Raw genomic sequence first — 72,089 nt, forward strand, 5'->3', positions numbered from 1 at the left:
CCAATAGTCTGCAGCACTCATTCCCAGATTGACCCGAAATTACCATGGTTGATTGGCTGCAGCAGGGCTGCCCATTTTGAAAGCCTTTTTCACTTTAATCTGCGCATGTAGTCTATTAGTTCAGGTAACATTTAATTCATATGCATACTCTTTTTTATTCATTTGTGATAAATAATGTTTGAGATATGACAGGACATCTGAAAACTCTAGTTTCCGACAACACCAAAAACACAGATTTTGTACCATAAAACACCAATAAAATGTGTTGTTAAAAAATGTGTATGAGCAACCATAAAAAAAAAAAAGTCTATGCTTGGTTTTGCTCATAATTAGGCTAGTGATGCTAAAATGTATTAGATTAATACATTAATTTGTCTATAATAGAATTACACCCTGTGGACAGAAATAGGCCCAATTCTGGGATGAATTAGATACTGAGACTTCACAGATGCGACTCTGAAAGAATGGTAAAAAAAAAAAAAATCCCATAAACACACTCCTAAACTTTGTGGGAAGTCTTCCCAGAGTTGACCGACATCATAATAAACCCTATGGGGGATGGGGGGTGGGATGACTGAAGTTCATGATGTGAGTCAAGACAGGTGAGCGAATACTTTTGGCAATATAGTGTATAATGTCAGGCCCAGGTGTGCCTACTAATGACATTAATTAAGGATCTGATTTTGATTCACCTGGACATGCAGAGATTTCCTTTACATTTAGTGCTGCTTTTTCATATCCGAATGAGACCGTAGAAAAAATGGCAGCGTTTGCCATGCTAGTTTCAGGGTTGTGGGATTTTCGGAACTTCAAACAGCCAATCTCTTGGTCAGTTAGTCAATTATTTAATTGGGTAGACACTCCAGCATCCAGAAATACATCCCACGATTGGGGTTTTTTGGAACTATGCGATTCAGTTTTTTGGGAACTTTAGATCGTGTGGCGAAGACATCAGAGAGTATCAACTCTCTTTCTATGGCTCTGAGAATAGCTGCGGTGAAAAAGGCTTATTTCGCAAAATGTTGGCATGTGTCTTTAATGTTTCACTATAATGCGTTTGTCTTGCCATTATGTTAAACTACACTACTTCAAAAGTCGTTCGGGGGGAGGGGAAATTATGAAGACAAGCGAAGTTGCAAAGAAGAATGGTAATATAACGTGGTGTATCCCTCTGCAAGCTAAACCAAATGCGCAGGTTAGCTAGCTAGTCAAGTTTATGTTGCTAACAAGCTAGTACGGCTAGCATAATGTTGAAGGGGTGAGCGCGGCCAGGCATAAAAATAAAGGCTTTAATTGCATTTAGCAAATCAGCCGAATTTGCAATCATTAGAAAGAGTAGAATAAACATGATTTCATCCAGTGACTCTATCTACCGAGAAGGTATATTAGACTGAACAGTTGATACGCTTACCAGGTAGCAGCTAGACTCCATTTCCTTGTAGCCAACTTGCTTCTGGTGATATTCAGCCTCACAGAAAGTTCACCCTCAAATTTCAGATATTCAGTAAAAAAGGGCTCAATTTAAGTCTTTACAGTGGAACCTGTCTCCAAATGTGTCCTTCGCCATTATCTAATCTGTCAATACTTATTAGTAACCTACGTGAAATAAATGCCATTCGACTTCATGCAGTGCTGCGCAGATCTATTGTTATGCCTAGGCCTACTGTCTTTGCACAATGCCAATCTGTTTACTCACATTGCGCGCGCCCAAGGCTTCTCAAATTGTTTGGTTCCAACCATAGATATATATATAGAACATATATCTATGGTTCCAACAACCCTTGTCCTTGGGTGGGAGGAAATATTCCGAGGACCCTCTCATAGGCCTAATCGTGAAAATATATTCAAACGTTTTCTGGATATACACCAAAAAAATATATCTTGTAGGGTTCTGTACAGATGCTCTTATTGCATAGAAAAATATGCAACAACTCTTTGCCTGGTCACAATCACAATATTGAAGATAAACTTATGCTGTAGCACCCTCGTTTCTATACATTCTGGATATGTAGAGATGCCCTACTTTTTATTATAGTTATGAAATGAGACTTTAAAAAGAAAAAAATAGAAATAAGAGATAAGTCAAATAATTCACTTGTTTCTGTTGATAGCCACTAAGAATTGAGCAAAACTCTTTTTTACACACATTCTTGGCTCTGTAAATGGGAAACACAGGGCTCGATCCACTACATAGATATATATATATTGACATCTATGGATCCACTAGTGACCTATTCCAGCTTCAAAATGCTCTTTCTGTTGATACAGAATGCACTGAATCATTCATACCACTAGAGGACAGCATAGCCCCCTTCTTGTGTGTCCTATTACCCTGTAGTGCTATAAGTTACCAGCTCATTTGGCACTATTCCACCGCAGTAAAACATTAATATTTCAGCTTAGTCATTGAATGATTGACTAACATTCTGCTTTTTAATTTGCCTGATTGTCCTCAAATGTCTAGTGACACAGCACAAATGACCTGAACCAGATCAAACTGCTATGAGTTAGTAAACCAAGTGACTCAACTCTTCTTAATTCGTCTTCTCTTGGGCAGACAGAGCAGAGATGAAAATCAGTCATAAATATAAGATAACCAACATGCACATAGCATCAAATACTTTTTGGGCAATTAATTCAGTTCAGTGACAAGCATATTTAATAAGACTGGGGTAATATTCTGTCAAAGATAGCAATTATGAATCGTTCTCGGGGGTTGCAGCCATCTTTTAATAAGCCAATGCAGGTTTAATTACACTTTTGGTGCAACACCCACAGTGATTAGATATATCTAGCTAAAATTAAAACGCTAACTACAACATTCTGATGAGCTGTTGTCCTCTCTCTCTCTCTCTCTCCCTCACCCTCTCCCTCTCTCTCCTTCTCCCCCAAACTGAGCTTGAGGGCTGAGTAAATTTATCACTGGATGCCTAGCCAACAGGAGACCAGGGATACTTAGATTAATTCCGCTTCTCCTTTTTTACTTGCACAATGGCATCTGACATCTCAATTACCGGGGGAAAAATCTTTCTCATTCATAGAACATTCTCATTCCATAAGAAATGAATAGAATACCACTTCAGTAAGGCTGACTAATATTAATAGGATGTCATTAATTAGAACAGACCTGCTTGTCAGTGACAGACAGATGAACTGATTTAATATTAGTTTGCCAGTGCCAGACGCGGGTCACCCAGACAAAGATCCCACTGATTTGAAATGGCAGAGAAACATGTAGGTGGATGAGGTAGACAGTGTGTCAGTCCACTGTGCTTTGATTTGAACTGTTTATTTCAGATATCAGGTAAGGTATTAGTTTATGATTAGCCAACTATTTTGTTTGCTTATATATTTACACTGTGTTTTTACAGATGGCGAATGTTTATTTTGATGAACAGCTGAATCTTGCTTATCGATGCTGACTAATGAGCTGATGTCAGTGATTCCTGGCTGATGGAGACTGAGGTGGACCTGAGCCTTTTGAACTACAGGAAGCCAATTTGCATCGAGGGGGAAAAAAGCTGGGCCCATCGGCACCGGGCGGTTTCCATGGTTACCTGAGATCACACAAGCTGGATGCTGCAGAGATGAGGTAAGCACTCCGCTGAGCCTCTGTCTGCAGTTTGACAACAGCAGGTAATGAACAGCCTAGAATCAGGTGTTGTAGTCAAAGGCACAGCCTCCTACTGCATGCCCAGCTGAGATAATATGCATGTCTGTATCAAGAGAAAAAAGAGGCCCACATACTAGATGTGCCCTTTATTTGCACGTCAATCTTGTGCAGATCTTTTGTCAGGTCAGACAGCAGGTATGGCACTACTATGGCTTTCAGTAATTACATATCTCATACAAGTGTCATTGGCATTAGCTATGTAAAAAAAAAAAATACAAAATAGCTTTTACTCCTTCTGATGAAGAACTGGAGTATCAATTCAAAATTCCAAACATGCCCTATTGTTGGTTAACAACTTCAGGGTAACTAGTAGTGATTGAATTCAGTAGCTGAGAATCAATGCCCCTTATTCTTCCATATACTTTCATTAATGCCTCATAGAAGAATACGATGATGTGCTTCCGCTGTAAAGAAATTAGACTCCGCTGTCCTTGGCTCCTGATGGCGATGTGTAATGAATGGAATCTCAAAACATCCTGGGGGAACAATAATGATTTGAGCTGTTTGGCCATTGTGTGGTGACAATAGAAAGACAAACAAAGATCAGACTGACAGAGAACAATGTTTTTTTGGCACAATGCCTCTCTCTCCTCCTCCCTCTTCTCTATATCTTTTGGCGACCTGGTTGGGGGTGATAAGATCACATTAGACCGCGCAGGTTGGAATTAAATCATGTCTCTGATGACTCATTCTTTCTTAAGCAGACACCCCTCCCCTCTCCCCCCTCCCCCCACGAGCCCGCCCTCCATTCAACACTCTGCACCTAAAAGAACGTGGGATGTCTGTGCACTTGTTTGAGATAAAAGTCTTTCTTCTTCTTCTCCTTCAGCAAGTCACCCTGTCTCCCACTGAGGGGGTGACTGATAGTGCGAGGGCTTAAGCGCTGTGGGCAGGATGGATGCCCTGCTGTGATGGAACCATAGCCATGAACTGTTTTTGTAGCCTTGTGATTGATTCGGGGACTCTACAGTGTCTCCGCAGACCTGCTGGTTTCAGCTCAGAATTGCCAATTTGACTATATGCGCTGTTATATCGTGTCAGCTACACAGGAAACAACAAATCACCTAGAGGGCCATTTCTGTGACTGGAATTTATCATTCCAATGACTTAGAGGGAGACTTAGAACTCTGGCAAATATTTCCACCTGCAAACCACAAAGCAAAACACCAACAATTTAGTTTTATTCCACACATGGAGTCAACACAATGCATCAGAGTGGTAATTTTACTCAGCTCTAGATTTTTGCACTTAATGCAGTCAGGTAGACCTACATTGTTCCTGCTGCGTCCCTGCTGATCAATACAATCACTAATTCGTTCACAGTTCATCATCATCATCATCATTCAATTCCTGAATTGAATACCTTTATTAAATTGTATTCAATTAAATGCCTCATTACATCTCGTATTTAAGATGGTAATTTGAGCTTTCTTGTTTCACATGTGTCGTCTTGCAGTGATTCAGTGCAGCAAAAGATGATATCAGCTGTCTTTAGTCTTTAGATAATCTTTAGTCTGCAGTCACCTCAAGTGGTTACATATGTTTTGACTCAAGTGGAACATATTTCTGGGGTGTTGGCATTTCCTTTGAGTCACCGCCTGTGCTGCCAACGCAGCGTGGCACAGTCGACAGATAAAGAGACCGGTTCCATCAGGAGGACTTGAGGACAGCGCACTCCTCCACCCCCCTTTTGTGACAAGCGCTCGGTGGCGGCCCCTGTCGTGTCGCGCGGTGACAGTGACAGAAGACAAAGGCGCGGGGTTTACGACCGGGGGCCGTGCTCTCTATCTGCGGGTGACAGGAGGGCCTATCACCGCTCTCACCGGGCTCTGTGCCGCGCAGAGGATTCCCACGAGACCCCCCGGCCGCACCTCCCTAAAGATAGAAGCACTCGGGACAGAATGGTGAGACACTTATCACCTCCGCAAATGAATGGAAAAATTTGAGGCTAGCGAGGGCTGCCCTCACGTGTTCACCTCCAAACAAGCTCAAATCCCAGGACTAGCTCTCTTTTTCCAGCTCTCATGAAAGTGTGATATCCCTCTGAAAAACACAGCGGAGGCCAGCCCTCCGGTCTCGACACAGCCAGTCTAATATTACTGGAGCTCCTGCACCCGAAAGGAAACAGGGCCAGAAACAACATTTCTGAATTGAGGGTAAAAACCTGCCTGTCTGCGCCTGCCACATGAAAAGACAGAGTAGCTCACAGTCATATTGTTTTTGCTCCTTTTCTCACTCAGGGCAGATGTTTTTAAATGCGTGCGGAATGTGGGGTAAGCCCTGCACTCTATTTTCACTGTTTGAGGCAGGGGCTGGATTATTATTCTTTTTTCTTTTTTAGGAAAGGGGCAGATATGGGCACAAATGAGGAGAGAGAAAAAACACTGTTATGTGTTACTTATAAACTGGCACGAGTAGGCCTAATGGTGTTGGGTGTGATTGGAGCGTGTGTGTGTGTGTGCGTGTGTATGTGTGTTTGTGCGTGTGCGTGTGTGTGTGTGCGTGTGTGTGTGTGTGTGTGCGTGTGTGTGTGCGTGTGTGTGGGTGGGTGTGTGAGCACATGTGGTGTGTATGGGGGCGGGGGAGTAGGGAGAGCGGGGAGGGTGAATGTGAAAACATCAGGGGCACTGCAGGAGAACTCAGATGCTGCCGTGGCGTGATGCCTGGATTAGGCACTGTACGCTCACTGCTGCTTTCAAAATTGCTCCACATTCCCAGAGATTAAGATAAAAATGAATGGGCGCCGGCAGTCTGTCAGGGGAAACGGCGGCTCGAAAAACAATCAAGTGTGGCGGCACCCCGCGGGCACCCTTTACAAGAGATGAACATTACCCTCTCTGATCTACTGTACTTTATGTCAGATTTGTGGAAAACAACATCGGGGCACGACAGTCCATAGACCCTCAGAGCATCACTACAAATATTCCTGCATGTGTGCGTCAGTTCAATTATTTTTATGACGCAAGTTAAAGTGTGATGAATATTGCTTATTTTCATCACAATCCAATCTGAATGAGCAGTTTATGCTAAATAAGGCATTTAAAATGTCAAATCTTGAGAATATATCTATATATATATATCCTTATTTAAAAATAATCCTGCATATATCTAACAGATCAGTGGTGTCTGACTGGATATTTATGAATGGCTGTGTTTGCCCACTAAGACCCAGTGCTTCCGATGTCCCTGTGTTGTGCCCTAAGCACACTGAGAGTCATCATCTCTTAAGGGGAAAGATCAGTGGAACAATCCTTGACAACAGAGATACATCAGTCCAATTTCAAGGGTAACAAACCTCCACAGATGTATAACAGCAGTATATGTCCATAATCCCCCTTTTATATCTCCTCTCTCTTTCCCGCACGCACGCGCGCTCTCTTTCATTCACTCGCTTTCTCTCTCTTTCTCTGTCTGTCTGTCTCCCTCCCTCTCTCTTTCTCCCTCTCTTGTTTTTTTTCTCTCTCTGTCTCTTTGTTTTCATCATTACATCCACTCATTCTCTCTCTTACTCACCGCTGAAGAGTGGAGTCTAAATGTGTGGATCGTTCTGTTGTTTTCATCACAACGCATTACAGGGATAATCACTCAAATCAATGTAATAAATTGAGTCTTAAAGGGAATCCTGCCCCACAGACATCTCTACTCTCCCCCGATGCCAGACATCTGTGGCTCAACAGCATCCACGCCACCTGCCACTCAAATGGAGCTCTCGTGTGTGTGCACGGACATTGATGTGCACTGTGATGGCCCCAATGATTTTGTGGACAATATGGTGAGAACCCTGAAAATTATGGAATATTTTTTCAGGGATTTTGCGTGGATATTGAATAAGATGAATATTGACCAATGCAAATCTGGGGTAGCATTTTATTTATAGCCGCGTATTTATGGCACGTTGAGATCAATTTTTTGTCACCAGCGTGCGGATTCTGCTGATGAATTCCGGATAGCTTTCTCCGCTCTCTCCTGCAATCAATTACTGTCAACATGAAAATCTTGAGGCTGAACACTTCCAAGTAGCAGCACATCCTAGCCCGGAAACTTGGCTGGAAATGTTCTTGGAGAGGGCGAGTTGAGAGGTCAAAAAAGAGCAGATGTAATATCTGTGCGGTGCATACCCAAAGGCAGTGAGGCCTTTGAAGGAAGCGTTCTGCCTCATATGGAATTCTTAAATGGGGTCAGTCCTTGCACGCAGATACTACTGTAAGCCTTTGATATCCTGTGTGTTCCCAGCCTCTTGACCAGAGCTCCTGGTACCTTGAATTCCATAACACAGATAAGGAGTTTGCCTTTTCAGCTCTATAGTCTAGTCTTTCAAGTGAAGGACATCTCTTAAATCAGTTGAGCATGAATATATTTGAGCGATGTAGTAAAGCCATTACATCGATCCTTTAAGCAATTCAGTCCAAATAAGGGAATAGGAACAGTGTACTACACACACAACTTGTATACCTTACCCCATTCATGCATACATGCATAGACATTTACACTCAACAGAAAAAAAAATCAATGTACATGGTGACATATCCATGCATAAATGTGTGTATGCATACATAAGCTTGGTTTCAAAACAGACCTGCATGGCTGTTTAAGTCCCCTACAGGTCCTCTGGGTCTTGTCTTTGATGCAGTGTGAGTAATCTGTCAAGTGGACCAGTAGCCTCTGTGCTACTCTGTGATTTAATAAAATCCAACACATAAAGCTCTTAAGCCCAAGGGAACTCTGCATTGCTCTAAGCCACACTATGAGCTCAACTCAACACTTAACGTCACGTACACAATACAATTGAGGGCAAATTCAGATCTATTTTTTTCTTCTATTTTCCTTTTTTAAAAAAGTAATATTTAGCAAGGCACTCAGCATGCATATACATACACATCTTCTCTCTCTCACACACACACACACACACACACACACTCAATAACACACACACACACACACACACACAGAGAGAGAGAAGAGATACCGCATGTCTTCTGAATAAACATGACATTTTCTTTTGCAACCAACATTCCTTAGGAGGAACCGTGCTCCCTCTTGTCTTGTCTGATCAGCATGCACGCCATGTGTGTGATTTATCACAAGCGACTTTCATGTGCCCGTAATAATGAAGCATGGATTGGATATTCTGCCAGAGCTAACCTTTACCCCAACAATATTGCATACTGGAGGAAAGAAATAGTACTTTAAACAAGATGTTCAAGACTGCCAAGCAGAGTATAAATTACAAAGTGAAGATGTTGCTTCATTTCTCATCCTTTTGATGTCTGTAGGCTACCACTGAGTTATCAGTGATGAAGACTGTGTTCCACTGTGTTTGGATTACATAATCTAAAATCTGTGATTGACAACCCCATATTCACAGAAGCTAAGTCTAACAGTGTTAATAACATGAAATCACAGTAAATTAGTTTTAGCTTTGTAGTTGTTTGGGCAGGTGCATTTTTGATGATTGAACATTTTGACTCCGAATTGTAATTATCTAGATCACAGACTATTAATACATGTAGAGATTGGATATGGATGTATCCATGAGCACATTCATAGATTAGTTCATTCATTAATGTAAACAATTTATACATTTATGATATGGGCATATATAGTCTATTTTCATGGCGCAGTTCCACATTCACTCTTTGCTTAGCATTCTTCAGCGCTGATAACATGAATATGCACCTTCAGCGTGCAGCTGAGCAGCTGTCAACATACAGTGGAAATGTGAATGGTTACACTAATTCCATGGTTACTGTGCGTGGTATGAAAAGGTCATTCTTTAAACCGGGTCGTTATACTTGTACTATTTATTTATTTATTTCTGCGGCTGCATCTCACTTGTTTCTCAATGGGCCAGATGGGTGCTGAGCCCTCTGTGAAATACACTGGCAGATGTTTCAGTACAGTAAGAGGGGCTTTTGGGTCTGCCCACATTTGCATTTTTCATGCTGCTTCAAGCCCACCCATGCAGCTTATACTAAACTATACCCGCAGAGCACGTAAGGATTAAGTATTGTTGAATGTACAACTGTTACTGCCTCGTGTGACATACAATGGCGGGAAACGTTTGCTTAAGAGAATTTCATTTCATCAAACTATTACGCCATAACAAAGGGAACAAAGGGCGTGTCGAAGTGAATGAATGCATGTGTCGAAGTTCATGAATGTATATATTGGCAGGACATGTATTATGTCATGTTACGCTATGTCAGGCATAAGCATGTTATGCAATGTGTTTGCTGTTTGTGAGAAGCATCCGAGGTCAAGAACAATCTGTGGGGGAAGAACTGAAGCTGTTTTATCTGCCCCAACGTTTCCCAGGTGTGGGCAATTAACTAATCACCCCCCCAGCGCTGCCTATTGTCCTAGCACAACAGCTACGCATCCTGCACCAGACCCCGATTTGTTCCCACAGAGGGGTTATAGGGCTCTAGTGTTTGCTGGCAGGATGAGGACCGTAATTTGCCCTGTGTGTAGAATGATGGAAACTTCAGCACCATGGACAAGTCACTATGCGAGAGACCTTCCTCTTCACTAGTCCCGTAGATGTTGCAAAGTATCGAAAAGTGAAAGAGAAGGGCTGTGGTTGTTGTATTTGCTCTGCATACATAACGACATTTATAAAATAAATATGCGAAAAACGGACGATATATTATTTTTTTTTTTTGTGGAGTGTAAGGCTCTGATTACGCGCGCGTAACGGGTGGCAAACTAGTGCCACGTGCCTTATGAGCGAAGCAGCACATGGCTCAGGTACAGTGTAATCGACGCCTTGAGGTTTGGCTTCCGAATCAGCCTTTCTCCTCCTCCCAAAACTGAATGCGCGCAGCTTCGCCCCGATCGAGGTGCCAAAGCTGAGCGCCGAGCGTTAAGCCCTAGAGGTAACGTCCCTCCCCCTGGCAAATGAGCTCCAGTCTTCCTTTCCCTTTCACCACAGCGCTTCAGACAACGGCGGGATCGCGTCCATCTTTAGTTAGAGATGGTTTTACAACTCAGTCTGACTCGAGCTTTCATCCCCGGTTCCATGTGGCATCGGCGCGGAGTTATTCAAAGGCTCCGGTGCGAGTCCTATCAAGACCGCGTCTAACTAACACCGGAAAGGTTACTAAGAGAAATGATTTGTGACAAAGAGGATATCACTAAACAACAACGGTAACTTCAGCAGGGTTTTTTTTTAAGCAGCCGCCTTTAAACGGCACTAGCTGAAGATCTTTCAACCATGCCAGTCCGAAGAGGTCATGTTGCGCCCCAGAATACATTTCTTGGAGTAATCATACGAAAATTCGAAGGACAAAGTAAGTACAAATTGTAATCTGATCACCTTTCCGATACTTCCCATAGTCTGTCTGAAGTAAGCAATGGATCATTGATAAACAGATACATCTAAATTGTGTAACAGCATTCAAATTACTTTAAAAATTCAGTCGTATGTTTTTTCACTCGAGTATTTATTATATGCGTATTGCATGTAAGCTGAACAAATACTGCTTTATGACAACGGAAATCTTGGGGCTATCACATGAACATTGTATTGTTTAGCCAGGATGAACAAAAACATTGTGTCTACTTCTGTGTGGTGGCTCTGGGTTGCCCCATGCTCTGCTCTAGTGTAGGTAGGATGACCTGGGTTTCTCCTGTGGTGCCCTGTTTAATACTATCTTACCACATGATCATGCAAATCCAGCACACACTATGTGTGCTTTGTAAACACTGAAGTAATTAGAGTGCATCAGTGTTTAGTGATGTCCTCAATGCAGTTCATGGGACAGCTGTTCCGGATATGCTTATGTGTACTCATGTTGGTTACGGCATGTCATACATAACACAAGTATCCGAGTAGCATTGCACTTTTTGAATTGTGACTGGCATATTTGAACTCTTTCTTGACCATTAAGTAGCAGGAAGTGCTCTATGTTTTGATCATGATTAACAAATGCCCAGCTTGAGCCTCCTAATGTTAATACAAAAAAGGCTGCAAAAGCACAGCAGGTTAGATATAAAAATGGAAACGTCACAAGACAGAAATGCTAACACTCTAATCCTGTGCTCTCTCATCAGACAAGAAATTCATCATAGCAAATGCCAGGGTGCCCAACTGTGCCATCATCTACTGCAATGACGGCTTCTGCGAGATGACGGGCTACTCGCGGCCAGACGTGATGCAGAAGCCCTGCACCTGTGACTTCCTGCACGGCGAGCTCACCAAGCGCCATGCCATCTCCCAGGTGGCCCAGGCACTGATGGGCTCCGAGGAGCGGAAGGTGGAGATCACCTACCACCGCAAGGATGGTGAGTACCCCCCCCCCCCCTTCCACACACACACACACACACACACACACACACACACACACACACACACACACCCGTGCCCCCCACACTCAATACGCCCTGCTACTTGGAAAGCGGCTTTTGGTCGTGGCTGCTCTGAGAATCTGTGGGAGCTTAGCACACACTTGCAAAGGCTCTGAAGGGGTGCTAGGGAGATAATGTTCCCTTTTTCATTTTTCTCCATAAAACAAGGGCTATTTCCACCGCTCAAGATGCCTGTCATTCTAAGAGCCATGTGAATGAAATGTGAGATTCAGTCATCAAGAGAGGCTGCTGTCTCTGTGTCTCAATCTCTCTCTTTCACTCTCTCTCTCTCTCTCTGTTACTAACACACACATGCTCAGACAAAATCAGGCACATTTTCTCTCTCTCTCTCTCTCTCTCTCTTTCTCTCTCCCCCTTTTCTTGCGCTCCTTCTGCTTTGCCCCACTGTCTTAAGCGTCTCATTTTCTTCAGAGACTTATTCCGAATGATTTGTGCACTGAACCAAAGTCAGGCACGGCTCCAATAATGTGAGCATCCTCTCTCATATGCCAGGGGAGACTCAGACAAATCCCTCAGACATCTCTCTGAGCAGCCTTTCCTGCTGGAGAATTTCACGGGATCAGAAAAAACACACCCCCTGAGAATGATGGCATTAAACCTCGCATTTAACATCAGTCTTTTTAGTCATCTCGTGAGGTGCTGGGAGGAGGGGGGTTGGGGCGTGAAGGAGTCCGTAAATACTGCTACCTGTGTTTGCCCTGGATGAGCTGGAAATGAACAATGGCCATGCAGCCTTGAGAAAGCTAAAATTAGGAGCCCTCTGCAAATACAGGAAAACCATAGAAGCATACAAGAACACTGAAGCACACTGAAGAGAGCTCCCCCAATGTGTGTCGTTGACTGTGTGCCTCCACACTGCAGGCTCCTCTACTGTATGTCCATCTTGTCTGAAAATGGTGTGGGTGTCCTGTTCCTCACTCTTGCTTTTCAATACGGACATCATAAATTGATGGTGCGCTGCTGTGTGGGGATAGCTGATATCTGAAGGGCCGTAGACGAGCGGGAGGAGCAGTGTCGGAGTAAATGATGTGCTGCTGTAGTTTGCCCAGAGAAAGTTTTAATCAGTGGAGTCATACACTGTGGCTGACCTATAACAAAGGGCTCGGGCTGCCTCGCATAAAGGCTAGGGAGTAATCAGAGGCTGTCCAGCCATTGCAGGCCGGCCGGAGCGCGGTCATTTAATATGGGCCTGGCAGTGAGGCCAGGTGTGTGTGTATGGTGGCGGAGGTGGGGTGGAGAGGGGGAAGGGGGAAGGGGGGCGGGCGGGATATCAAATATGCGCTACTCCGTTTCTTATTATCATCCGGAGGCACGGGTCGATCAGCCTTCATTATACTCATCTTACAGCCCCCTCATCGGAATTCACCTGTTGTCTGGATGCCTGATGTTGGAGGGACGCATAACTCCCCGCTGTTGATTTAGGCGTGCATGGCATCTGTTTGGAGCTATTGGCATAACTTCACCTCTTGAACGCAGCGAAGGCCCGGAGCGTCTGTTGACACCTATTCTCACTGTCAGTGGCCACTAAGCCATGGCAGCCTGATAGCCCTAGAAGTCTGGCGCCCGGCTTGTTTTTTTTATTATTATTTTATTATTTCTACAGTGTTATTACTCAGAAGAAATGTACCCCAGACAAAAGCTAGATGTGCAATATACAGCAGCTCAGCATTTCTCACCGTTAAGAAATAGAGACCTAATGGGCCTAGAGGCAACTGCCGCTGTAGAAACACTGTTTTAATGAGGATCCAAATAGCTTATAGCACATTGATTTGCAATCCAGGACCGCTACCAAAATAAATCAATTGCCATCCCTCTTGTACACGGCTCTGCCGTAAAAGCACTTGATGGCAGGGAGAGGACTCTGTAAAGACGCGAGTAATCACTACAGCGCCGGCAAAACTCTCCGCGCTGGTTAGATTAAAAAATGCTGTGGCACGCACAAACCTGTCATCGACAAATCATTGTGGAAAAAATGATTAAATGTTGATTTAGCGATCACAGTATTGGGAGTTGTGTGTGTGTGTGTGTGTGTGTGTGTGTGTGTGTGTGTGTGTGTGTGTGTGTGTGTGTGTGTGTGTGTGTGTGTGTGTGTGTGCACCTCTGTGTGTGTGTGTGTGTGTGTGTGTGTGTGTGTGTGTGTGTGTGTGTGTGCGCCTCTGTGTCTGTGTGTGTGTGTGTGTGTGTGTGTATTGGAGGGTTGACTTGTTCCTGCAAACTGGGAGCAGCTCCCAAATCTGCACTGGGTGGCATATGGAGACATTAGCAGTGAGTCACGCTGATTGACTTGGCACTTCTGGGAGAGGTGGCATCACCGCTAGTTAGGTCACGAAGGAATCTGTCTCGCAGGTGTTGTTCACTTCTGTTGATGCATCAATTTAAGCCTCTGAATGAGTGCATAGGTAGGTATGAGTACGAGTGTGTGTAAGAGATTGTGCTCCATTGCTGGTGTGTTTGAGTGTGTGTGTGTCTGTGTGTGCGACTGTGCGCGCATGTGCATGAGTGTGTGTGTGTGTGTGTGTGTGTGTGTGTGTGTGTGCGAATGTGCGTGAGTGTGTGCGTGGGTATGTGTACACTCACACCTGTGCCACGCCTGTGTTTGTGTAACGTTACCTGTCTGCTGTTACAGACCCGTCCCCTGCCGCTGTGAGACTGAGCCCTCTCCCTGCGGTTTCAGCTCTGCCTGCCTGTCTGGCATTGTGCTTTTTTATCCTCTGCTGAATGTCACTCCTGGCCCCATGGAGTGCTTCTTAAGCAAGCCCCCACATCCCCCCACACACACACACACACAGCGCCACCAGCAAGCCCCAGTCATGATGGGAAATCTCATTCTGCACAGGCAGCAAGCTCTCAGCAGGGCCTCTGTGCAGTCGGAGGGAATTAGAGGCACGTCGGCCTCGCTGCTGCGCTGCATCCATCCACCACTCTGATGGCACGGCCTGTCTCTTCACAGGCGTGGAGCATTACAGTCAGGCTAATACACCACGCATATATAAGCACACACACACACACACACACACACACAGGCACACACACACACACACACACACACACACACACACACACACACACACACACACACACACACAGGCACACACACACACACACACACACAGACACACACACATACACACACAGACACACACACATACACACACACACGCACACACACACACACACACACACACGCAGCCACCCTGCCTCTGCCCTGCATGTTCATATACATGATGGCTCAAAGCGATGGCAGGAGACTGTGGCTCCGTTATGTCACCCTACATAAAAATAAGACATTTCAAGCTTGGCCTGTGACCCAGAGCCCGGCGGCTATTTACAGCATGTGGTCATCACACTGGCTTGATTATGAAGGCCGAGCCTCAGTGCAGTGTGGCGGGAAGCCCTCGCACCCCTCCGGCCTCGCCGCGGCTCATCCTCCATGGATCAGCCCCATTTTAACTGACACAGGCCAGCCGTGTACTGGACCATAATAGCCGGGGCGGACGGGACAGGGGGCGCTCATTAGTAAGCAGGAATGATGGAGCGGACCGTTAAGTTGAGCCCCTTTGTGCAGGATGTGTTGTTGTGACTGGGATCGCGTTCAGAAGGGGCTCCATATATAGACCATAAATATGGGCGGGTGTGTGTGTGTGTGTGTGTGTGTGTGTGTGTGTGTGTGTGTGTGTGGTGTGTGTGTGTGTGGGTCTGGGTCTGCCATGATTGGAGCGCTGGAGGGAGGCGAAAATCCATTTGACACTTTCCGATTCCAATCATTGGCACCCTCCCACAGACCCAACCTGAGCAGCCGCACCCGGGGCCCACTGGAGGAGTCGGAGCAGTCATCAGCGGGGTGACACACACACACACACACACACTCTCTCTCTCTCTCTCGCACGCGCTCAGAAGCTCACTGGGATCCGCCGCCAGCTGGGCAGAGGCGGGAGGAGGGCTGCCGCTGTGCCAGGGTGCCCAAAGAGAGGTGTAGACTTGTGCAATAGCATCTGATTCTTTTCCTGTTAATTTGGCTCTCTGGTGGTTCCATGCCGAGAGCCGCGTGAGGCAGGACATGTTTCGGGTCGCGTGCGCGCGTCTTCTTTTATCGATGTTCGCGCCCGAGGGGCGTGCACCTCTTTAAATCGATTTGATTTTCTTGTCACCGAAGAGCCTGCGGCGCGGCTACAAATCAACCTATCCGAGCAAGCCGCGCCACGCCACGTGTGAATTATGCTGTAGGTTGGCGAGGCGAAAAGGAGAGTCAATGCAGCGACTTGACAGAGGCACTTTATAGCCTCTCCAGCTCCCATCGCACATCCACAGGGTCAATTGAATTCACTTCTTCTCGTGTTTCTTCACAGCGTCGAACAGAGCCAAGACTTGAACCGGGGTGTCAGTCGACGTGAGCTACGGCTGTGTCAGGCAGCTCTGCAGCAGCAGCAGAGTCAGTCTCAGCAGTAGCAGCCTCAGCAGTAGCAGCCGCCATACCTCCCTGGCTTATTTGCTTTACTGAAGCGGCAGTGCTAAGCGGCTTACGCGTATGCTTAGAAAATGAAAGAAATCCGGGATGATGAAGACCCACAGCCGCACACAAAGCAGCCAGGGCCCTCTCCGCCTCCTCCGTCCTCGCCACTCCCCCCGCCGACCGCCACGCGCGTGGGCCGCGGCGTCAGGCCGCTCCCAAAAAATCCCCGTAGTGCCGCATCATTAATTCACACACCCGGCCTGCACCACCCCGAGATGGAGGCCGGGTGTGCCTCGTTAATGAGGTAAATACTTTGCTTTCGACAGGCCTTGTAAAAGTAGCTCGTCCGGCGGGATGTAATAATACTTTGTAACATAATGTGTCCGACAAAAGCAAGCTGACACCGAGCTGCATGCTCGAGTTAAACGGATAATGGGCTTTTAACGGGCCTGCAGGAGAGAGGTGCGGACGGAGCTGGAACATGTGGCGTGTGTGCGGTGCAGGGTTTCACAGGTGGAGCCCCCGACACCCCCCCGCCTGCCCCCCCCCCCCCTGTGCTCCTCTTCCCTGGGTGAGGGCTCCACGGCGGTGACGGCCTCCCCAGAGCGGCTGTTGGTCGGCGCGACGGCCGCTGAGGGTGACTCGTGAGGTGTGTGTAAGTGTGTGTGTGCTGCTGCGTGCGATCCAGATGACTGCCTCTGAAAACGAGCATGCATTATTCATCCTAAATCCCCCCCCCCCCCCCACAGCCACCCCACCCCACCCCACCCCATCCACCTCTCCGGTTACCCCTGCGCCCGCCACAGCCCTGCGAATCAGCCCAGGTCCAGCCCTGTATGACGGTGACGTCAGCCCATCAGAGTAACGAGCGTCTGAAATAAAAAAATAAAAAAAGAGAAAAAAAACATATCAGGTTTAATTTGGGGGACTCAGGTTGCCGAGGCGATGCGAGGCCAGGCGCCTGCCTGTGTGGCGCGCCGCGGAGCGATTGCCTGCTTCCGACAGGGCACAGGAAATGTTCTCCGCGGCAGATTTGTCGGATGAAAGCCCCGGTTTGGAATGAGTTTCATCATGCAGGTTTTTCTTGATCAGGAGATGTATGCAGGGAGAAGTTGAATAATGGCGTCGAGGAGGGCTGGGGGGGGGGCGGGGGGGCTGAGAGGAGATTGCTCATTGCAGACGCTCAGCACATTCCTGTCCCGAGCATCAAGATATGGCTCAAATTTAGCAAACAACACCAGCGAGCCTTTGTAAGCCTATCACAAGTTTCCCATCTGCTGCTGCCCAAATCTGTGCCAATATTCATGCCATCGCTGTGGCCAGTATTTTACCTCCAAATCGCACCCAACCCATCAACAATAACACAGCCACCGTAGCATTTCTTCAAGTGTACGCCCCACTTTCAATGAGATGCTTCCTATTCTACACTATTCCATACTACTGGGATGCTTCCCAAGCTTTGGTGGTGGTGCCGCCATACTGAACTGGAATACTAACTAATTCAAGACTTGTATTCCTGTCTTGGTGCAGATTGAGTTCAAATGAATCTCTGAATATAAAAAAGACAAGCTGCAAACAAAGTGCAAATTGTAAGGAGTCTGTACACTGGGTGTTGATGAGCCCTAGGTGATGGACTTGTCCACAATTAGAGCTTAATGAGAGGCAAAGCATGGCTGTGAGTTACAATTATCAAAAAAAGACCTCAATCAATTAGCTGTAAAAATTATGCATAATGGATAACCTTGAATTGCACACACATACCCGTGCGGTGGAAATTACCGTCCAGTTTGAGTGGCAGTGAGCAGCGTTGCTTTTTCACGTTTCACATCTTTACTGACCCTTCTCTGTTTTGCCTGCAGCACAGCGCATTTATTCACTGTTTTCTTCTTCTGTCCTATCATGGCCAATTATTTCTGCCATTTCCTGAAATGTTGACCCAAAGATATGACTATCATCTCTGGGAAAAACAGAAAAATCTTTCTGTTCAACTCGCTCGCGCATTGAGCACCTGGGTGTCCCTCGTTAGACTGGGGAGAACACTTCTAGCGCTCCCCAGCGCTGTTAATGAGGGCTAAACGCATGGCCACCCATTTCACAGTGTTGCATTAGCCAGGCATTACGGTGTCCAGAACCATTAGCACAGGCCATGCTGTGGGCACACAATTAACCCTGTTATTCGTCTTGGCTGATGTTGGTGAAGACATCTCAAAATTAATGTCTTGGGAATTCAATATTATGGTTTGTGAAATAGAGAGATTATTTTAAAGGAAGATGACATTTTTCATGAAGATTCATGAAGATTCTTTTAGAAGAAGTGTTCATGGATTTGTAATATGTATACCATAACTCTCATAATAGTGGGCAAAATTGGCAGAATTTTTGTATGAAGATATTGATTTGGTTATTAGTGTTATTATACTGTCTTCTACTACAGTCATATATTAAGTTAAGGAATATCAATTGAAGATTGTGAGTTGAAGTGACTTTCCTAATTCTGAGAGAAGTCCTTGTTTCACAACTGTGCATTTGTATAAATAATAATAATCATATTTACTGTAGAATAGCATATTGCTGGGACCTTCGAAAGCATACACAAGGTAGTCCTTGTTACACCATGAACACTTTAGAAGCAACAAAACAAGATCATTGAGTGATGTCTTTGAACACCTTAAAATTCACCCAGCGGAAGTGTTGCCCTTGTCCCAAGACAGCTTGTGGTTTTCCGATGGTGACTGCCATTGACCATGATTAAAAATGAATGTAGGCCATGGCGTCTGGCTCGCTGGCGCTTCACTGAGGCGAGAGAAAGCCACATGGCCGGCCCGGCACAAACAAAGGGTTAGCTGGGCCGCTCTCCTCCCCAGTCCTCCCCAGCCCCACCCCTAGATCTCCCCCAATCCCATTGGCTGTGGCCGGGTACAGTTGTGTGGAAAAAGCCCCCTTTCACCCACCCCCTGCAACCACAACCCTGTCAGATTGCATCACCGGCATGCCCACCAGAGTTGGGAGGGGGATGATTCAGAGTGCTGATGGTGCCACTGTTTTCTTTGCCACGTCCTGTGCCTTCTCCTGGAGGAAACCGTTACATCCACTTCTAAAGGGTATTTTCTCACGATGATGGCACGTGTGAAACGTGGTCTCTGAGTGCCCTTCTAGTTGATATGAAGAATTTGTACATAAAGCTGTCTGCCATTCATTTCTTTCATGTTTCCTACAGCATAAATAATGCATTCATAGGGATGTCATAAATTTGCCTGTCTAGTCTATTCTCATAGAAATGGCAGGCTGTTGCACATTACACCTGATGTACAGACAAAATGTATAGGAGATTGACTTGTACAGTAGGCTAGTAATGAGGAATGGAATGATGGCATTGTAGCAGATGTGGCAATGGCACGCAGTTTGGGAAAATAATGTGCACTCGTGATAGCCTACATTTATTGTGGATCATGGGCTATAACCAAAGCAAAGCAGCTCCATTCACCAAAAAAAAGTCTAGTTGTGTTTCTGAAAACATTTCAAACTAAATATAATTTCTGTCAGAAACCAAGTTGGCTAAACGCTCTCACCATTGTCAAAGTGAGTTAAGTAAGTGTAGCGGTGTCCATGTCAGTATATATTTTTCATTAAGCCAAGCAGTGAAATGAGGTGTAATAATGCGTGGGGGATGTTCATTTGAGTCAGACAGAAGTCTTTAGTGTTTCTGTCCCTCTCAGACTACGTTCAAATGGTGTGTTTAGCAACTAGAATTTCACAAACTCCCGGAACGCCTGTTAGTCTTTTTAAAGGTCAAAACAGCCTTATGACTGAGCCTTACAGTTACTGTATTTGAAAAAATTATGAAATAACAAAATAAACACAACAAAGTTACCACCTGTGCAAGTGGGGCAGAAATGGCCAGAGGTTGCAGGCCAGCCTGTCCCCACGACCAAGGAAATGCTAGAGGAAGCACTGCTATCCCTCTCTGTGATTTCAGATAGACTGTCTCTCTAGTCTTATTAGTCTCTTTAGTCTTTGATTAACCATTTTGTTTTCTCCATGTTTTTTATGAACACTCCTCTTTTTATTAAATTGTCTACTTTAAACATTTGAACACAGGCACTATGCGGACGTTGGTGCTCGTTCCTATTTAATGATTCATTCATGCAAGTTTGTAATGGTACTCCTTGGTTACCCTTCTGTCCCATGTCTACACTGCTTCTGTTTTGCCAGGGTTTGCTTACCGTGCCTCACTCTATCCCATCGTCCTCTGGATGCACTGTGGCCGTCAGAACAGAACAGTCCAAAGCAGCAGTCTAAATCTGATTCGTGGTTATGCAACTGGCCTGGCATACAGAACCTTTTTGTCCATATTATAATACTGTTTTTTAGCAAAAGCAAATATTTTAAGATTTAAGGTTTATCCTTGTAACAATTTAACCTCAGTGCATTTGTGGAATTTGTATCAGATAGATGAGATGATATTATTTTGAATGTACTGTATGGCATGTTCATTCTTTATAAGCAGCATGGCTGCTGGTTTTAAGAGCAGTGCTGTTAAGTGCTCTGTGCTGTTAGTAGATGCATCCCTTTCCTAACACAAGCACTGACAAGTCAACAATACCATGCAAATATAAATGCACATAGATACCGTGTACTATATATTATGTGCTAAATGATGTGCTTTGATATTATTGAAGATTAGTCATCATGAATAAATGTAGAAGCAAGATTGATTCACCATTCATTCATTACTTTTGATCAGTATGTCAAGCCAACTCAAAACATCATGTATCTAAAATCGCATGTCTGTATACTATCTCCAGAGCGATAATGAAACCTGGGGGTGCGTTCAGATTTGAAAACAGGTTTCTGTTTGCCTTGAGTTTTTGAAGAACATTTGCAAACACTTGCAAACAGTCTGACGAGATAGTTCTTTGCAGTGGAGCTGGACTTGAGCTTGACGAAGACAACAATGCAATTAATGTTACAATGGAATGTTGACACCAAATAATTCAAATTTAACTGTTCAGAGAAAACACGTTCACCACAAACATTCAGCAATGTTTGCCGAATTTGAATGTGCCTCTGTTCTGGAGGGTGGGGGACAGCTAAATCAATAGGCATCTCACCAAACAAATGTCTAGGAGATTAGGCTGTGTTTTGTTTTTTGTTTTTTTGCATTGGTCTAAATTTCAGCACCTGTCCCTAGGGAACCGATGGATTTTGATTGTTTCCTACCCAAACAGATTGCTCTGTCACTTCCTAGGTTTCATTTATTTCCATAATTGGATGCTTAGCAGAGACAGGGACCTAACACATATTACACTAATGCATCGGCCGGCACATAATGATATCCGTGATGAGCACAAACAGGCCTAGATGACCACATGCCTAAACTTGTTTCACACTTACTGACACCAATGGCTCTGTCTCCATCTTTGGGTTCATTTAATTAACTTCCCTTTCACCCACAGGAAGTGCATTTTGCCTATTAGATGAGGCTGATCGAAGAGTACATAAAGATGTGGTCGCTGAGATATGTCCAAAACGTGGAGCATCATTGGCCCAATGTGAGATAAGCTGTGGCGCTTTAACGCAGTTAAAACAAACAAAATGTCCTAAAGTGATTAGAGGGATCAGGTGTCTTTGGGTGTGTGTTGTGAGGCTACGTGAGGTAAGGGAGGCTATTTCCATTAACTACCTCTGACAGTGGTGCTATCTTGTTACCCTGCCGAGCAAGCTATACCCTTTTTTTAAAACTGAGGACATCTTAGCACTTTGACCACAGATGACTCTCCTAGTTACGGTGCTCTTACAGTACATTTGATCTGAAAGAGATTTGTTTGTCTGTCAGGTGTGCAAATTCAGAGTCCATTCCTCAATTGAATGAAAAGGCAGATGTCACTCTTTGTGTTTGTACGGCCAAGTTATTACCTCCAGTCATGTTTTTAAAGTGCAGAGTGCCTGGAGGTGGCCTTGAGAAACCAGCACCTGGGAAATACCTCCTTGGCTGTAGGCGGACACCGCTGGATGTCTTAAATGAGAAGTGTGTGCCTTAATTATTGATGGTGGAAATGGAATCGAATGAAAATTTCCATCATCTTGAAATGGGAACTGACCTTCATGCACCTTCAATTTATGGGTGAGGAGCAGGGCCACCTCCTGAAGCTGCTGAGTCAGGGCCGTTCTGGCTGAGAGGGGTCCGCTCGTCTCCCCTTGTCCCGATCCAAACGGGGCGGGAGAATGATTGACTGCGTAACCTCTCAATGATACGGAGGATCGGCCCCGTCCTTATCTGCTCGCTAAAGACAGATGTCCTTCAGCCGCCAGCCGGACAGAGTGTTCGCTCGCTCCGATGAAGTCCGGCAGACAAAGAGCTATCTCCCTCGGCTGATGGATGTCTGCGATATTAAAAAAGGCTTCCCCAAGAGGAAGTGCAGTCAGGTAGAAAAATGTTTTGATCAATACCATTTGCATTCCCCTGTGGCCTGAATTTAGCGTCTGCTGAGAGACAGGTGGAACAGTGACGTGAAGGGCCTTGTCTGGCATCCTCTGCTTCTCTCTCCGTGTGTGTGTGTGTGTGTGTGTGTGTGTGTGTGTGTGTGTGTGTGTGTGTGTGTGTGTGTGTGTGTGTGTGTGTGTGTGTGTGTGTGTGTGTGTGTGTGTGTGTGTGTGTGTGTGTGTGTGTGTGTGTGTGTGTGTGTGTGTGTGTGTGTGTGTGTGTGTGTGTGTGTGTGTGTGTGTGTGAGAGAGAGAGAGAGAGAGAGAGAGAGAGATGCAGAGGTAGGGCTTGCAAAGTGCACCCGTAGTGGTGAAATGAGCTCCTAGAGAGACATTTCCCGGAAAATACATCAGCCCAAAACACCTTTTGATGGGCACACGAGGCCTCACAGCTGCTGTAATGGCCTGAATTAGTGCTTTTGCATAGTAGTACCTAGAGATATTGTGAATGTCCATTTTGCTTTTAGAAATAGATATCTTTGCTTTTGTGTTGGGTTTATTTTTTGGTGTTGGGGTTGTTAAACTATTAGTCAGACTTGAAAGGAAGAGCACCAGAGCTTTGAAATCTGCCGTAGAACATTTCATTGCATATTCACACAAACAACATTAAGACTTAATTACTTTAGTTTGCCAACATCACATCAAGAGGACTGTAATTTCAACTGGACCAAACTAATTTGACCGACTCATGTCTCTAATTACATAGCTGACATATTCCGATAAGCTCTGAATCTGCAGGGATGCTAAGGGCTTGGAATAGTCATAAACATGATGCACTCTTTTTAAGAGCAGTTCATCTGAAATATGGAACACATTTCTCTTAACTCTTGTAAATAAATGTGAATTCATTGCATATCATAATGCTACTCTAGCTACCATTAGAATATTACATTTTGTGTTCTTCATGGACATTCATGTATGAAGACTCAGTGCCTGCTGAAATCTGCCTAGCTCAATTCACAAGATTCACAAGGTTCATTATTTAAATCGGCAGGGAGGACATTTCACCAAATGAAGAGTGTTGTATAGCTATTTAACCCTTAAACAGGCAACGTGCACTACGAGATACATACTTTTTAACATCCTGTATGGGGCCACAATATATATTTTTTTCAAATCAAGTTATCGGTTATCAAAAGTCTTATCTGTTATCAATATCTAGGTACCATGACTTGGTTCAGGTTATCAGTCATTGGTTCGTCAGCCTGATCAGAAATCAAAATGGCCACCAGTGCTTGAGCGCAGGCTAACCATGAGATGAGTAATTACGTATAAATCATAGTTATTTTCAATAAAACAACCATATTAACTCTTATAACTGATTATAACTATAGTCTAAATATATGTATGAAGGGAAATAAAGCCTATTATGCTCATGGTGTTAGTTTAGCAACTTTGAAATGTATGTATCCCACGAGATACGTTGCCAGATTAGCGGTGTAACATGTGATCAATGTGAATTCTATGTGGTATTGAAAATTTAGTTTCAGATAGGAAGACAAACTAATGTACACTGCAAAAACAAATGCTATCAGGTACAGGTATGTACATTATGACAGTATAACCATATATATATGCCCACAGGGTATCACAGTTAGCTCATTTTATGGCAACAGAAGGACGATTATGAGAGCGATAGAGAACCCTAACCCTGAAGGCTTTTCATACTCAGGCAGTAGTGATGCGGATGAAGATGAGGAAGCAATTATCAGGCAGAATGAGGAATTAGAATAGGAGGATAGTTCTGATAGGGGGGGGGGGGGGGGGGGGGAGAGAGGCGATGGAACAAACTCCTAAAAAAGCCCAATTTAGGTGACAGTGCCTTCATTGAGGGACACTTGGTCATATTTGTGAGCAGGCCAACCATCCTAACCAATATGCTGCCCCTTATTGGTGTGGAAAGCTTCCTAAAACTCTGAATTTCCCTAGTCATATACTCAACACAGCACTGTTAGAGTTTGTATAGGCTGTATGTTGCTGATATTTTGCAGATTTGGCAGATTAACGTTACCCTGGAAATTCAGAGTTCTTGCGAGACCACACTTTGAATTGTGTCTGCAACAGACTCTGGCAATGAGTAATGATGCACATTATTTTTGTCCCTTGCATTGCGGAGAACCAATCACATCGGTGTATCTGATATAGGCGGCCCAGAGGCGAGTTAAACAGATGGCGACAGAGCTGCATCGTTGGAAGTCAGTAAACATTGGTCACAGTGATATCCAATTGCGTCAAAGTCCGGAATCAGTCAGAGTAAGCATTGGTTGTAGTGCTATCCAATTGCATGCAGTGAAATTTTCAAATGCATGCTTGGTGCCATCCCTTGAGTTGGGCCATTACATTATTCGTTATTCTAGATTGCCAGGGTCTGGATTTTCCAGGCTAGATTAGTGTACACAAATACTGACAAAGTAGATCATATTTGTTTTGACTCTTTATAGAGGAAATGTGGGGCATTGTGATCATCAGGTTTAACAAAAAAAAAAAAAAATCAAAAATTTTTATTTTTTAAAAAATTTCGGGATTTTTAATTTGTTTTTAATTTTTAAGAATGTTGCTATTCATACCATGAAGAACTTCAAAAAAAATGATAAAGATGTATTTTAAAAATGATATTTGTTAAATAAATGGCCAAGAAAATAAAGCTTGTATCAGTTAAGTATATCAAATAAAACATTAAAATGTTTGCCATTTTGCATTTTTTCGTACCTTAATAGGGCAACGTATCCTGGGAGATACAACTCATAAAATCCAAAATATACAAAATATTAAAAAAATGAGTATGGGAATGTTTTCCTTAGGTGCAAAAGAGACAAATAATAACATGAAATGATTTTTTTCAACTCATTTTTCACTTCTGCCTGTTTAAGGGTTAAGATACACCTGGGAGTATGTGGAAGGGAAGCCTGATGTTGTAGAGGGAGTGCAAGTCCTTAATAACCATGTTATTGAAATGAGTGGATGATTGAGCACACGTGACTTAGCATGATGAATGCTCCCTAATTTAAAATGCGCTGACACCAGCGGCTTTCAAAAAAGAAATTACTTTTGGCCCCTTACGAGGTTTCGATGCTTAATCATATGGCGCTGCTCACGCATGGTAACCTATGAAAATGCTGGCTTAGTTTATTGCTCAGCGAGAGGTTTATTTTTGGTGCGTATGGTTGCATGAATCATACCAAATTCATCTTTTCTTCATCACAAACATGGGGCACTGGTGCCAGCACAGCAGTTACTGTAGAGAAGCAGCCGCTGTTCGGGGGAGAAGTAGAACAACAGCGTCAGCAGAGTTGCCTTGTGTCTGCACACATACAGTATGACTCCATTTCAGCTCATTATTGCACAACTGTAAGTATTTAAACAAACATCCTTGGTGTGTAATGATGGGGTTATTTATGTACATACCTAGCATCTTCTGTATGCTTGATAAAGTGTTTGAGATTTCTAGCCTCAGAACACACATAATCACACTGACACACCTTAGGAATGGACTAGTAGTGGCAGATTTTGCTAGTTTTCGGACAAAAATTGTCAAGAATGCTTCCTCTCTCAGGATCAGTGTTATCATTAGTGTCTTGCAATATGGCAGTGTAAATATAGCCCTTCAGCTGAAATGGCAATTCTTGTCAGAAGGGGAGTTATCTGGTGTGTTGACACTATATTCGCAGCCACCTCACAGGCATGTAATATACAGACATGGAGCAGGTATTCAGTCGAGTAAACACACACGTATAATTAAAGGTCTGAAAGATGAAGCCTGCTTAAGATGAATAGAAGGCATGTGTTTTTATTTCATTTGAGTGAATTGCAGAGAAAGACAGAAAAAAAGAAATTGAAAGAAAGAAACAAAGAAAAGCGCATTGGAAAGAAAGAAGAAAAGAAAGAATGGGATGACATTGAGCCAGAGCTTCTCCATCCCTCACAGATAGAGAGAAGCTATGGTAGTGGTGATATCCATTGATTCAGAGCTATTTTATCCCTCTGCATTCGATCAAAGTTTCCTTAAATAGCATAGTGCTAATAAATTCCAGGATTGATTGGTCAGTGTCAAGATCGAGACATTTTGTTCACTTGGCACCAGTCTGGCCCCACGCTCTCTGTTGGCAGAGAATCAAGCCATGAATTCTCTGTTCAATCAGCATGTTGAAACCTGCCTGCCCCAACAATCATTTCTAATGACTATCAAAGGGTGAAAATGAACCTCTCGTCTGCCATGATTTCAGCTCCTGATTTCTTTGAGAAAGTAGAAAATGTCCCAGCATCTCTCTCTGGTCCACTTTTTTGTCTTCCTTTTTTTGTAAAGGCCAGTGTGATATCTAATTTTCCATTTGAAGGAATTATCCTGGTGTAGCGAAACAGAAGGCACGGGGGCCTCGTGGTGAATAACTTCTTTAAATTCCTCCTCGGCCACATCGTCTCCGTGCGTTATGTTTCCGAGGGAAGACGTTTCCTCACGCTTTACTTGAGGAGAGGTGACATTCAGCATGAGTCAGGATGAGTGGTCGCCCCATAGCTAACCTCTTTAGGATGCTATTGTTTTTCCATCTGCTGGGCTGAGGTAATTGCCCAAACAGGCTTCCGTTGCATTATCTGCCAGTAAGCCGCATGGCTCCCCTCACGCCTGAGGTAATGGCTTTTCAGAAATGGTCTGCCAGAGCCACTCAGCAGGTGAGAGGGAATCACGCGCGCCACAGCTAACAAATTAATGAATGATCAAGTTGGGCTTATTGTATTCCGCAGGCTTTACTTCTAAATTGGAGATTACGCCCATTTTCTGAAGCTAAACAAAGATGGGAGAGGGGAGCGTCCAACTGCAGTTTCGCGAATAATCTATTCTTACCCAGGTGCACAGCTCATTTCTGGAAAGAAGTCGTAGTGCTGTATTTGAAAACCCTTTGGTCCTCGCTAGCCATGAAAATTTTATGGATAAGCGCTGCCTGTGTCCCAGTACATAACAGTGGAACTTTGTGAGGACAGCACAACACAATTTTCTAGGGCACCTGAAGGGGATACTTTCAACAAAAGTCTTCCTCCACCGACTTGTGTGGAGCTTTTGCTATTCCAAAACTCCTGAATCACATGCTATTCAGAAATCTCTGTCCAGTCTAACAGCCCAGCATCGAGACGACCAAGTCGCTGAGGTGCTCTTTTATAAAAGGAGTAGGGAAAACTTAACCTGAAGTGCACTTTGCCCAAAAAAAAAATGTCCCATCCATCAACTCCACAAATACATCTTGATCAAATTAGACGACCCCCGTTTTTTTTACTCCCCAAGCAGTCAGCCAGCCACCCCTATTATAGGCTGACATAGCTAATGCGCTCCAACAGGAGCTAGTTATATATAGTCAGACAGCCAGTGCACTGCTAATGAATGCAGCTGACAGGCTGGCCGCATGAGCCGGCTCTGGGGAGGGAGGCCCTGTGAACGCTGCAAAATGTGTGTCCACAAGCCAGGGGAGTGTGCGTGTGTGTGTTTGTGTGTGTCTGTCTGTCTATGGGTTTGTGTTTATGTGTGTGTGTTTGTGTGTGTGTAGGCTGGCAGAATGCATTTGCATTGGCTGTACGGGGGATCTGTTTGATCTGCCCGCTCGCCGCACATCAGGTACCCCGCCTCGAGGGGGAAAAACACGCAAGCCTCCATTTTCAAAGGACAGGCCACATGAAGAGATAAAGGGAGTTCTTGGCGGAAAGGAGGGGAAACACAGACAAAAAGAGTCCACTCCTGAAAACAAGAGTGTGTGTGTGCGTGTGTCTCTGTCTGTGTGTGTGTGTGTGTGTGTGTGTGTGTGTGTGTGTGTGTGTGTGTGTGTGTGTGTGTCTCTGTGTCTGTCTCTTTGTGTGTGTGTCTCTGTGTGTGTGTGTGTGTGTGTGTGTGTGTGTGTGTGTGTGTGTGTCTGTGTCTCTGTCTGTGTGAGTGTGTGTGTGTCTGTGTGTGCGTGTGACTATGTTTCTGTAGTTTATTTTCATTTAACAAGTTATCTCCGTATTTAGCCAGTAACTGTTTATGTAGTTGAATGTGCTGAATGGGCTTGAGTTTGTGTTCTGAATTCTCATCATTGGTGTGCCATGGCTTGCTAACAGCCCCAATGAGGCAAGAACGCTCACAGTAAAAATCCATCCTCAAAATCATCCTTGCCTGGGCAGCTCATGAGCAGATACATCAGTGTTCCGTCCAGATTTTGAAAATGATTTCTGTGATCGGATAATTAAAGTTGGAGAACGCAGCTTAGAGTATTAGTGAAGTTTAAGCTTCAGGGTCAGAGTTAGGATTTCAGGTTCCTTTTATATGAATCAGTGGATTGCAGTTGCTGCAATGCTTGCCTGTGTACCTTTGCACCGTATTATGGATGCTGGAGAGGTTATCAACAAGGTCCCAGTGGCCCCTGCTTATATCTTGCCGCTTCAGATTGATTCACCCTTATGCTGTCTCAAACATACTGTACCTGGAGGACACTCCTTCCATAACAAATGTTTTGTTGCATTAAATCCCTGAAAATAACTGCGCATGTGCTCAATTGGTATATCATAGTGTAGTATAGTATTGTAGTATAGTATAGTGTAGTATATCATAGTGTAGTATAGTATATAGAGCAGTATAGTATAGTATTGTAGTATAGTATAGTATAGTATAGTATAAAGGGATAGATTAACTAGTGTTTTAGTTTAGAAAAGGCATGCGTCAGATGGTCTAGTGTGTTTTGCCTGCTCCAGCTTTTCAGACTAATGATCCAATCCAATTTGCCCAGACAGTGATGTAAAAGTGAAGCCGTAGTGTTGTGAAGGGAAGCATCTGCTGGGAGCTGTAAATACATGTATTGACCCCCACGTCATGGACATAGATTTTCCTGTATCGTTATTGTGACTGTAGCTGATAGATAGGTACACCAGGTCCTCAGAGGCACACTGTGTATGTGGACCAGTGACACATACTCCTGTTTATAACGAGGTTAGGCATGCTCATCTGGGAAAGGCCTGTGTTGATGTTTAAAAAAACAACAACAACAAAAACACTCAGTCACCACATGATGAAGTCAAGGAAGTGCACCCCTCGATCAATCCTTTAAATCAATCCACAGAGAGCTTAGGTCTTCACCTGTGGCTCACTGCCCAGTGTTAAGACAGGTGCAGTCTGACTAGGGGAAAAATAAAATGTGTACTGACTCATGTGTTGCGAATACTTCTGTAATCGTGGTTGCTCCTTTTTGCAATCCTTTGGAATGTTCAGATTCACATTTATGTAGTCAGGCCAGAGATGATATGCTATACAGTAGGGGTGTAAAGTCTGACTTTGAGTGCTGTTTTGATCATTCTCAGACTTGCAAAATGCCAAAAATGTTTAGCACAACAGAGCTGAAAATCATCCTCCCAATGAACAGCCTGCTAGTGTGAAATCATCATCACATCATCACATCAATCACTTTTTAGCTTGACTGACATTTAGTTCTAAGAATTTCACAGTTTATTCTCCATCCATCCTAGAGTCTAGCACAAACAAATGTAGACAACAAAAATATGTTAGACCACTTGCTGTTATTGTATGAATCAGATAGCAAATATTAATGTAACATTTGTACGGTCTAAAAAAAAATTTTTCTTGCATTTTAGTCCAAGCACATTTAGTCAATTAGCTGCATAAACAATACTGTAGCATTAAAGCTTTCATTTGTGTCCAAGGATTACATTTTATTTCAAGATAAACCATTCAATGTCTATCATGTAATTCTTTCTATAAGATGTAAAATCCCGTCTCATTACTGCCATGCTTTCAGGGTCGGGTTCAGGTAAAGAAAATGCACTCATCAGAAGGGATCATATTTGCTTTGCTAGTCACATGGATCAGCAGTTTAAGGGTTCATCTGAGGCAGCTGTCTTTACAGCAGTGTTTAGTAATGCTCATTAGAAGGATGAAATAGCACGGCTGCACATAGAATGAATACATCATTTTTCTCTTTATGTGCCCTTTAGATTTATGGGGACTATTTCTCTCAGCTTTTCAAATAAAATGTCCATAGAATGCTGAATAATTGTCACATAGCTCAAAATATAATTCCCCTATGTGCCTCACTTATTTTAAAGTCTATCTGTCCTTGACATTTCCGGGGGGGATTATGAGGTAAAAATCCACAATACGACCTTCCAAAAAATAGCTGTCCTTACTAACTTGAGTCATTTCCGCACTAATGCCTATTTGAAATGCTACATTTGGACTGCTAATACATTGTATTGTAAAATGTGAAAACATAGACCACATAGAAGCGGACCTTAAAACTGCCTTCTTTTCATATTTTTTCTCATGAATACTACATAATACAAGAAACTCTCTATGTATGCTTGATCTATTATTCCTGTATGATATATATACACAACTTGCTAAAAGATGTGTAAACCAATTATTAAGCTGAACAATTGAATGTGTGATATTGACATAGCAATCTCTAGGTATGTCATGGTCTATTCTTTCTAACAAGTATCTACCTTCCCATGGGGATACAGAGATTGTGTGATTAACCCTGCCTTTAACCCTAGCGATCTGCCTTTGTTCTAAAAGCCACACGGTTCAAATAAAAAGACGGCACACTGATGGCGATGTCAGCTATATATCACCACAACAATATAGCAGGTTTAAAACGGGCCATCTTAATGCAAATGACCTCAGCTAAACCACACATCTTCCTGCACCATAAAACACCATACACTGCAACTTATTACCTCATTACAGTACAATTATGTGAAGCGCTCAAGTGTCGCCTTCCCTTTTCATCTAAAAATAAATCCCTTTTATGCCTACTGCGGACCAGCTTAATGTATGTTTGCTATAGCTGGCCCATGGCTTCAGTGGACAGATAAAGAAAAGTGAACCTTTTGTGGTCCAGACACCCAAATATTCCCAACTAATCCTTTGAGCACCAGCTATCACTTCATCATGTGCACAAGACAAGAGGGTTTTTGCTAATGGATTCAGCCAACCACTAAAGGGGCTTTGGGAGGCAGCTCATCGGATCACCAATGAGGGATGGATTGGTCTCAGAGAGGGAGAGAGGGGCATAGGGAGGAGAGGGAGATCGGGGGAGAGAGAGACTTAGAGAGGAGAGGGACATAGAGAGGAGAGGGAGAGAGGGAGGAGAGGGAGAGAGGGAGGAGAGGGAGAGCAGTGCTGGCATCCCCGAGGCTCACAGCAGAGGGGCAGTGGCTGAAATCATTGTGTTCTTACCCTCTTCCTGTCTGCCCGGTGCATGTCCAGCTAAGCCCCGGGGCCCCCACGTGTCTGGGCAGGCCACATGCGGCGGCTGCACTGCGCTGGGCGCTCACAGGGGCAGGAGGAGGAGGAGGAGGAGGAGGGCAGCAAGGGATGCTGTGGGGGGGGACTGGAGGATGAGAGACGGAGAAAACAGACACAGGGGAGCTGGAGCTGGCGCTGAGAGGGTCTGGGTCTGCTGTATTACTCTCATCACCTATCACACACCACCCTCTCACCCAAACAGACTGAGCTCTCCGTTACCCCCCCACCACCACCAACCAACCCGCACACACACACACATCCCCTCTCACACACACACACACACACACACACACGAGCCCTGCTGTCCACCTGAATGGGCTTTTCAGCACTAAATGCCTCCTGGGGTGGCGCTGAGGGTCTGCTGACCACTGCGGGCCTGACACTGTAAACGCTACCGTGTTGTTTTGGGGTTTTTTTTGTTCTGCTGCTCCCATTACGCGGACACTGTGTTCCGCTCGCCGCTCACTTGTGCTCAGAGCGGCCCCGTGCTGCCCACACTCCACACACAAGATGGGCTTCTATTTGTGCAAAAGCAGTTTAAGCATATGAGAGAGATAATCCAAGGATGAAAAGAATAAGCTGCAGCCGGAAAAAAACGTGACATTTTATTTATTTATTTATCTATCTATCTCTCTCTCTCTCTCTTCCCTCTTTTTCCTCTAGGTTCCGACTTTCTGTGCAACACACACATAATCCCGGTGAAGAACGAGGAGGGCGTGGTGATGATGATCATCATCAACTTCGACTACGTGCTCTTCGATGGCAGCAGTGACTCTCTGGAGCACTACCCTGTCACACCGCCAGCAAAGGCTGAGAACCGTGAGTTCCACACACACACACACCCCCCCCCCCCAACAACCCCCCAACCCCGGCCCCCCTGTCTTGTTGTCTGGACATTACACAGGTCAAAACTATAATGATAGCACTGCACTGACTGTAAACGCATGACCAGCTCTGTAATAAATGTATGTTCTTAATTGCTGAGATTTTAGCGTGTCTGAGATCCATGTGTTGTAGCCTTTAGGGTGGATTCATATGATTAGAATGCCACATTCTCTATCTGAAATTAATTTCAACATTGCCCTTTCTCAGCATCATTCTCCATGTACGAGCATCTCTGGCCAGCTCCTAAGCACATTGTGGCGCTCAAGTGTCGGCTGTAAGAGCGGCGAGATGTAAGGGTAGCCGCAGTGCAGATGTAAACAGGAAACATATAGCAGTAATGAGATGAGCGGTTACGCTGGGGCTGACACCTTGAGCTGTAATTATGACATAATTAATGCCGCTTATTCTCCAGGCAGCATAGATTAAGCCATTTAGCGTATTAAACTGTCAAACCATAGGCTGCGGAAGAGGACAGCTTATCCTCCAACTACTGTAAAGGTCCTTCCCCAAGCGGCCTCTTCATGGATGAAAACATCTTGGTGCAAAAAAAAAAAAGAAATCAGGCATTCAAAAGGAGGTCCTCCAAGTTTGTGCTCTGGCTAGCCTCTAAAATGGATGACATGCTGGCAGAGGAGAGCGGGGTCATAAGCAGAGCAGGCTAATTGGACGGGAGGCCCTTGGTGGCTATCAGCAGTCCTGAGAAAGCCTGGCCTCCTCCAGCCCCCCCCCCCCCCCCCCCACCCCTCCTACTTAGAGGCCGGCCAATCTCATAATTGTCTGCCGTGCTAATAAAAGATTATCCACGCTCATCTGCATATGCAGCGTGTGCAATTACGGCCGGAGATCCAGATTAATTGACGAGCTGTTGCGTGCTCAGTTTGTCCGGGCATACCTCAAGGCACCTTACTCGACCCTGGGTTGATTTCGGAAATGATACATGGCTCTGTGTGTAACGCACGTTTTCCGTCGCCTTGACACACCAAAAACTGATAGCGCGAGGGAGGGTGAAGCACCTGAACAGGTAGTCGGCGCCCGAGCACAGAGGCCAGGGACGAGCGCGAGGGGAAGGTGACGGCGTTCCGCCTCGAGGGGGGCGGCATGGGAGGGTTCAGTCCGTTAGTTAATGAGAGGCTCGGCTGCCGCTCCTGCTCCACTTTCCCGCTGCTTCGTCATTTCTGGAATTCCGCTCTCGGTGCTCTTTGTTCTCGTGTGCCGGGGGATATTTTTAGCTGTGGGTTTACTGAGCAGTGCCGTGTGAACTGAAGGGGGGTGGGGGTGGGGGACTGGATGACTCGGAGGCTATGAGCTTGGGGGGGGGGCTCCATGTGTGTGTATGTGTGGAGCGGAAAGGGGGCGGGGGGGTCCTCTCCTGGGCCACTGTGGTTCTGTCGGGAGATGTAAATGTCAACAGGGCACCTTTGCGTGTTTTGGAGCGGAGGTGCTAAACCCAGAGTGAGCAGTGAGGGAGGAGCCTGCCGTCTCTCTCTTCAGCAGGAATCCATCCACTGTTAGCAGGGTGATGAAGTGAGTGAGTGTGAGTGTGTGTCAGTGTGAGTGTGCGTTGCATGTGTGTGTGTGTGTAAGAGTAATCCTTGTACCCTGACAAAGATCCTTATTGACCAATGAGAACAGCTTTTTTTTCCTTCCTTCTTTGGGGTTGGGTATTCATATTTTATGGTGCCATGGCAACACGTCGTTGAACAATGGAGTATAACTGTTTGACTCCGAAATCTGTGCTGAGAGCATCGCTCAGTTTGAGCAGGGTACAGGAAGAGCCATTTATCCACATATTTATAGTGCTGCCAGAAAAGCCTACACTATCCACACTTCCAGTCTTTGGGGCAGCTCTTAACCTGAATATTAATATCCCATTAAATTAATATCATAAAACCACTAGAGCATAAAAGGCAGATATTTACCTATCCTTTTCATCTTGCACAGCAATTTATAAGCACAGTCTCCTACTTTGATCTAATATCTGTGTGTGAAATGATAGTTGCTTTGAGAGGGGAAATTGAATGTGCTCAGTCCAGTGACCCGTGCACAATGTAATGGCATAGCAAATTAGCCCAACAGGCTCTCTCCATAGCATTGATCTTGACATAAAGCTCCTTCTTTGTTGTCCTCGGCTGTAAAACATTCTCATCAACACAACAAGCCTAGCTGAGCAGTGCTCCATGCCAGTTAGATCTGAACTTCACTAAAGCAATGAGCAACGCACAACAACAGGCCTGTTCGCCACGGGCTCCTAAGTAGGGCTCGCTTACGAAACGCTCCCGTTCGCACTCCCTCTCGCTCTCGCTCTCTCCCTCTCTCTCTCTCTCTCTCTCTCTCTCTCTCTCTCTGTGTTTTTCGGGTCTTCTCTTCTCCATGAAGAAGAGTTGCACCTCTTCAAAGACAAGCCGGCACCACATTTTGAGTTTCAATAGCTCCGGCGCTGCATTACAGTAGACACATAAATAGCTGAACAAAGAGCTTTTTTTTCTCTCTCTCTCTCTCTCTCTCTCTCTCTCTCCGGAGTGCCAGACGTGATTGAGTGTATGAACAGGCGGGTTGGAGATGGAGCCGTGTGAGGCAGCGGTAGTGATCCCCCTACTCTCCACTCCCCACCCCCCCCAGGGCTGCGTTATTAACTTGTATTCTCCCCCTCTTGCCAGCCAGTGCTAGGCCCTCATCCCACAGCCTTAAAGCACCTTATATTAGTTTTCTAATTAGTGACTTTCTGCTGTTACTAAAGTCAGCCCGCTCCCCTGGGGTCTGGGGAAGAGTTGCTGACTGCTCTAATGAGCACGCCGTATGAAACCCTCGCCACTTCGCCTCCCCGCCGCTTCCCTTTCCAAATCCCTCGTCCGACGCCGAGAAATGCCCGGGCCGGATCTGCTGGCTCAGCGGTGCGAGCGTGCCCCTTGTCCGCGAGTCGTGTCGGGGCACGGTGGCACCATTGTGCGCCCAGGTTGTTGTGACACGAGCGCATGTGACAGCCGGGAGGCAGCTGGCATCGGTCGCCGGCGGAGACGTGTAAAGATGGCGCTGAGAGACGGCCCCGCCTCAGGTTTCCCTCCGCGGTCCGGCATCGCTTTCAGCCCCGGCTTTTGTTTTGTGTTTTTGGCCCGAGTTGGGTTCAGAGGCACCCTCCCGTGGAGCCCAGCGCTCTCGTGTGTCACCGCTGTGCACGCTACTGTACCAACATGATACTGTACCTGATACTAAGCCCAGCCTGGCAGCTGGAGATGCCCCAATGTGTTGATGGGTGTGTTTGTTTGTTTGTTGGTTTGGGTGTGTTTTTTCCACCCCGTTGCTGTTGTGTTTCACAAACTGCTGAGTTGTTCTAGAATTCAAAGCTGTCCCATTAAGATGGTCCTGAGGGTGACTTTGTCAATAGATTTTTTTTTTAAATCTATACCAATTAAATTATTAATGCAATAATCTTCAAAGTGGACCAAATACAAGGGAATGTCAAACACCTTGGGAATTTGAATGTGTGTGTGTGTGTGTGTGTGTGTGTGTGTGTGTGTGTGTGTGTGTGTGTGTGTGTGTGTTTGTTTGTTTGTTTGTTCAGGCCTTGATTAGCAATAACCATGCTGAAAACAGTATCTAATTAAGCACTTATTTCAAGAACGTATAGCTCTGACTGGTGGCCAATTAAGAACCAAAAGGCATCTCCTGACACATTTGTTTTCATGTGTAGTAAACATAGTGGTGTTTCCCATTTCCATCCCAAGTCCCTGTGATACTGAGTGTGCACCTGGGAAACTGTTTAGCATTATTCAAAGGCAGTGGAATAGCCTTTTAAACCCTGCTTAGCTCATGACTTCTCTTGCTCTGCCTCAGCTGGAGACTGTTTTTAGACCAGCTGCTCACCTGCACTGTTCTCCGATGCATGCTACGGGCCAGCGACATTCAAATGAGCGGTGTCTCAACATTTTGGTTGTTGTTTGTTCACCGCCAGATGCAATTTTCTTTTTTTCCGGCTTTGATTCTGCATATTCATCAGCCAGATGAGAGCGGTGTTTGCGGTGGGGAGAAGACGTCACCACCGCCATCCCATTTTTAGAGAAAAACATTTTGCGGTAATGAGTCCTGGGGTAACAACCAGCAAGGGCACTCAGAGTTGAGTGGGTCACAGTGGAGCATTTGCCCCAAATTATTAAATTGTAGAACACAAAAAAAAAGAATAATTTCACAGACAAATTGCCTCACTTTTCACCAAAACAAAGAACATAGAGAACATTTCAGCACTGGTAGCGTTTTTTAGGAACGTTTTAAGTAGGACTTTTATGCCTGCAAGCCACATTGCTAGTAGCCAATAAGCTACTAATGGTAGCTGCATTGCTATTGTACTTACAAGCTTTTGATGCTTTTAAAGAAAAAATGTGTTTTTATTTTCCTAATATGTGGCTGCCTGCATATGCCTAGATAACAGTTGACAGGAAATGCATTTAGGTTTCCATTCAGCTCCATTCACTGGTGCACTCTCATGCCTCCCTGTGCTTTATAGTGGCATGAGGCGGGTAAGGCACACTGCACATAGCTGCCAACATGAGTACGCTTTCTGACACTTCCTGTCACTTGCCCACGCACACACACCAGCACTGAAATGTTGAACTGACAAGCACTGACTGGATAATGTTGGTGCCTATGTGCAGCCAGGGAGCCCTAACCTGCATCAGCCCAATTAAAGCAATACTACAGGGTAATACATAGCTACAACCCTTGACATGGGTTGTCAGCCTGTAGGTGACTCAAGCCAGTAAAACCCCCATTTACATGTATGGTTAACCTGCTGGCTACTGATCTGCTGTCCCAGGGCAGTCTAGTGTGAAGGAGGCTTAAGGCCTAATGACTATTGCCTTCCCACTGATTTGCTGCTAGGAGATGTCTTACCCTAAACCATGTCCCACAAATGGTCTTGCTGCTCCTCTCTCCTCTTGTCACGATAATGCAGTTAAATGCAATCCGTTAATGTGGTACCGTTGCATTAAAATATCAAATTGAAATGTTGGGCGCTTGTTTTCTGCTGGTTGGTAATTAGAAACATCAGTACTGCAATCTGTCCAGCAGACAAAAGAGCTTCTCTCTGATCATTGTTATCCCTCCATCAGGCAAGGGGAGATTTTTCCGCTTCCGCCTGCCAGCCCTCAGCCTCCTGGGCACCAGCAAGCAGTCGCTCCCCCAGGAGGATCCGGACACGGTCATGATCGACTCGCCCAAAGACAGCGAGGACTCGGTGGCCATGAGGGACTTCCGCTCGCCCACCAAGGACAGCTGCAGCCCCGCCAAGGCCAACGACACGCTGGCGCTCATCGGCTCCAGCCTGCCGTCCTCGCCCATCAGCGTGACCAGCCCGGTCAACCACTCGTCCCCCAAGCAGGACGCGTGGGACAGGCGCAGCTCCACGCTGCTCCAGTCCACCACCTGCTTGGCCCAGGTTCCGTCCCGCGACAGCCTGTACAGTCGGAGGCGAGCTTCCTCGGTGCACGACCTCGAGAGCTTCAGCGCCAACACCAAGCGGGTGTTCAGGCACACGGGTGAAGGTACTCACCTGTTCTCCTGTTCTGAATGTCATTGCAAAGTCATAGATAAGATGGCGCTATAAAATGATGTCTCCAGTATAATATTCAATAACCCTAGAATTTGTAAGTCTTGTTCAAACACTTCAAGCATTTTTTTCATCTGGAAGCAGGCTATGAATGTACTCATTATGTTTGCACCCAAATTATACTGAAAGTGGTTAGAGTAGCTCCTACTTTCTGTCACAAGTGCTGAACTCACAACAGTCCAAAAACCGTAAGGCAGTAAACCCATAGTACTCCATTGTACTCAGTAAGGACATGAGACAGAGCCTGCTTTCCCTCAAGAAAGACCTGTCACACGCCGTTTTCCCCCTCTTTGTCCAGCAAGTTCAGATAAAATGCCTCAGATAGAATGGCTCCAAACAGAGCCCTAATCTTCCATCCTCCTCAACAGCACTTATGTTGATTTGAGATGAAAGTGATTCTTCCTCTTTGTCATCACCTAACCCACTCCACACAGATCACTGATTGGCAGCCTGAAAACAGATCTAACAAGCCCTTCTCTAGTGACTTTTTCTCTTCCCCGTAATATGATCCTTGAGTCCTGATTTGTGGTCCAAGGATGAGATTTAAGGAAATGATTCTGATTTGATGTTAAATGTGGATAGTATGACACGCAAATGATCCATTTATGTGGGCTAATAGGTTTTTAAAGAACGATCTTTAAATGTAGATGTAGTATGTCAACAGTAAATCCATAACCTACATCCTTTTTAACCTTTTTTTTGCATTTACATGCCTGTTCTCCTGCTTATCCGTTCATTGACTGGAAGACCTGGAAACAGGTCTTTTCTCACACACAGTCAGACATACACACACACACGCACACACACACACACACACACACACACACACACACACACACACACACACACACACACACACACACACACACACACACACACACACACACGGTCGAGTCACCCTGACCCGCTTGCTTCATGCATTATCTGGGGGATGTCAAGCCAGCGCGGATGCCTGTGTCATGTCACGCGGCGATCCCGTTCTCCTCCTCCGCGCCGTGGCGCTCCTCGGCCCCGCTGTAATGTGCGCTCTGTGGCCGGGGCCTAATGGGCGTCGTTAGCGCGGGATAGCGGCGCTCGGCTCGCGCCCGCGCCCACGTCTGCGCCCGCCGCCCCGCTCCTGATTGCTCGGCGGAGACGCGGCCGCCTCGCCGTGCCCCTGCATGAATCAAGTGTGGTTTGCTGTTAATTGGACGGGAAATCAATGAGACCCCGAACGCAAACATCCCCACCACCCCACCGCCGCCACCTCCACCACCACCACCACCACCACCATCCACTTGCTCCTCATGAGTCAATCTCATCAATGCCATCGCTCAGGCAGGGGCTGTCTTCCATCTTGGTGTATGTTTTTATTGTTGTTTACATCGTTGCCACAGAGTTAGTGTGCTGCGTTAACATCACAAAACAACGACAGAGCCTGCCCGTGGATACTCGGCAAGAACCAATTGAAATGTGAAATATGAGCATCTGCTGCTGCATTCCATAACCCTGGCTGCATACTGTAATAATTGTCTTATTATTATGTCTTTTCAGTGGAAATAAATATAATGAGTTACAGTCACAAATACAGGAGCTGCTTTGAAAACACGCACAATTATAATTATGTGGCCGTAGCAACGTCTCTGTGCAGATGTGTGTCTTTAGGTGTGTGTATATGCACAGCTGTACATGAGTATATTTGCATGTGTCTATACAAGTGTATTCATAGTGCTGTGTGTGTGTGTCACCGTATGTCTTTTGTGTCCGTGTGTGTACATGGGGTTTCTGTGTGGGAGAGTGTTTGGAGGTTTTCTGTGTGTGTGGGAGGGTATATGTGGGTTTTCTGTGTGTGTGGGTGGGTGTATTTGGGTTTTGTTTGTGTATATGTGTGTGTGTGCTGTACGGTATTGGATACCACTGTTGGTCTCTGAGGGTCAGTGGATTGTGTGTGTCTGTGTGTTCCAGGTCCATTCAACCATCTCAAATCCAGCCTGTTGGGCTCCACCTCCGACTCCAACATCAACAAGTACAGCACCATCAACAAGATTCCGCTCATTGCCCTCAATTTCAACGACGCCAATGACAAGAAGGCCCCATCCCCACCGTCCTCAGAGAAAACCATCATTGCCCCCAAAGTCAAAGATCGAACACACAATGTGACAGAGAAAGTGACGCAGGTAAGAGCTGTGTCTACTGTGGTAAATGTGTGAATATAGTGTGTACTGTGTGTCATTTGCTTTCTGTATGCACACTTAATGGTAAAGATTTTTATTGATGCAGTCGATGGCTTCATCTAGACATTAGTACTTTTGGTCAGGAAGAGCTGTCTCCATCAGCTTAACTACAGGAAGCAAGGAGGTTTGCTTGTAGGAATATTTATGGAAATGTATGTAAAACAGATTATATTTAACCAAAAGCCAACAGCAGAATGCTGTTTACAAAGGTCACAGAATCCTAAATCTTCTTCCTCTCGTTGACATAGTGACAAATGTAAACCCTGTTCAAGCCCCAGAATAGATTTGTCTGCGATGAGAGGAAACAATCTTGTTAAAGCTTAGTGTCACATTGATTTGTTTGCATCTATTTGTTGTATATATCCAAAAAAAAACACTGTGTGCTGTTCCGGCCGTGTCCCTGCCCTGGCAGTACCTTTGAAAGTCTCGCTCAAGGTTGCACAGAGTGTGGTCTGGCTCCAAGGGTAAATACACAACTGTGCTCTCCCTAATGTCAGAATCAGTCTCGGCTTGCACTCCAGGGCAGCAGGCCAAGTCTCCTTAATGGCACTCACATCCTCCTTTTTTGTGATGGCTGAAAAGGGAACGAGAAGCCTTTTTTTTGCGTCTGTCTGTGTCTGTGTGTGTGCCTGTCCGTGATGGTCCCTGCTCAATGGATGGAAGCCTTCACCACAAAGTGCAGAGACAGCTATTGTTGCAGCTCCATTTTGTGCGACGGCTCGCGCTCTGGCCTGTCACATTTGAGGGATTTTCAAATTACCTGCGCCGCCCGTGTGGATGGATGAAAGCGCGATCTCCAATTTATCAGCGCCACTGCAGAGCAATGTGCTGAGGTGACACTAAACAAGCCCCCCCGCTGCCTCCCTAATTTCTAATGAACTATTTATCAGAGAAAAGTGCAGTCATTTGCTGACTGTCACAGCTCATTATACAGACGGCGGCGCTCACCGTTGTGAGGCTTGAGTTACAGCGTTCAGCACCTGGATTAGGCCTTAATTAACGACAAAGTCACAACCTTCTGCCCGCGCTCTCGGACACGGGCCGATCAGATTTTCCATTTGGGTTTCTCGTCTAGCATCTTAAGGCACTTAGCAAACACGGCTGCGTCATTCGGCAGGAACGGGACGACGCGGAGCACAGTCGCATATCGGAGTGTTTGGAAATCAAATATGAAAGGTCGGGGGGGTGGGGGGTGGGGGGGGGATTTGCCGTCACCAACCCAGCCACTGAAAACATACAGTTTAATGAGTCATTTGTCAGAGCACTGGATGCTGTGTTTGTCTTACGCCGCCATGATGACCCTAACAGCAGGGGCCACGTTGGACGTGAGCACTGAGTACGGCGCTCGGTCTCCTCTCTGTGAGATGAAAGCTGAGAGGCGCGGTGCTCTCCGAGAGAAAGCTTAGCAGCGCCGCTCCTCAGATTTGCAGAATCATATCCGCAGCCGTGCCCTTGGGCTGGAATGCCTTACCTGGATTGCTCTAGCAATAACCAGGCAGAGAGATGAATGACACTGTGGTTGCCTTGGATAGGGGAGGCAAAGGCGGATAATGTTTCTGCCTCTGAGAGTAGTTGTGTCAGTGTCAATGATGCCTTCAAGGAAATAAAAATGCTCGGCGTTTATAGTGGTGCCACAGAGAACACTAGAGCCACAAAGGAATAACCGAAACCGCTTTATAGAAAAGTACAGAGACATCAGCCTGGAAGTAATTAAAAAATGACAACTCTGTTCAGATAAGAAGCAGCCTTAGTCTCTGAAGCTGTGCTATAGTTGTATTTGACATTAGAAATGAGAGAGGAAGCAGTTTGAAATAAAGAAAATAGAGACATATTATGTTGTGTGCAATGTTATTACTTCACACTGAAAACTACAGCTAAACTCAGCTTTATTAGTATTTTATGTGGAATTGGTGATTAGATCTTGAAGATAAGAAGAGTCTCAGTAAAGCTTATTAACCACACTTAGAAAACAAAGGTTTTACTTACAGGACTTAAATATTTGACAATATTAAAACTGAAACTGATCTTTTCTGCCTACTTCCTCATGGCACTAACTCCGTCATCGTCTGTGCTCTTGTAGGTCTTGTCTTTAGGTGCTGACGTGCTGCCCGAGTACAAACTCCAGACGTCTCGCATCGACAAGTTCACCATCCTGCACTACAGCCCGTTCAAGGCGGTGTGGGACTGGCTCATCCTGCTGCTGGTCATCTACACGGCCATCTTCACGCCCTACTCGGCCGCCTTCCTGCTCAACGACCGCGAGGAGCAGAAGCGGCGCGAGTGCGGCTACTCGTGCAGCCCGCTCAACGTGGTGGACCTGATGGTGGACATCATGTTCATCATCGACATCCTCATCAACTTCCGCACCACCTACGTCAACCTGAACGAGGAGGTGGTCAGCCACCCGGCCAAGATCGCCATCCACTACTTCAAGGGCTGGTTCCTCATCGACATGGTGGCCGCCATCCCCTTCGACCTGCTCATATTTGGGTCGGGATCCGACGAGGTAAGCCTCCGTACTGCCCTCTCAGTCTGCAGCACGCTGTGTTCTCCTCCCCATCTCTAAATGGGGTCCTGGGAGTTCAGTTCCTATTCACTTGTAGCCTCTTAAAACCTGAATGTTTCATGTCTCAGATCTGAGGGGATTATTGTATTAGATGCAATGCTGGATTTCTTTTTTTTTTTTTCTGAATGGTGGCCGTTTCTAAAATCCATTTATGTGGATTAATGGCTTACCAAATGGCGATCAATGGTGCATTTAAATGAGGGGGGGAGCGAGGGAAGAAAAAAGAGAGAGAGGGAGATTGTGTGACTGTTTACACAGCTTACATGCTCCTGCTCGTGGGCTACTGGCCAGGAAGGCTTGTTTATTCCTGTGAGAATATCCCATCAATGGGTCATCCTGGCATTTTGGCACATGGGGCTCCACGTGACTGGATTGAGTAATGGGGGGCTCCAGATGTGCACAGTCAGTGGAAGCTTTGGCCTCGGATGGTGATGTAATTATGATCTGTCTTGGACACAAAGCAAGGCTTCAGTAAATAAAGAGGACTGGCACCATAGCTGGCTCTTCAGTTGAATGAAATTTGTAAATTTCTCAACAGGGATGTTCTGTATCTTACAGTATATATTTGCCTCAGAGAATATCTTTGTTTTGTTGGAAAATTCGGTATTTCACCATCTTGCATTTTCAGTTGCATTTTCATTGCCGTTTTCTTTTTTTTTTTTTTTTTTTTTTTTTTTTCAAGCATCTCATCCAGATATCAGTCATATGAAGAGCTGTCTCCCGGAGAAAACAGCCCTCCGTCATTTGCCCAGAGGGATTGTGCTACCTGAAACACTAATTAGACGGTCATGAACATCTTTCTTATGCTGCTCTCTAAAGGCTAACGCTTGCCTGCAGTGCCGGGGCCATCCGTTAGACAGCTACTCCGGAGATGTGTCATTTGTGTGTGTGTGGAGGGGTGGGGGTGGGGGACTGTGGCCACTCCACTCCGAACGCTCTGACAAACAGCTCTGTCAGAGACCAGCCTCGGCGGCGAGCAGTTTAAAGGGTAATTGGTGGCCATTTGGATCGCCCTGCTTTTCTTGAGCAAGACGCCGCGGAGGAGCCGGGCGCTATTTATCCCAGGACCTATTTATCCCCAAAACGCGCCTCTTTCAAAGCGCAGCTGGTGTGCGAGACAACAATGATCCGGGGTACTTTATATGGCCGTACCCAAAGCCTCAAGGTGGAGGGCTCCACCCTGGCCCCCCCTCCGAGGCTTTCTCTCGTGCCTCTCTGTTAGCCGGCTCTAAGGCGCTGGAAACAGAGCTCGTCCTTTCCCATTGTGTGGCACAGCTTTAATTTAATAACACCAGGCAAGCTGTCTCCAAATTTCATAGTGAGGGCTTCTGATTGAATGAGGGAAAATGAATAGCACAATATGGTGACAGGGAAGCAACACTGATTTCGCGCGCTGTTTCACAGGGCTAGCCATTTATGAATGACATCGCAGCACAGTTTTCGAGGGACTTTTCCAACTGACCTCGGCTGAATGGACCGAGCGCAAGGCTGACTTGGTTGAGTTATTCGTTCGTTACAGGCTTTTTCTCCTCCTCCTGCGGTTGACCAGATGGACTGTGGCCCTGCTGTGGTCAGTCATCTGTATTTTTAGAGGGACAGCAAATGAGCAGCGGACAGATGGTGGATTCAGGAGGCCGTTCCCGTGTTTCATTTACAGGAGTCACATGTGGGGCTTTAGCCCACCTCCGCACTGCACCGAGAGCAGTCCTACTGTACCTCAGCAGCTTATGGAAACCTTTTAATGAAAATGCCTTCTCTCTCTGTGTGTGTGTGTGTGTGTGTGTGCGTGTGTGTGTGTGTGCGCGCGCGGCATGCTTTATAGAATTGCTTCAATCTCTCTTTTTATTCCAAAGAACATGCCTTGCTTTCATCCGCCTATTGCTTTTAAAGAGCAACTTAAAGTGATGACTTTCAAGCAAAAGGCTGTCCATGAATCCCAAATCTCCATCTCAGTTTCAATTATTGATGATGCGGGGACATCTTCATCCCAAGCATCGCATCATCTAAATGAAGCTCTGCCGTGGCTGTCGAGGACACGGCTCGTGTTATTGTTTGTGACATTCTCAATGGAGCGCAATATATGTCTATTGTGTCTACTGCGAGCAGAGGTAGATTAATATGACAGTGGCCCATAAAGACCGCGCTGGACACTAAAAGCACGGGAGTAATTCAGAAAAACGTTTGCGGGCGCATCTTGTTGACCTCAATCCACATGAGCAGAGATCCCTTTTTATGCATGGCGTGAGATGGTGGCCTGCCCAGTACGTAGCGTGCACACGATAATGAATGGGAGTCTACTTATCTCTACCAACCTTGCTGAATGAATATGAACAGACAGTATCTCAGTTAGTACAGCTCTGTGCACTAGCATCTCTTTGGTGTATGCTTATGTCTGTTGATGTACTTTTCAAGACCAATGTAGTATACCCCAGATCTTCTCCTTTACTTTTCATATGCCTATATAAACTGAGCTACTATCATTCAGTAAGACTTCAGTTGTGTAAAGCACATGTATAAATGGCTTCGTAGTTCCCTGCTAAATCCTAATCATTGCCAGCAATACTACAGTACAGTGAGGCATCCTTGCTACCCTTTTTCTCTCTCTTGCACACACACATGCACACCATAACATCGCTCCACTGAGGCATATCGCTGTCAGCTGTGTCCATGAAGACATCTCCCAAAAATATCCCTGCGCTCTTCTCTAACCTCAATTTCGGATGTCGCGTTTTAATTGTTAACTAAAGCAGCAAACTCCCGATAGAGGACGAGGGTGTAAGTGTTGCCGGCGAGATGCCGATGAGCTAGAACAAACAGCATATTCCCCAGCCTCGCCCGTGCTTCCCCCAGTGGATCTTGGCAGATGAGAGGTGTCCTCCGCCTGACTGTGTGTTAATTTGGCCCTGGAACAGCGTGCCAGCATCGCGTGCCAAAATGAGGACATTTGAATATGAAAAGCACACAAAAAAAGCCGTCTGAATACATATGAAGCATCCAGGCACATCTTATTCAACTCCCGCATCGACTTTATCTCCTCCGTTTGTAAACTAGAGGTAATTAAGGGACGACTTTGAGAGGGGGAAAAAAACATTGAATCAATACAAGAGTTAAGTAAGTGTTGAGTTTTAAAAGACCTTTGAATTAGGGAGCGCATTTCCCTTCCCCCTTACGAGACTAGCCTGTTTTTTTTTCGAGACGAAACGTCCTTCAGCTAATCTGGCGTCTGTTCTCTCTTCGCCGCTCGTTTTGCAGACCACCACGCTGATCGGCCTGCTGAAGACGGCGCGGCTGCTGCGTCTGGTGCGCGTGGCCCGCAAGCTGGACCGCTACTCTGAGTACGGCGCCGCCGTGCTCATGCTGCTCATGTGCATCTTCGCGCTCATCGCCCACTGGCTGGCCTGCATCTGGTACGCCATCGGCAACGTGGAGAAGCCCTACCTGGAGCACAAGATCGGCTGGCTGGACAACCTGGGCGTGTCCATCGGCAAGCGCTACAACCACAGCGACCCGGCGTCGGGGCCGTCCGTCAAGGACAAGTACGTGACGGCGCTCTACTTCACCTTCAGCAGCCTGACCAGCGTGGGCTTCGGCAACGTCTCGCCCAACACCAACTCCGAGAAGATCTTCTCCATCTGCGTCATGCTCATCGGATGTGAGTGGCACACGACTAAACACAAATACAGATCTGTGTGTGTGTGTGTGTGTGTGTTTTGTCTTTGTATGTTTGTTTGTTTGTTTGTGTGTGTGTGTGTGTGTGTGTGTGTGTGCGCGTGTGTGTGTGCAGTTTGCAGTAAATATGTATACAAAAACACCTATCTGTTGAATCTTGTATAGTGTCCTCACACATTCTTGCCATATAGAATATGTGCATACAGTACAGGTGTGTGTGGGTGTGCATGCACGTGTGACTCTATGCTGCAACTGATGTGCTTATACCAGGCTCAACAGGATTACTGGTCTGTGAGATTATTGCACAAGCTTGCTTCACCCTCTAAATATACATTCTTAAATTACTCACACTTTACAGATTTCCATCAATATGACCACCACCACACACTCCTATTCAGACCTGCATACGGTACTGCCTAGGGATGCCATGGATTGAAATTAAATGGCATGCATAACAGGGGGAGAATTAATCTTAGTTTCATGGTTAGTTTCTACAATTCAGAGATCGCCAGTTCCTCTGTCATCCTCACTATATAATGTTATCATATGTCATATACAGTACACAATAGTGTTCATTTTTGCTATTTGTCGAATTAGCAGAGAGAGCCACTGATATGCTACAACAATTAGTGTCCACGAACACAACATGGAGTAAATATGATAGAGTAGAATATAGAGAGTAGGGAACATGTGACAGAAGAGAAATGAGATTAGTTATGATTTATAACAGAGTCATTTATAAACTGCAAACTGGTTCATTTCAACATTCCTAATGCTGCCACATTCACAGCATGCAGGCAGTATGTGTTTGTGTTTGTTTCTGAGTAACCAGGATGGTTGTAGTGCTCATTCTAGTCACCCAGACAGAAATAAGGTGACTCACCTGCTCTTTTCCCGCTCTCCTTTCTCTCTCTCTCCCTCCCTCTTTTTTCTTTCTTTCTCTCTCCCTCTGTCTGTCTGTCTGTCTGTCTGTCTCTCTCTCACCCTTCCTACCTGCCTCCTCACCTCACGCAGCGCTCATGTACGCCAGCATCTTCGGGAACGTGTCGGCCATCATCCAGCGGCTGTACTCGGGCACGGCGCGCTACCACATGCAGATGCTGCGGGTGAAGGAGTTCATCCGCTTCCACCAGATCCCCAACCCCCTGCGCCAGCGCCTGGAGGAGTACTTCCAGCACTCCTGGACCTACACCAACGGCATCGACCTCAACACGGTACGGACGCCTCCATCTGCCCACTCGTCCTGGCGGCCCTCCCTTGGCTTAAGAGCTGCAGTGCTGAACCCCCATTTGGGCCATTAGTTTTGTTGGGATCATACTGTATTTGTACACGAGATCAATACATGACCTCAAGCGGACGCTGTCATTGATATAATGACAGGGCTCATAAAGGTTACGCCATGCTCACCCCCCCCCCCCCCCCATCACTGGCCAGCATGACTGGTGAATGCACAACACAGTCCTTTATGAGCGCTCGTATACAGTGCTGCTGAATGCATGGCACTCTGTTTTTAGCACACTGAGCCAGTCAAAGAATGTTGGTACAGTTGTCCTTATTGTTGGACAGTTTGATGCAATGTCTTTTTTTGTCTGTCTTGGTGGGTGCGATGTTCCTGTGGTTGTGTGATATATTCTGAACGCAAATGCTTGTCTCTTTCCATGTCTGCCACATGTCAAACGGAATGACCTCACCCCCATTGGAAAGAGCAGGAGGTAAATGCGCCATTACAGGAGCTCATGCTGTTTTGCAGATTGTTGTACTTGATGTCATCTCTGTGATAACTCATGCTGTAAAGTGTTTCCCCTCAACCATACTAAAACCCAAGCCCTGAAATAAATAGTCCTGAATAACCGTGGTCTAAACAAGAACACTGCGTAATTAAAAAACAATCCCAGTCTTAATCCCAGTCTAATATAAAGAAAACATTCCAATTGCAATATTAGACACATCCTCCATAGTGTGTGTGTGAAGCTGAGGTTTTGACCAGACCCTCGGCTTCACACAGTACCAAGCATATGAAATGCCTTTGATGTTTAAAGGGTCCTTTTGAACTCAAACGGAATCTCGCAGCGACGCGCACAGCCATAGGAATGTGGAAGAAGCGCCGTCTTTTCTTGTTGCCATGCAGTTTACTATCTCAGCCCAAGCTCGCTGGTGCATGCCCACCAGGCTCTAATTAATAGCGTGCTGGGAGCAGAGGACGGTGCTCGGTGCGCGCAGGGGCCGATCTCGTGCGCGCCCGCTTTAGCATCTCTACTGTACGCGTGCTAAAACCCTCAATTACCTCCCTCATATCACACCTGAGTAAGCTTGCTTTATGCAAATCCCAAACCTCTTCATCTTTCGGAGCATGAACCAAGGCTGGGGACAAATATAACTCCATACATGTGCATGGAATGTGTAATGGAATTTCCGCTGTATTGCTATTATTAATGGACATCTCGGAGCTTGTCGAGGAATGTCATTAGGGGCTAGATTGGTTTTAAGGCCGGGGTAAAGATACCTCTGAACCCCCACTACTGGCCACTAAACGGAGGAAAATCGATTTATTCTAAATAGGATTTGTTCAAAACTAGAAATATAAAATGTTTTTGACAAAATATATTTGTGTGTGTGTGTGTGTGTGTGTGTGTGTCTGTGTGTGTGTGTGTGTGTGTGTGTGTGTGTGTGTGTGTGTTGTGCTGTGCTGTAGGTGCTTAAAGGTTTCCCCGAGTGTCTGCAGGCGGACATCTGCCTGCACCTCAACAATAACGTGCTGGAGGAGTGCAAGGCCTTCCGGGGGGCCACCAAAGGCTGTCTGCGCGCGCTGGCCATGCACTTCAAGACCACCCACTGCCCGCCCGGCGACACGCTGGTCCATTCCGGCGACGTGCTCACCGCCCTCTACTTCCTGTCGCGCGGCTCCATCGAGATCGTTAAGGATGACATCGTGGTCGCCATCCTCGGTGAGTCCCTCAGACAGGCTTTTTTGTGCGTCTCGTGCTGTGAAGGACACGGGAACATAGGATAGTCCCTTTTCCTTTGATGTCCCACAGAGACATGCTCTGCCTTGTGTCTCTCGCTCGAGTATTCCCAACCGTGTGCGTCTTTGTCAATACTAATTGCATGATTTTGCCTGTAGCCAGGTCATGACAAGGCTGAGCATTTGCTCAGCTAATTTGATTAGGCAACTGTGACATTTTTCAGGAAAGAGCTTGCGCTAATTGCTGCTGAAAATGACTTTCCTCCCTCCGTGCGAGAGTGTGTATGAATAGAGATATTTTTTAATGATGGGATTGTTTATATGTGTGTATACAGCATAGCTAATGACAATCATCCTTGAAGTACATGGGCATGAATATCTAAATCCGTTTACTGTCCTCTCTGCCTCTGTGTTTATAATGGTGAGGGTGACAGTGCCATGCACCATTGAGATCTATCATCTTTTTGTTGGAGGGTGTTTGGACATTTTGAGTGAAATTATTCCATTTTGCCCCGCTGGACGAGTGTCTGTGTTTACTGAATATGAAAGCAAGGCTTCTGGCGGCCCCGGACCGACTCCCCGCTGGAAAATGGTCTCACTCTTCAAACGCTCACGTCACATTTTTTTGGATCAAGTTCAGCTGACCTTGTGGAGGAGGTGAAGGTGGAGGAGGAAGAGGAGGAGGAGGAGGAGGAGGAGGAGGAGAAGCGCTCTTTTCCACTCGTCTCCCGCTGACTGAAATGAATACGTGGCTTCGCGTCACCGCGTGTTCTTGGCTCGCCCCGTTGCCGTCACACGGGTGAGCGCATCCCGAGCCGCGGCCCTGTCACTCCCCCCCCCGCCTCCTCCCCCCCACACCTCCTCCTGCACCCCTCCGCCGCCTGTAAGCCCAGATCACTGTACGTACCCGCGCCTGCCCGCTCCCCGGGTCCTGTCTGGCGGAGTGGCGTAACTGGGGCTCATCAGATGGGGACGGGCCTTCATGACATTTCCGTTGAGCGGCTCCCTCTGGTTCCCGTTCGCCATCTTCAAAGAGCGGCGAGGAGCGAGCTGCCAGCGCCACGCCCGGCAGGTCAACGTTTTATCTGTATCTCAAGCCCATGAAGACGGATCACAAAAAAATCAGTGACGGGGCAGAGAGAGGGAAGACCTTTGGCAGAGGAAGGGAGAAAGCGATGGAATGGACGAGTCTTGCTCAATTCTTTTGTCTTTTTTTTTTTCCTACTCGCGGTGTTATCCGATACCCCGGCACAGTGCCGAACTACAGCTGGCACTGGCCGACTAGCGGCTATCGGCAGCTGTAATTAGCTAGCGCTTACTCCTGTTACGCGGCTTGGCTCCGTTGGCGCTGGGCAGGTGTGGGTGTGCTTGGCCATGTTTAAATGGCCCATTTTTCACCCAATGAATTTGTGTCTGCCGGTGTAATAAGGTCCCGCACAAGGCGAGAGTGAAGGCATGGTGCCATGGAGCATAAAAGCCGTACACTTGCTCATGGAGAGCATACCGTACACCTGTTATGGCTTAGTATCTCAAGCAGTCTGTTTATTAGACTTCACTATTACACTGGGTTTTGCTTTCACATGAGACAGTCCTTTCCTGAGACTCAAACAATGTAGGGCAGAAGGCAAAGGACTGCATTAGCTCTTTATTAGTAATATGTATTTTTTCCTCTATTAGTAGGCCTTCTTCTAGTGCCTTCTACAGCTATAGTATCTTTTTCAGTGCAAGTATCTCACGCTTGACCTCGTAGTCACAGCCAGAGGAAGTGGAAGTGGTCTCAATGAAATAAGAGATTCACACGCGAGTCTTACATGAGCATGACTCCATTGTTTCTCAGCGTGTACTTCCAAGAGGAGCCAGCAGCCGTGGACACGACAGACACCTCGATAGGTCACCCTCAGGCTCACCAGGAGCTGGGCCAGCTCCTCTCCTTTAAAAGAGAAGGCCACACGTGGCCTGACATTTACCGACTTGGCCTCATTTAAAGGCATCCGTGGTAGCCAAAGATGCCCTTTTGACTATAGACCTGTGCCCCCTCCCAACCACCCTGCAGTGACAGTTGATGTGAGTTCGGGACAAACTGTTTTGAATTCCTTTTTCATGTCTCTCGAGTGCGACGATTCGTTACGCCGATTACATACTAACGGCATTTTGAAAGCAAGACCGAATCGTTGCGTGTATCATCACAAGGACGTATTCCTTTTGAAGTGAGCAGAGCAAAGCTTGTCAGTCACCAAATATGGGAGATTCCCGGGGCATCAAAGGAGTGATAAAGACTTGGCACAGTCGCGGTCGTGCTTGAATAATGCATCTGAAGGGGTGGGTGAGCTACGTAGATGGGGAAGCCGATATTACCTGGCCACGTATGCACTCTTAATCCACTTTCAACATTTTTGATTTTTTTTTGTATTTAATCCTCCTTCCTCACGGAAGCAGTTGGCCTTTATTTGACCTCTGTTTTCCACCGTCTCAGCTGACTGTCTCTCTCCACCCCTTGGTGTCCCACAGGGAAGAACGACATCTTTGGGGAGATGATCCACCTCTATGCAAAGCCAGGGAAGTCCAACTCAGATGTACGGGCCCTGAGTTACTGTGACCTGCACACCATCCAGAGGGAGGAACTGTTAGAAGTGCTGGACATGTACCCAGAATTTTCCGACCACTTCCTCACCAACCTGGAGCTCACGTTCAACCTTAGAGACGAGAACGCTAAGGTAATCTCCCAGGGAACCATGATCACCTCGAACATGGAATGGCAAAAATTGTTTCCTTGTAGAAAATAATGCATCTCCAATTTGTGCTTTCAGCAAGAGTGTCTTTGGAATCACATGTTTTCACATTTCTCTAGAACACGTACTCACAAGGCAGTGATTCAGATGGAGAAGATACCAAGAGCCGAAGAAAAATTTCTTTCAAGCGCAAGTCATCTAAAGGTGAGTGCATACGACTGTATCCTAGGGATACACATAGCATTTCTGCCCTGCAAACATCAGTAACCTTTACCACTAATACACAGCATATACCATTCGAATGTAGCGTTAACAATGCATGCTTGTCAGATAACACTCTAGTCTAAACCATTGACTACACTACCACTCTAACGACAGCACTAGGCCATTGTGTAGCCTTTTGAAGCGCGGTTACATAGTTAGTGCTTTTGTGTAAGCCCCCTGGCTTCCTCCCAAATCAGTCCCTTTGAAGCCTGAACAAAACTGACACGCAGGCAGCCGTAGTGCGAGCACTTTGCGTCGGGCAAAGTTGCATTGTTATTTTCCCTGAGAGCGTGTCCCAGAGGAGGGCTAGCAAGAACGGCGCGTTACCCAGCGCCGTGTGTTCCACCGCCTCCCACTGATTAGCGTTCCCCCCACAGGGGAGAGCAACAAGGAAGCGGAGAGCGACTCCAGGAAAGACAGGGAGTCGTACGCCGGCTCCAAGAGGGGATCGGAGGACAGGAGGCACTCCAGGGACAGTCAGCAGCAGCAGCAACAGCCACCACAGCAGTCACTGCCGCCTGGGTTCCCCAGCTCGGGGATTCTGGGATATCCCTCGGTCCAGGATTACGCCCTCACCCCAGACTATAGCTACACCAGCGACACCCAAGCGAGAGACGTCACGGAGAAAAAACAGGTTGACAAAGGTAAGACAAGTGGTACGAAAAATCCAGCACCTTTCTATCGAGAGGCACCTGTGTTTGTTTGTTTCAACCTGAAAATCACTCTCCTAAACGGATGAGCACAAGCCTTAATCTACTGTTCTTTTTTTGATGACCGCACCTAACATCACATTTTTCTGAGTGTTTTGGGAATCGAGTTTTAAAAATTGGTTTAAAATGGAGCTACTCACCCTCGGGGAACAAGTGAAGTCCTCTTAAGCAGCCCAAAGAGCTCTGGATTAAGCCATTACTGCACAGACAAAAAACCATGCCAGTCAACATCCTATTAAGAGGATCACGCTGACTTCCAATGATCCATTATCAGCCTTGTGTTTCCGACTAAACAAGATATTTATTTTCCCAAATGACCAATTTCTCCGAAGGGAAATAAAAGAGCATGTAATCATATTTCGTGATGTAAGATGTATGTATCTAAGATCCTCAGATGACACCATTAATGAAATCAGAGTTGCAATCAGTGTCAGTGGTAAATCCTGGCTCAGGCTAAAGCTGTTTGTGTCTGTGCACACACATCAACACATGTGTGCCATGCATGCAGGTGTCAAGTGTGGACCTGTGGGGGGGGGCTTTGTGTACGTGTGTGTGTGGGGGGGGGGGGTGTGTGGTGTGTGTGTGTGTGTGTGTATGTGTGTGTGTGTGTTTGCAGTCTGACATTGTGACTGCACCCGAGGCCTCACCGGGGGCCAGGTCTCTCAGAGGCTTAAGCCCGAGCACAGGCCTTTTTCCGAGGCATTAGGGAAAATCCGCTGGCCCGCGGTTTGCGCTCGCATCCAACGCCCCCACTACCCACACGTGGTATGGCCCACTTCTCTCTCTCTCTTTATCTGTCTATCTCACTCTATCTCTTTTTCTCTCTCTCTCTCTCTCTCTCTCTCTCTCTCTCTCTCTCCCCATCTCTCCTGGTTTACCAAGTTAATGCGCCACTATCTCAGCCTTCACAAGCTGCCCCGCGTCCTGAGATGACTGCTGGGAAATCTGGGTTGTCGTTTGCATTCCTCACTTTTAATGTCTGGGCCAAATCACTCCAACCTAGACACTCGTACGAACAAGCACACTTGCACACACATAAGATGCAGACATACAAAGACACACACATACACACACACACATACACACACACACACACACACACACACACACACATACACACACACACACACACTCACACACACCCACAGACTAGAAATGATGTCTTAATGCCGCATGCAGTGCTGGCTTGACAGGTGTTCAGAGGGATGTGATGACTGTCAGTCTGAGTGTCCCTCTCCCGGTCCTCTGCACACCACCCTCTCACTTGGTACGCTTATCAGAGCTGACGAGGCTACAGGGCATATTTAGAGAACGTACACTTCAAACCTCAGCCAGTCAGTCTTACACCCTCTGATAAAAAAAAAAAACGAAACTCAGACTCGGAAAACAAAATTGGACCACTGTTATTATTATTATTTTTAATAGCAGCGATCAGAATTGCTGAGATGCTTGCTCGACCAGCGATTATCGGAAAAAAAATAGAGGCCGAGGCGCATGAAAACTTTTCAATTACCCACATTGCTCGCCGTGCGAATGGCGTAATGGTGACAATGAGCGAGCGAGCCGTTGTCAGCGGGGGCCAAAGCTGTTAGTAGTTTTATAGTGCTGCTTTGAGCGGCGCATCACAATAGAGGCATCAGCAGGTGTCAGGGGGAGATAACCCCTCGTGTTTGCCTCAGTGTGCCTGGGCGTGCGTGGGACCACACAGATAGGAGCTCCCGCCACTACAAGCCCACTCCACAAAGAGCCCGCGTCCAAAGGCCAGGGCCCGGCTCTCAGCCCAGGATGAATGGGGCTCTATTTCCATGCATTGTGCTGGATGATTGATTAATGTTGGAAATGGCCTCTCTGCATGCACACTCATATTCATATCCCCCCCCCACACTCTTCTCTCTCATTTTCTCTCTCTCTCTCTCTCTCTCTCTCTCTCTCTCTCTCTCCCACCCCCTCTGTGTGTCTGTGTGTGCTTCCAGCGGTGGATGAGTGGGCCTGTGAAAAGCCCAGGGACCTCCTGCAGGAAATGGTGCAGTCTCCCGACGCGCAAGCAGCCGACGACTCGGGCAGCGAGATCACCTACGGAGAGGTGGAGCATCGCCTGGACCAGCTCCAGGAGCACCTGAACAGGTTCGTACGCACCAAACGAACCGCCGTTCAGTTACACCACCGCGTTCACACTCCAACGCAAACCCCCAACTCGGCTAAGCATGCCCAATAGAGCACCCCGTTATATTTTTTTTCATCTCCGACTCTAAATGCTTGACATTGGAATGGGCTAAGCTGTTCTGGATTACACTCGTGCTGATCCCCCCCTCAGAGAGGAGCGTGTGCAGTGAGTGACGGCCTCTCAGAGCGCCCACGGTGTGGGTCTGCATGGGAGGGGGGCACTGCAGCAGAGGGGGCCATGATGAGAGCCACTCTAAATGGGTGCTCCGCCTGTGCCGAGGCCCCAGCGAGGGTTATCATGCCGGAGCGCGCTGGCACGGGCCCCGCGGAGACCCTCCAGTTCAGCCCGCGGCACAGGCACCGCCGCCGGCCCATAGCGCCACACTTTACAGAGCAGCCGGCTATATAGGGAGAACAGCAGCAGCTGATATTCATGGAGGAAATTAATACAGCCCCCCTCACACACACCCAAAAAAAGAGGGAGAGTAGAGGGGTGTGTGTGTGTGTGTGTGTGTGTGTGTGTGTGTGTGTGTGTGTGTGTGTGTGTGTGTGTGTGTGTGTGTGTGTGTGTGTGTGTGTGTGTGTGTGTGTGTGTGTGTGTGTGTGTGTGTGTGTGTGTGTGTGTGTGTGTGTGTGTGTGTGTGTGTGTGTGTGTGTGTGTGTGTGTGTGTGTGTGTGTGTGTGTGAGAGAGAGAGATGGAGAGAGAGAGAGAGAGGGGGTGCAGTAACCTTGTGTCATGCAGGTTTTATTTTTCCATCTGTGAGTGATAGCTTCTCCTGTGCACTCTGTGTGACCTCCCTCCCCATCTCTCTCTCTCTCTCTCTCTCTCTCTCTCTCTCTCTCTCTCTCTCTCTCTCTCTCTCTTCCTCTCCTCCTCTTGTTCTCTCATTCTCCCTGGTTACGGCCCCTGCATCCCTCTCCTCATGTCACCGGCAGGCCTCTCCCCTCTGGCTGTGCCCGGGAGGATGGAGGGAGAGGGAGGGAGAGGGACCTGAGGACCGGAGGGGGGGTCACGTAGTGTAGTAGACATCTGCAGCTTGGTGGAGAACATTAACTACGCCAGTTCAGCAGCCAGTTCACCAGTTTGCCAAGTTCAGGTCAAAGAGACACTAGAAGGAGAATTGATCACAAGTGAAATGGGGATAAGGGAAATGCAGTTATTAAGGCTAAACTAACTATGCTCCTGTTCATTACAGCTCTGCTGTATTCAAAGCTGGGCCACTGCATTGTGAAAATGTATGTAAATAATCATACCTGTTACATACAGCACAAACACGAGAACAGCTGCACTTTGAACAGAACACCAGCTCCCCCTAGTGGTCTGATCATGCCAGCACTGCACTTTTTTCTGTGAGTCTGTTGGTTGGTTGCTGTCTCGTTATGTAAGGACCAAGCCTAAACCTCATGGCGCTGTGTTGTTCTCGTGGTGTTCCCAGGCTGGAGTCTCAGATGACATCGGACATCCAGACCATCCTGCAGCTGCTCCAGAGGCAGTCGTCCATGGGCCCCCCGGCCTACAGCACGGTGACGGCCAGCCCAGAGTACAAGAGGCCCGCCATCCGGGTGCAGCCCATCGCTGCCATCATGACTGCCCAGTCCCCCAGTCAGCCAACACAGGTGCACACAACTCCAGGGCCTGCACCACACACAACTAGCATACATACATTATATACATAATATCTTAATAGAAATGATCCCAGTCCTGTTCAGTCATAGTGAACTGTATTCCTCTCTTTTTCCTTCACAGAACACTGATTTCTTCAGCGTGGCACAGCTCCCTCAGAACCCCAAAGAGTCACCGTCAGGCCTGGTCCCCCTGGACAGCGCAGCGCCCCCCGATGACCCCCTCTCAGCGCTGCTGGCCGGGGACGCCTCCGTGGACCACAGACACTCTTCCCTGCAGACTGCCCTCCTCAAGCAGCAGCACTCCCAGCCCATGCTACCCATCCAGCCACCCTCCTCCTCATCCTCCTCTTCCTCCTCCTCCTTAGAGCCATCGCCCAGTGCAGGGGCAGCAGGACTCCACAGACCCCCGTCTGACCCTGCGCTCATGAGGAAGTAGCTCTCCCCCCGCCCCCCCCGCCCCCCTCGCCCCCCCTGCCCCTCCCTGGCTCTGGCTCTTTGTCTGCTACAGCCTGTCACTCAGGGTCTGGTTGGCCGTGTTGACCGTGTGTTCGTTCTCTCACCACACTGTATGTAGCTGTACCACTGATACACCTTCTCTTCCGTAGTTTATCACTTTTCTTGAGACGTTCGTTGTGGTTCTCGGAGATATGTGTGCAATGGGAGAGGATACCAGTGAAGGCCCAGGTCTGAGAACGTGTCCTGTCACGTGATGAAGCCAGCAACTTGAAGAAAACAGCACAGGCTTGTTGACCAAGGGGAAGGACAAAGGGTGTGTTGCGGAGTATTTCTGACTCTTGAGTATTCATTTTCTTTCTCTTAACATAATAAAGTAACCAGACGTCCATTTTGAAATATGGCCTGCTACTCCAGATTGCCCTGTAGTAGCCTAGTGTTGACCCACACCAGATCATACAGATCAGAGCCTCATCTCCGATGCAGATTAAATATCAGCCAAGAAAGAAAATCACAGCAAATAGTGCCTAAACAGACAGTGAACTGAATTGATATCAACCATGAAAGGCTTTACTGTTGCCTCAGTTGAATATTATATAAACATCTTAGACGTATCGTATTTCATAACGTTGCTTGTTCAGTAGCATCTCCACCATGGGCCCCATGTTCTAAAAACAGTGTAAAATGAAGGTCATCCATTGTTGAGTGCCGTCTCTCTGACGGTTTCATCGACCTCAGAGTGATGATACGATGTGTAATTGGGGAAAAGTGGGGAAAAGGGCCTTCCTCCACACTAACCAGATATTGAGCACATTTCAAATGCAAGGCTGGTGCCACCAACTTTAGCCCTAGGGTTTACTTGTATAAGCAATAAAGTCACACATATATACACACACACACACACACACACACACACACACACACACACACACACACACACACACACATTTGTAAATGGTGTCACCGCAAGGCAAATGTCTGCACAGAGTTTGTCTTTTTACTTCTTTAGTCTTTACGAGCCCATTGTAAAAGCAGGTCATCCTTTTCACCACAGAAAATGCCCTGGCGGTTTACACTGAAGGCTACATGTTGGTTTCTTGTACAATTCCATATTTTAAACCAGGTTTTTAAGCTTGATGTTGCACAAACCCTGCATTAGGTATTTATTAGACAAGCTTGAAATGGCTTTATTTAATTCTTTTTTCTATACTGATAGTTGATTGTAATTATATTTACTTCAAAGGATTGAGAAATTAGAGCATAATTTGCATGTTGGATACCCACAGAGTATATATCAAGAAACTGTTGGATCCAGTTGTTTCCTAATGGCATGTGTATGTTTTGGGGCTTCCAGAAATTAAGAAATAGCTAATATATTCAAAGCATCTTGCTTATAATCCTATATCTGAACTAGGTTTGTTCCGCCTATTGGGACATAACCACACTCTGTAACCAAAATGTTCTGCAAAAGCATACTGACTTGCTTGACCCCTAACCCAAACTAGAGAAATCTGACTTCTCTCAGTATTTTGACCCCCCAATTGAACAATAAGCAGATAAGAGCGAGTCATCTTTATATTCAATGAAGTCACTGGCTGTAGCACATGATCAACAGAAGAAACTGATGACAATAAGACACAAAGGCTACGCAGGAACTTGCTGGTTCAAGAGCTTTGTGATTTATTTTACCATGTTTAAGATATTCCCTTCTGAGGAGAGAACTTGCACTTTCGATCATGTAAGCGCCATTTCTGCACTGTAATAATTTCTGTGTAAATATGTATAAAGTGCAGGTTTGGAGAAACAATAATAAGCAACGGGGAACTGTTGATGGAGCATTGTGTTGATACTGACAGTGTGATAATGAAAGGTTAGGCTACTGCAATCATTTGCACATCAACGTCAGACTTATGAGGCAGTCTCTTTTTAACCTATAGTGTGTTTCACAGTTGTTTTTATGCATATATGCCACTGTATATTTTATACATTGCAACACTTTACAACTGATTATTTGAATGTTTCAGTTCTTAAATGAATTAAATGTATTATATCCAGTGTATATAGCACAGTTGATATAGGAAAATACTTTGGAATATTGTGTAAATACAGAATGACTATTAAAAACGTATGCTGCCTAATACAGGCTTCTGTATCTTATTTTGGCATATTTTTGGACTTTTTTTAGCCTTTTATTTAATTGGACAATGAAGAGTACAGTAGATAGGGAGTCTGTGGGAGAGAGATGGGAAGTGGGGGGTGGGAAATAGGAGATGGGAAGTGGGTGGTGGGAGATGAGAAGTGGGAGATGGGAAATGTCCTTAACCAGGGTCCCCATGGGCACCACCCTGCTCCACCCTGTATCTGCTTTTTAAAGTAAATGTGCCCTCCAGGTACCAAAATGGGACTGTAGGAATAAAAGATAATCACTGGCTGTGACAGGATGGGAGAGGGAGAGAGATGATGTGGGATCGGGAGATGCCCTCAGGTTGGATTCAACCCTCGGTCCCAAAAGGTACTTGTATCAGAATGTACTGTACAGTAGTATGGACGCTACATCCATTTGCACAACAGCGCCCCCTGACTGAAACATTCTTAAGCTTTGCTGTACAAACTTTAGCCATTACAACAGTATAACAATACAGTTGATAGGAGTGTGTTTTGGTATGCTCACATATAACACACATACAGTAATGACAACACAACATCACAAGACTGAAGCCAAAACAGGTACACATAACAACACTTAATACACAGGAAAAGTGCATGGATTACAGAAAAAGCAATAGTAAGGTTCAGTTGCAAAGTGCAAAGAGAGGTAAACCAGGTTATGAAGTAACCCATAAAGTGCTTAGTGCATGTTCAGGTGGTGAATAGCTTGTGGATAGGTACTATCCCTAAAATGTGATGTTTTACATGTGATGCTCCTGAACCTTCTCCCTGATGGTAAGGGTGTGGTTAATGGTGTGCTGGATGGGAGAGGTCAGAGATGATGTTTTTGGCTTTCCTGGAAATTCTGGTGATGTAATGTGAGGCTATGGTAGGCAGACTACAGCCAATGATTTTTGAGGCCTTCGCACTACCCTCTCAAGCCGTAGTTTGTCCTGGCTGGTGGCACTACCATACCAGACCAAGATGGAGAAGGTGAGTACACTTTCAATGGTAGCCCGAGAAGTGTATCATGCCTGCTTGACTGACCCCAAATTTCCTCAGCTGACGGAGGAAGTGTAGTCTCTGATGGGCAACTCAGCATGTCAAAGCATGTCACTCAGCAACCAAAAATGTGCAGTGGTCTCTTATTTGTTTTCCAGAGTTGTATAAATCATACTGTACAATCTTTTTTTTTTCTTGTAAGGATTCTCCTTAGATGTTTTCTCCTTTCTGTCACATGCACCATCCTTTATCTCCCCAATTCACTGTGCATCTTTGCATGTTCCTTTCCTGTGATGCATTTTAGTACTCCGTTTCCTCACACTATGCAGCTGTGGTTTGTAAACCTGGCTGATACCAGGATGTCCAGATTAAGACAGCTAATTGGATCTGGATGCTGCCTGCATGTAGTAGCCGCTGGCTTCGACTGAGCCAAAGGAAGTTCTTGCTGCTTGCAGACCCATGGGTGTAGCTGTAGCTGGGTCTCAAGAGGACACACACAATGAGGAGAGGTAAACAGTAAGCAAGCACACTGCAGTTTAGGGCTGGGTTATCTCAGCCTCCCTCCTCTACAGCTCTGTTACTCTTTTCATGGCCTCCTTCTCAGCCCTCTTTGAGAAAGAAAGATGGGCCTGGACATACTTTGACAGTGTGGAGATGGTGGTGCCGCAGTAGGAGCGTACAAAAGTCCTTATGCATCAGGATATTAAAGACCTGATTGTATCTGGATGTTGCATTCGGCTGCTTCAGTTTGGCCAAAGTGAGTTCTGGAAGCCAGATATCCCTGACCCTGTAAACTGGCTCAATGCATAATGGTACAAGTAGTGATATTGTGATTTATTGTTATTTATTGTGATTTATTGTGATTTATTGTTATTTATTCTAATCTCACAATGAAAACAATGAGGAAAAATCCAACCTGAGAAAAAAGAAAAACTCATAAAGAAGTAAATATATTTATTATTTAACAAAAGCACAAGAGCCTGCACTGTACTGTAGATTGCTTACTGACTGCATATACTGTATACTGTAGGGCCTATATATTCCCATTATGCATCTTGAGCCAGTTTACCACATCCACGGGATATCTGGAAGCTGTGGAACTTAGTGGCCAGTCACATCTAAGAGGTTACAACTCCTCAACTATACAGAATAATTGTTCCATGTTCCATTAAGGATCACACTAAAGTTCAAATATAAAGTCAAATCCAAATGTATTTACTATAAGTGTACCACATTCAGCATTCAGAACTGTATATTCCCATACAGAATGAGCCACTAATGCCATTTTTACAACGTACTTTTGGAACAAGAGAGAAATGTAAAACACATTTGAAAGAGTTTGCTCCCAAATTCATAGTGTAAACTAGATGTAGGCCTACCACGCACTGTGGTGTTGCCATCTGCTATGTAATGTGTTTATACAGCTACTGTTTATACTTTTACATTAAAATTCATAAACAGTAAGAGCAGGATGTTCCATCCAGGCTTATCTCTAGTTGTGTGCTCCAGGGCGGTTTTATAGGCTATCACTTCACCAAATATATCAGAAAATAGCTTTCTGATATATAGCTAATCAGTTTGTTAGTTTGTAGGCCAGCCAGTGGCAACTGAGCTGTTGGTGTCTTACTTTTTGGTAGTTTCAGACAAAAGGTTATGTATGGTTCTTAAATACTGCCATTTCTTTTTTTCACTGCTATTTTATTTTTGAGATCTGGGTTTGAGAACCCCTGAAGCATGATGTAATTTTGAACATGACAAACAAGTAGGCCTAATTAGACATTTTTTTCCCCTTAAGACTCAAACTATAAATCTAGATCAGAATAACTTATGGACACTTCTTTAAGCGTCCATGAAAAAACGTTTTGTGATGTCGATGAGTTGAAATGCTTAGGCCTATCTCATCAGTGACACAAGGCTAATCAGAAATAACTGGACACTTCCACCTGTTAGGCCTATATGTTCATTTTACATTGGATCTTTAATTGGGCTACTGCAAAATTATACCATAATCTTATTTATGGGCTGTGTTCATTTCATCTTTAAAGTTAGAAATAGATTCGAAATCTTCATTGACAGACCATTACAACAACGCAATAAGCTCTCAGTAACTTGCTGGCCAAGGATAGGCGCATTTGGAATATGATGCGCTGAGCACGTTAGATCAGCGTAGGTTTGCACCACATGATCAGTGTGTTACAAAGTTTGAAGCTACTGTCAGTCGAAAGCCTATACTATTTCCTGCCAAAACAGGCTTTCATATCCTTTAAAGTGACTCATTTTGTAAGTACATTGACACTGGATTCACCAATGAAGTTGAAGTTTGACAAAGTGTGTTTAATAGCAGCAGAAACGAAACCGAAACTAAACAAGCCTATTCGGGGGAAACTGGTATCTGTTTGGTAGTTGTTGCGCTTTTGGTTGTTACAAATTCAGCAGGAGTGTGACAAGATGTCTTCCAGCTGTGAAGAAGAAAACATTGGTCTCATTGAAATTTTCAAAAATCGATTACGAAGACTCATTCTCGTCGATCCTCTTCTGGATCGTCTACATTTTATAGAAGAGGATGACAAAGAATCGATTAGAGCTACGGTACAGAACAAGGGTAACTTAGCAGCAGCGGACCAACTCTTAGACAAAATTGTAAAAGGTCCACGAACAGAAGGTTGGTTTAATCAACTAATAGACGGTCTGGAAACAGTCGGCTGTAAGCATGCAGCTAATTATATCAACAACAACCCCCCTACTCCGTCTTTGGAGGCCGAAAATGACAACTGCGTCAGGATGATACAACTTCTTCAGTCGACACTGGAAACGATGAAGACACGAGATGTCTGCACCAGCTGTCACACAATGGACATTTTAACTGACGAGGATCGCGAGAATGTAAGTGCAGTCTCGGCATAGCCTACTACAACCTTTGGACACAACTCTGGTAGCTTAGCTCACAGGGTGCATAGCCCTAATGTAGATTAGCCTATTAGGTCTATTTTAGGTTAGGCTATGAAGTTTCTGCCATATTATGTGGCTATGTATAGGCTAAAGCCTTTTGTAGGTTATCATAATATTTTGAAACCTGATGTGAAAGCTAATTGGTCGTAGCACTAGCACCACAAACCTGTAAGCCTTTGGTCTGAGAGACGTGAAGGCTTGTCTTTCAAGCTTGCAATCTTGAACAATGTCAGCAGAGGGCAGCATACGCCTATTTCTGTCTCTCCAGTGTCTGAAATTGTAGCCTATTCTTTGCAGATTAGAGTCTCAGAGGTTATAAATCACAACATGTCGCATGTCGTTCTAGATTTTAGCAGAGACGGAAAACTTTGGAAATAGAAGGGGTGCTCGTTTACTGCTCAGAAGAGTTGTAAGGAATGAAGCTGGGTGGTATTCCCTATTGCTCAAAGCATTGAGCAAGACCGAGCACTTGACATTGGTCAAAGAACTCCAAGGAGAAGATCTGGTGGAGGAGGAAGGTAAGAGTTGGAAACATCCCATGTTTGAAGTGTAGCCTACAGTAATAATTACAATTTATAGCAAGTGAATGTATAAATACAAGCTTTATAAATTAGTTTGTCATAGTTAGGCTACTCTTACACTCATGCACACATTGTATAGACAGTCTAAATCTTACTGCAGGTATTTACTGTATGTGCTCCTACTGATGGATTTCTTTATATTCTTTGTCAGGTGAAGGTGATGCACCGCATGCTCTTAAAAATGACAAGGAACTTGCTGTCAAACACCTCAAAAGGAACCAGGTTCCACTTTCCCAAGCGGAGGCCCCCGCCAGCCTTCTGGAGACATCCTGTGATAGTCTCTTAGATTCCATCTCAAATGTGTCTTTGGATAGCACTCTTGACAGCTCAAGTAAGCTGAAAAAACTCACATCCTCTTTTTGCGCCTATGTTTTAAGATTTTGCCTAAGTGTGTGTGTGTGTGTGTGTGTGTGTGTGAGTGTGTTTGTACGTTTAAACAATTAATGTAATCGGTATGAGATTGTCATATTTTATTTTTCATTGCTCTGTGTACCACAAGATCCTGTCTTAGCATTGTTCTCTCTCTGCTATGTTGTAGTGGACCTCTATAGTGATGACTTTCATCAGAATGAGACCAGTCGTACCAATGACAGCATGGATTGCTCCTCACCAGGTACTACAACTCTCTCGGCAGTTACTTTTGGATAAAATACTTGTATGTTCTATTTACAGTTTCAAACTTGCACTTTTAAATTGACAGTAAAGTCCCATGGACACGTGGGTCTCAGCCAAGCAGCACTGTGCCGTGTGCAATATGCAGCTGTGTATTTTTCAGCATGCAGCTTGTCTTGTACACGCGGGATGTATCCGACGTCACCGCAGATTTCCCATCTCCATCTGCATGTCGTGCGATAAGAGGTCGTGATTCATAGCCCCTCAACACGCCACTGCCGCTTCAACGCCTGATGTACAGCCTGCCAGCAGTGTGAATGTGCATCTTGAAGCAATCATGCGTTAAACTCAAAGAGTCTTTTGGGAGGACTGGTGGTATGCAAAAGGTGTTAACACCAGTAAAGTAAAGTAAAAAAAAAGACGCTGGACTGGGGCAATATGCTGCACAGATCACCTTTCTGCACTCTGTTGATACAGTCAGCGCTGGTGGAGCTGCATACTGTAGCTGGCAGGCTAGCTAGATGAATTGTGCAAGAGTCATCAGGAGTGTTTAAATAAGAGAGTTCATCAGGCTGTCATTGACAGTCTGTCTGTGAGTAAGCCATGTGGTGTTTTTGCTATAGTGCTGATTGATTCCCCATATACCCGATTCCCCAATTTCCCATTTGCGTCATCATAAGACTCATTATCAAACATTCAACTGCACAACGGCTTAAACTTAACAGATGATCACCTCTGACATCGTTTGGTACAGTAAACAGCATTCCTTTAAAGCCCATTAGCTAATCCATACTGCATGGTTTTGCTTGACTGTGTTAGCAAGGTGGACTTGGAGGCCCTGTGCTGTCGGGATACTGCTAGGCCTTGTGGTGGCAGCGGAATGAGATGACTGAGAGTCACAGGAAAAACGGGCTCCATGGGTTTGCCCTATTTGGCCCGAGGAATATGTTCCATGTGTCCCAGTGACTAACCACACAGAGGCTGGATAGTGTGGAGTACAGCCAGGCCTCTCAATTGCTAACACATGCTGTTGAGACTTAGAATGGGGACATGGGGGAAATTGGTTGGAAATTTGTCGCTTTGGCTTGTGTTATTTAGTCTGCTGGACTTGGGTGTGGCAGCGACGGTGTTTTATCGGTGTTATAAAGTAGATAAGACACTGATAAATTCAGTGCACGTTTTGTTTTGTTTTGTTTTTCTACACTAGAGTTGTTTAGTTAGTTTGTTAGTTTGTTGCATATGCTTACTTCTCAGCCACCAGTAAAATGTAACCCAACACTGCTAAGGTATGTGAGGGGTGCAGTAGTATTAGCAGAACAGGATACTCCATCAGGATATGAGGAGCACATGCTAACGTGACATACTGAGGCAGAATGAATGATCAAAACTGTGTCATGGTTGCACGCTTACATTCACGTGGGAATTGGAATGTGTCATAACAGCTGAAAGGGATTTCTTGGAGCCTCTGTTACAACATATTTACAAAATCAACAGTATTTGCTGGCATTGTTGATGTTACAATGTTTCCAATATCTGAGACTGGTGACATTCTGATTTAGTGCTTACATAATGCTGCCAGATGAGGTCTCTGTCACCATCACTACCATGCAGACTGAGCGCATTCATGTGTTCAGACAGGGAAGCTAAGAGAAGGTTGTGTTTGCATCCTGTGCAAACACCCACCATATTTTTCGTATTGTAAGCTCCCAACCATATCCTAGTGTCATTCAGTGTCATCTAATCTTTAGAATGATGTGAACCTGCAGAGTAGCTTCTGTATGCTAATGGTAGTGCATTTGTTGGAAATCTCTCTCTCTTTCCTACTCACACACACACACACACACACACACACACACACACAGAGGGATGGGCAGTATTTATGGTACTTAATAAATAGTATTTTTTTTATCTTAATTTTATTGGGTGGTAGAAAATGGCTTCATTCTTTTTATGAAAATACTCTATACTGTAGGTGTGCATTTATGAAGTTTAAAAATACTGCCAAATGTTTTTGGTTAAATCCAATACATTTGGTGATGTGATGACATCATACAAGTGCAAATAAATCACCTCCGACTGGTGCTGACTTAGTGATTTGCCCAGACTTGTGATCAGAATTTTGCGATTCCGGAAGATGATCTAGTGCAAGATGAACAACATGTAATGTAGGTTAACCACACACACACACAATACACATCCTGTCTCACGCCAACCCACTCACTAGACCACATGTTTACTTGCTCATCCACACTTGTACAGTAAGTCACCTTTCTGAGCAATGTGAATGTTCCTGAGTATTGTTGTTCTGGCACGTTCCCTTTGAAAATGGGCAACTTATCCTTTTCTTTAATACATTTTTATCATCAGTAGGGCAAATCAACATGATCATCCAATTGTAACACGTGGAACTGGTGAAGTGGTTGCCTTGCAACATTGCTCAAAAAGTTGCCCCATGTGATCACCCAAAGCAACATTCATATCTATGCCCCATGGCGTCAATATAACACCATTTAGCACTAACGGTATCCCATTAGTTAAAAATAACTAAAAGGTTCATGATCCTTCCTATTCAACAGCAATACACAGTGCAATGAGTACAAAGTGTTTTTGTAGTTTATCTTGATACCCTTAAAATTATGGTATTTGATTTTTTTTTCTATTTAATGGTAGCTTACACTGTTCTAGCTTAATGAGATGTGGTCTGGGAACCAAACATTCATTTTCTTGTATTTGAGGCATGGTTTACGAATGCCCAGAGCCGTTTATTGGGCGCTACGGATGTCTATCAAATGCGCCTGTGCATACTGTAGCTCATTGGCTAGCCAGTCGTATCAATTAGCCTATACCAGATGACATAATAGAGCGTTTCAATACTTCAGAATAACATTTGATAAATTAACCTTACATTTTTCAGTAGTGATAGATGTGTAAATCACCCGTTCTGCTATTGGTTTCCTAGCTGAGGCGAAATTAGGTCGATGGATTCCAGGCTGTCTAGCAGCGTGAATGAAATCGCTCGCAAGGCAGCATGGGTATACCCAGGGGGGTCATCCCTATGTTCCCCAGGTCCTACAGGTATGTTCCCCGCTGAGGGTTTTTGAAAAAGGGTCCTACTTTATGTTTCCTGGTCCCATTCAAAGTGGGGAATATAGGACCCGGGGAACATAGGTGCGCTCCCTACCCAGGCTAACATTGTGCAATATTTTCACCTTAATATAACTTTTATCAAGCCAATTTGATGGTAAACAAACTTGTATTAAGGCAATCGTTCACCTAGCATAGCCATACAGCATAGCCGAAGTGAGTCGCTAATGAGAGAACCAGCCATGCAACTTCAAGAACAGCAGAGTAAAATATAAATATATCACAACTCTACAGTCACCAAAAATACCTGAAACTACATAGCGTACCTTTAAAATACATTTTGGTGTATTAGTGCCCATCCCTACACACACACACACACACACACACACACACACACACACACACACACACACACACACAGTTAAAGCAATTCAGATCATTAATAATCATAATCTTACAACAATGCATTCAACAGTTAGATAGAGGTGTGGTAAAAATACAGTATTAATCCACAAAGAGGCAAAAGGTACGCACAGGCAGGCCGACCGTACGATAGTGTGCAAAGCTTTATTCACGACGCTGGAGGCAGGTTACAAACACACAAGCATCTTAGGCGAGCATGAGAGCAACAAGTCTGCCCTAGACAAAGTCTTACCATTATTTATAGGACTAAGCAGGCTATTTACAGTAGGGATTACATGAGATGAAATGAAAAAGCTGTCATTATTAACCAGAAAAAGAAACTACTATCACTCCAGACTCCCCAAGAAGGTTGACCTCAGAGGTCATGGACAAGGGGATCGCTTCCAGACTCCTAAGGGAGGGTGGCTTCAAAGATCAGGGAGAAGAGAAACATAGCATACTCTAACTAAGAACCCTCTTCATCTATTTTTATACTCAGTTCTGGGCAGACATTTATCAGCTGAGATATTGTTTGATTGCTGGACATTTCCCCACAGAGGAGTTATTGAGATTGCCTTTGAGAAATAAGATCCTAATTCCTGTATTTTAATGTCATGCGATTCTGAATATTTGTTTGTCTGTTAGCACACCTTTTTACACCGAATGAAATATTCTTGATTCTGTTTACTGTAACTGCAACGCAGAATATGTCCTCTTGTTTGGGATTCTTGTAGAGACACTGTCTGAAGCCATCTAAATGTAGCCACTGCTAAAAGTAATCACAGCATAACAGCTATGCTCAAGTGGCTTTACCACATGTTAGCGGCAAGCTTTTATGGTCACTGTTGCTTTCTCTTAAATCTATAATAAATGTATGTAATTTATGGAACAACTAAAAAGGCTCTATTAAAATAGAGCAAACCCGAGAGAGATCTGTTTGGTACTGCAGTTTGTAAGCCACGCCGCAGGGAAAATCTCTAATAAAACTAAGCTTGGGAGAAGGGAAGTATTCGAAAGCCATGCAGGCCATGGTCTATTTCCTGTTGGTTTGTAGCACACAATATGCACTATTCCCCCACCCGCGTACAAGTAATCCAGGAAGTGCCACTTCAGTGATGCAGTCGGACACAGGGCCGAGAGCTTCCATCGTGGACTGCCCTGCGGTACTGGATTAGGAGGCCTTACGCCAATCTCAGGAGATGTTGTTTTAAACCGCCGTGCTTGGGACGTGGTTCCCTAGAAAGAGCCGTGGAGTGGCTCCCCCCACCCCACCCCACCCCACCCCACGCTCCAGTTTATATAATGGCAAGCGTAGCTCCGCTCCATCCCAGGATGATGAGCGCCTAGAGGGGGACAACGGGGTTGTAATTACAGGGTGTTGATGCAGACGCCGTCTGCCCGACTGACCCGCCACTCGGCTGTCTCTCTCCCTCTATCTCTCTCTCTGTCTCTCTCTCTCTCTCTCTGCAGACGGTGGCGATGGGGGGGCCGTGGTTGCGACGGAGACGGCCGCAACGGGAGGCCCAGAGGAGGGGGACATCGTTCTGAGGGACTATCAGATGGAGGTGGCCCGGCCGGCCCTGGAGGGCCAGAACATCATCATCTGCCTGCCGACAGGAAGCGGGAAGACCAGAGTGGCCGTCTACATCACGAAGGAACATCTGGACAGCAGGAGGAGGAAGGCGCAGCCGGGGAAGGTGGTGGTGCTGGTGAATAAGGTACGTGCACACAGGCCCAGCAGCCATTCCATTCCTTCCTTTGTCCCTCGCTGCTTGTCTTAACGCAGATCAGATGTTTAAAACTGCAGTTTCATTCACATATTTGCGATCAAGCGTTCTCACTTGCTGTGACTGGTTTTGGCCTCATACAAATATTTGCTTGCCCATGGCCTTGTCTGGGTTTATTTCAGTTATGGTTCAGGAAGGGGAAATACATTTTTGTAGCACCAGACTTGCCGTCTGCAGAAATGATTCATCAGACTGAAAAGCATCTGACACAGCCCAAAATCCTGCCATCATGTAGTTTTAAGTGTTGACTTGTCTGAGCTGCAGCAGACACACAGCTGGTCCAGCACACTGTTTTTGTTAAGAGAGCAAACTCATTAGGCATCTGGACATGTAAAAATATCAGTGTCATCAGTATACGGCTCTATCACATCACGTGATCTCTGTGGGCAATGAAATAAGACATTTGACCCGTTCTTTGTTTTAATGAGAAATCTGGCCTTTTGCAATGAGCTTGTGTTGATTTTCAGGTTCCTCTGGTGGAGCAGCATTACTCCACTGAGTTTGGGAGATTCCTGCGGCAGCGGTACAAAGTGGAGCGGGTGAGCGGAGACTCTCAGCTGAAAATCTCTTTCCCGGAGGTCGTCAGAAAGAATGACATCATCATCTGCACGGCGCAAATCCTGGAAAACTCCTTCGCCAACGCGAAGAAGAAAGACGAGGACGGGATCTCCTTGTCAGGTCTGGCCCCCGTCCCCAATGCCGTTCCTTTAGTATTTTTCCCCTCTAACAAGGTGATTTGGTATTCTTTTCCCCTCCCATGAGTTATTGATCTGTGGTTGACAGATGTTATGGAGAAGAGGCTTTTTGGACTCTGTCTAAGCGCTCTCCAGTGAGTGATGTCCCTGGTGTTTTAGAGGTGGTGGTGGGGGGAGGGGAGACTGAACAGGAATGACGCATCCCACCCCCCCACCCCAGGGGTTTTCCTCTGACAGGTTTCTGTCATATCCAGCCAGTTCTCTTTTCTCTGGATGTCTGGCTGGCACTCTCTAACCCAAGGTGGAATTTCCCCAAGTGTAACAGATGCTGTTTGCTTCACGTCTTCCTGTGTCATATGATTATTATTTTATTTTTTTTTGTAATTATTTGTTTGTGTTTTATTTTACGGGGCGCTGGCGAGTGTCTGGCCTGGAGTCTGTTCAAGCCATCAGGGGGTGGCTCATCCAATCCGCCTGAGGCCCCTTGTCACTGCGTCAAGTTTAATGTTCCACACCAGGGCTTTCTTTTGTGTTTGTGTTGGCCTCTGGGGCAGCGCACGTAACACCGTGTGAAGAAAAAAACGAGAGTTGGATTTGTAAAACGAAACCCTCTGCATTAATCGCAGCGGTGAAATGCATATTCTGACCCTCTTTGCTCCTCTCTGTGCGTCTGAGGCACAGCCTGGGCGGAGAGGGAGAGGGAGAGGGAGAGGGAGAGGTTTTAGTTGCCTTGTAG

At 45.8% G+C, this 72,089-nt stretch overlaps 2 protein-coding genes across 2 annotated transcripts in view; both read left to right on the forward strand.

Moving 5' to 3' along the window:
- Nucleotides 1–3,516: 3,516 nt before the first annotated feature.
- LOC134077982 (potassium voltage-gated channel subfamily H member 7-like) lies at nucleotides 3,517–58,076 on the forward strand. Its single transcript, XM_062533613.1, has 17 exons — nucleotides 3,517–3,592; nucleotides 10,850–10,962; nucleotides 11,726–11,956; nucleotides 32,917–33,076; nucleotides 38,251–38,666; nucleotides 40,649–40,893; nucleotides 43,031–43,456; nucleotides 46,769–47,168; nucleotides 48,200–48,399; nucleotides 48,895–48,897; nucleotides 49,878–50,130; nucleotides 52,656–52,861; nucleotides 52,996–53,080; nucleotides 53,518–53,784; nucleotides 55,824–55,974; nucleotides 57,451–57,631; nucleotides 57,762–58,076. The coding sequence occupies exons 2-17, from the start codon at nucleotides 10,887–10,889 to the stop codon at nucleotides 58,074–58,076; spliced, it is 3,615 nt and encodes a 1,204-aa protein (XP_062389597.1). The 5' UTR covers nucleotides 3,517–3,592; nucleotides 10,850–10,886.
- Nucleotides 58,077–63,446: 5,370 nt separating this feature from the next.
- Nucleotides 63,447–72,089, forward strand: part of ifih1 (interferon induced with helicase C domain 1) — a 16,816-nt gene continuing 8,173 nt past the window's right edge. The window contains exons 1-6 of the mRNA XM_062533998.1: nucleotides 63,447–64,126; nucleotides 64,539–64,710; nucleotides 64,925–65,104; nucleotides 65,312–65,386; nucleotides 70,342–70,589; nucleotides 71,126–71,336. Coding sequence (XP_062389982.1) covers nucleotides 63,692–64,126; nucleotides 64,539–64,710; nucleotides 64,925–65,104; nucleotides 65,312–65,386; nucleotides 70,342–70,589; nucleotides 71,126–71,336 — 1,321 coding nt within the window. The 5' untranslated portion in view covers nucleotides 63,447–63,691. The remainder of the gene's footprint in view (nucleotides 64,127–64,538; nucleotides 64,711–64,924; nucleotides 65,105–65,311; nucleotides 65,387–70,341; nucleotides 70,590–71,125; nucleotides 71,337–72,089) is intronic.

Source organism: Sardina pilchardus, chromosome 4 (assembly GCF_963854185.1).
Source record: "Sardina pilchardus chromosome 4, fSarPil1.1, whole genome shotgun sequence".
Lineage (NCBI taxonomy): Eukaryota > Metazoa > Chordata > Actinopteri > Clupeiformes > Clupeidae > Sardina > Sardina pilchardus.

Excerpts from the sequence above, each read along its gene's own strand:
- LOC134077982 (XM_062533613.1), top strand. The coding sequence starts at position 10,887 with ATGCCAGTCCGAAGAGGTCATGTTGCGCCCCAGAATACATTTCTTGGA. Across the intron at positions 10,963-11,725 it reads ACGAAAATTCGAAGGACAAA|ACAAGAAATTCATCATAGCA; the intron begins GTAAGTACAAAT and ends CTCTCTCATCAG. Across the intron at positions 11,957-32,916 it reads CACCTACCACCGCAAGGATG|GTTCCGACTTTCTGTGCAAC; the intron begins GTGAGTACCCCC and ends TTTTTCCTCTAG.